This window comes from Solea senegalensis, linkage group LG13, assembly GCF_019176455.1.
Source record: "Solea senegalensis isolate Sse05_10M linkage group LG13, IFAPA_SoseM_1, whole genome shotgun sequence".
Classification (NCBI taxonomy): Eukaryota; Metazoa; Chordata; class Actinopteri; order Pleuronectiformes; family Soleidae; genus Solea; species Solea senegalensis.
In genome coordinates this window covers 12,906,466-12,975,142 of record NC_058033.1, presented here as the reverse complement: position 1 = coordinate 12,975,142, position 68,677 = coordinate 12,906,466, and the positions used below count along the sequence as shown (strand labels likewise).

The window sequence follows — 68,677 nt, the reverse complement described above, 5'->3', positions numbered from 1 at the left end:
GGGGATTTAATTAAATTTGGCACAAGCAGCACACCACATGCACTGAGAGATTAACTGATTAGATTTCAAGTGGTCAAAAGGTTAAGGTCACCGTGACCCAACTAACCAGGAGGTCATGCGCTAATGATGACATTTAACACAAGTTACTGGAGAGATAAAATATGAAGCAATGACATTTTATATTCAAAAAGGTCACGAAAATGAGAACACATTTTGTTTGGCGTCTTTCATGTTCTAGTGCTCCGTGATGAAGAGACACAGCAATCATTGTTTTGGATGAGGAATAATGCAGTTTCTTTGTGCCACGCAATCACTTTTAACATTATGACGACAAGTCAAAGCCAATAAGTTGTCCATTTCTCCTTTAATTGTTGTTTTTGTCTTTCATGCAATTAGAACTGGCTGAGTGTTTATTACCAATTTCATCATTTCAAATTTTGTTGATTGATTCGATTAGATAAAAAAAAAAAGAGTCTGGCTCTTAATGTCAGACAGGCGGTCAGAGCAGACCACAGACTATTTTTCCCCCCATAAACAGACAGAAAGTGCTGCTTTATTAGGTCATGAGTTGCACTTCTAAGACAAAGTGAGGTTTTTGCACGCTGTAGCCCGTCACTGAAGCCGTTAGAACACAGGAAGCTCTGTGACTCATCTCACCTCTGTACGTCTCGGGCTCCACCTCTGAGTCTGCTCTGGCTGAAGGCTTGGCAGACTTTCCCCTCGAGACTGAACTAAAAAGGTTATGATAAAAAATAATAATAATAATAATCCCGTAACATATCCGGTAATAGGGCCATTACACATACATAACATGGCAAACACCCTCTGTATGTGTCTCCCTGGGCTACGAGTCACATTTACCAGGTATGTTAGTCCGACTAAGACTAGCTTGTGTCATGTAAACACGTTGTCCTAGTCTGACTGAAATTGGACTTTTAACATGCATGTAAACACAATTGAGTGCTTTCTGAGTGTCAGTGGTGGAATTTCAGAAGCAGAGAACCATTTTTCTCAGGATGTCTCAACATGTTTGGATAGGTTAGCATCTGGCCTTAGTCAGTGAGGATTTTTTAAACGTTACAGCGTAAATGTACCGTGAGATCTCAGTCACAGATTGGAGGGCTAAGAGGGAGCATCGCCACTCTGCTGTCAATCGTTGAATCCTGGTACTAGGTCAATCAATGGCTCCTCTACCTTCTTTCTCTCTCTCTCTCTTTTCCCAGTGATCGTCTCAGATCAGTGGAGGAGGGAAGAAAATCAATGGAGTAAAGTAATCACTTGGCGGAAGATACAGTGAAGGCCCGAGGCCCACCCAGCTACCTGGGTTCCATTTCACGCATCAGCAGCTGCAACACAAACACACAACACCGGCCTGTACTCCCATCTTAAACAACACGAGCAGCCTGATGCTCTGCACCCCTTGTGACCTATCGCTCCCCAGAGGAAACTCCCAGATTGCACTGCAGCTCACTGCCACTGTCTGCCCAATAGCTGACTATTGATCTGCAGTCCCACACAATCAGGCTCTCTGACAGCACTGTGGCCATACCACATTTCCAAGTCATCTGCAAACGTGCACAGGAAGGATGTCATATTAACACCAGACAGCGTCTGCTCCACAAAGCAATAGCTTCATGTCTACAAAAAGGTGCAGTGCAAACAAATTGAAACAAGGCCTTCACCATCACCACTGTCATGTCGGTGCTGCTGCCAGAAGACAGATACACACATTTCTTCTTCTACAGAAAAAGTATTTTTCCCACCTCTGAGTCATGTGACTGCCATTACCTTTGACCCGCTTCAGAAGAATGAGTGTGTGTGAGTGTGTGTGTGTGTGTGTGTGTGGTGGGTCACAGTAGGTGGCAGGCAGAAGGAGCCATGTGTGGGTATTTGTTTTACAGTTGTAAAATGCTAATGACTGTATAGTTTTAGGGGGTGCTGAAATTACAAAGGACCTAAAGCTACTTATCCTCCCTTCGTTCACGCTGGTCAAAAAAAAAAACAGTTTAATCCTTTTGTCAGAATAGCAACGCATGCATGTTTTTTTATCGGCTTTGGCTCCAATTGACACAATTTCTTCTTCATCTGCTTCATTTTTGGTAGTTACACACATTCAAGTGTCAATGCTAAGACATATTAATCTCCTGCCCCGCCGGCATACCCATTAGCCATGAATCTTTTCAGCAAACGTTACTTTTTACAACTTAGTTGGAACAGTACTCAGTATCTTTTATTACATCTTACCTCGTTTTATTAGCACCTTAAAATTGTTCACTCACCAACGAGGAACCCCAGAAAAATTTGAATATAGTAATGACTGTAGCATTGGGAATGGTGTTTATTAGCTTTTCTAGCAGCTTCACCTGTTTAAAATCCTTGATATACCAGCTCATTTTTGTGTAAAAGTGAGTTTTACTCACTAAAACCTTTTCATTTTAAAACATGAAAGCTCTTCATCTTTATCATTTCTGTTCTCTCTGATTCTTATTACCCGTGCCGTACACATTTAGCTGCACGAAAGTTGCCTGGAAAGACAACAAGGTCAGTGTGGCTTGTAATTCATTATCCATATTGTATTCAACACGGGCAGTCAAGTTTGTTTTCCCTCCAGAAAGAGGGTCATGTGATAAGAGCGCGACAAATCAGCGACAGATACATCGCGACTGATAAGACCCAATCAGAAAGCCAAGGTATCTGCGTCACCATTTCTAAACGAGGTGTGAAGAGGACGGAACTCCTAAAGCCAAGTTTCCTACATAAAATCTTTTATCTCTCCACGGTTCACTTTGTATCAAATTGGGCCATCATTTGTGTCCAAAAACTAAAAACTAGTTATGAAACATTTTGAGTGGTCAAAGGTCAAAGTGATCAGTGACCTTTACACCAGACTCTCATCATTTCAGCCCAAGTTGAACACTAAGAAATACTGATTATACCATTATGGCAAAAGGGTAATATTTATGACATCATTGTGGGATTCCAGATTAAACCACAGCTACATATGCAGTAATATTCTATGTTTGATTTTTTTCTTAGTATCAAGAAACTTCCCAAAAATGAACACACCCAAGAGTGAACAGATAAAACTAGCAAATATGTATCTTATGTTTCTGTGTCAGAACATTGTTTATTTTATAAGATATGAGTCATGCCATTAGCTTGGATATGACTCTACTTTCTTTTATTTTTTACCTTGAACATACAACTATATTCAAATAATAGCAATACTGTAAAACATCAACTGCAAAAGCCAGCTAAACCACAACCCTTGGTCAAAATTCTATACGTTGTATACGACCTCTCATATACCGACAGTTTACTTTCTTCCATTTCAAAAATTACTTTTCACTTTTTTACTGCTCTCTGTTGCCAGTCACTGCGTCATGTGGCGTTTGGTCCGTCCAGCCGACGTGTCATTTTTCTCGAGTGGTCATTTAATCGAAGACAAACTGCCCAATTGTTGACTTACTGACCACGGACAGCTCCGTCCTCTTCGCCTCACGCTAAATGTAAAGCTCGGTCATCCTCCCCTCAATTTGAACCAGGAGTTTGTTTTACTTTGATGCTAGGAAGGCTCCATTAAACCTGACATATATCAAAACAAGACACCATCTGCTGTGGTGTTTTTGTGAGCAGGTCAAACCCCAACCCCCACCCACATCCCAAAACCCCCACTCCACCCCCCCTACCTTCTATGCCTTTGGCACCCAAATGGGAAACTTTCCCGTTTCCATGAAGTGAGTTTTTGAGAATTCACGAGTCTGGAGTGTCTCCGATCACCTCCCCGTGTTCAGAGCAGGTGCATTTTTTATTCTCGGACCACAGAGACGAGGCTAAACATTTTTGCCAAAACATGCTTCAGCCATGACAGGCGGGAGTTTTGAGGGCGGGGTGGCCCCGTGCTGCTGCTGCTGCTGCTGCTGCTGGGACACGATCACTGTCAAGGCCGAGTCCCTGGAACGTTGACAGAGGCGAGATTATGCAGTGGTAAACTTAAGGCTTCTCCTTTAGCTTATAGGCAGAACATGTTCCTGAGTGGCGCAGGGTCACCCTGATCTCCAATGACTCTCCTCCTCCCTTTCCCTCTCCTTGTCTGTATTTTTTTTTTTTTTGTGATGTTATCTTTTCACTCTCCTCCCACTCACTGCTGTTCCCTGAAGCTGTCTCGGGGATGAACGCCTCATTGTTTTTGTCCTTGCACAGCTTTCCAAAAGTGTCTTACTGGATGTGGATGTTGAACGGCTTCACACTCTGCTTGACCTTTTTCGCAGCGTACAGGGGGCAGGGTTGCGTCTAGACCGATTACACTTTCCACGAAATGATGCGTTTTACTTTGAAAAGCATCCAAATTCTAATTTCAGTCACGAAGTTCATCACAATGTCGAGTGTTTGTTCCCGACGCTCTGTTTGCTGTGCATGTTTTGTTCCTTTCCTCGTTGTGAAATGAAGACATAACCACGTTTGTGGGTCTGACAGCTGAACTGAAAAGGTCTGAGTTTGCTTGGAGGAAACATCTCTTCTTCTTTGGCATAATGTGTAATTAATGTGTTTGGCATAATGTGTTTGGCATAACTGTGTAATTATATGGTGCTGTAACATTATGTGAATGTGCTGTAAACAGGTCATACAGACAGGGATGGGTATCTAATTTCACTAATTTTGTGGTATCGACTTACATTTGGGCTGGGTATTGCACTTCACAGTTTCAGTACTCAGATATTTGTGGTGTCGACTGGCTACTGTGTTGTCTTTCAAAATCAAATGTTTCCTAAGGAGGTTAATGTCACATTTACGAGATCCAACAGTGCTCGTGATTGGCCGTCTAAAGGCTGGACGTCGCGACCAGAGACGGAGCTCATTCCCCAAAGGAGAGGAGGAAGACACATGTGTTTGTGAGTGTGTGTCTGTGTGTTTTGAGCAGCTGGAGCTTAAGAGAGGATGTTAAGTGTTCAGAATAAATGTGAATCTGAACACTCCAGAGAGAATTGTGAAATGTGTTTGATTTTACCAAAATGTGACGTAATAAAACTGGTATTTAAAAAAGGTATAATTCAGGATATAGTATTAAGGTCCAAATATCAATATTAATACTGCATCATACTGTAATTACCCGCCCAACAGATCACTGGTCATTTAAGCAGTCGCCTCGCAGTGGTAACATGTTCCAAGAAGCCGTCTGTTGCCACATTTTGAGGTGCCATCCGTCTGTTTACCCAGGTCGTGTCTGTTGTTTATTTTCAATTTCGATCATGCACGGTGTGCCGGGTTTCACACAGACCAAGCGCACCTTCAGATGTCGCTTCTCTACAGGGGGCTGAGTGATCGAGGAGGAGACGCAGTGCCTCCTCTTGAGGACTCTAAAATTGATGTGCCCTTTTGGCTCTAGTGAGGGTGACCTTAAAAAATCAGAAACACTGAGCGAGAAGGCACAGCCACTATCTCGCCGCTGATCAATCCCAATCTTCCACTCAGCCCTCGTCCATTCCATACTCCAGAGCAAGTCAAATGCCAAGTGCTCCAGTGTGCTTAAATGTCTGTTATGTGCGGGTAGTTTTAGAGAATGCCACACAGGCGTGAAGTCAGGTAGTGCACGCGCTTGCTGAATATTGAGTGGCTGTCTCACATCTACATTATGTCAGATAGTGAGACAATCCTGATGGAAAGGGAAAGCTATTAGAGAGGATCTATGAAGTGGCATATGGTCCCAGAATTCAAATGTGACGGGCCCTCACTGCGAATGACAGGCTAGCAGCATCCTTCCTTCTTTAAGTCTTAAAATAGCATCAGGCAGTGTTTACACCGGCTCAGTTGTCATGTTGGATCATATGTTGCACTTTACTATAGATACATGTGCGCTCATGTGTCTGAAACAAAATAACATGACTTACATGCATCAGGGTTCCAGCTAGCGAATGCTAGCGTATGTTAGCGTATCGGTTATCCTTTATTTACTTGTGTAATAATGCCAGATCAAATGTGAAAAACGTTGTTTTGGGACAGAATGGGGTTGGCCAAAATATAATGGCGCGTGCGGGCCGGAAAATCTAGCAGAGCTAGCGGAGCGAAGGCGCACGGGCGTCAATCACTGCATAGCAACTGCCAAGCCCATGGAAACCATCCCCAGCAGCGCCGTGCTTTCCATTAGATTCCAAGAACTAATCATGACGTTAACCATATTTGGGAGGCCGGGCCGCTTGCTGAAGTTCCACTTTCAAAACTCGTTGGCAACTGGAAAATTAGGCTGAGAATGATGTTGTGTGTTGGATTAGGCTTTAGAAATGTTGTGCAAAATCATTTACCAAAACCTAACATACTTTCCGGGAAAAAGTCAAATTGGCTGGTGTCTAGCCTCTCTGGCCTTAAAAGCAATAGCTCATAGTCTGTGTCAAGGAGAGTGGAAGACACTGATAGAGAGTCAAGCCTGCCCTGTCCCCACTGGCAGTTGCCATCAGCAGCCAAGGTCATAAAGATATGATGGACCGAGTCTCTGGTCGAGAGAGTGAACAGTCATAACACAAAGGCCTGTCAGCTCCGGGATACACTGTCTTCCCTTGGGAAAGTATTGCATGAATTTGACAATGCGACTCAGGTAAACATGATTTAATGTTCTGGGATTGAACAGATTCCTCACACACATATATATGGATGGATGCTTTGGTCTCGTAACGAATATCCCTGTGTGGACATGGTGGTGAGTTGAGAATAAGTTTTTATGAGTTTAGTTTCACTCCGCAAGCCGCATGACCTTCAGAATCATAAAGTATTACCTGCTCATTTCTATTCTCCTCCACCCGGCTTCAATAAATTCTTCTGCTTAAGACATCTGGGTCTCATGAAGCTTCACCCATCACTTCTTAACCAGCTTGCGAGATTTTCATCACACTGACATGGCAACTGACTTTGTGAATGAGAAATTTTGGGAGGAAAAAAAAAATCCATTCTAATCCAAACTAAAAGATGCAATCAAACCCATTCAAGGTACATGCCCTAGAATAATGAATGCACTTTGGCTGGCTTTGAATTTAGTTATTTGATAATTACTGTTGTCCCCAGAGATTTCTCATTAGGGGGTTGACCTTGGCGAAGGTGCACACACCATTCACATCTCAACTAAAGGCTGGAATACGCTTACACAAAAGCACATGCAGGGACACTCTGAACGCATTGTCCCACCGAGAGTCAACTGGAGCGGAAAAGGCAGTGGAAGTTCAGGAAGCGTGGATAAAAAAAAAAAACGGAATGTGATGAAGTGCTGCAAGGGCAAGACGTTTTCAATGAGCATGCATGCACTCCCTCGCCTTCCTGCACCCACACACCAGGATTTCAAATGGCAGGACACACACATATATATATTTATATATATATATATATATATATATATATATATATATATATATATATATATATATATATACACGCTGCCTATAGACTATTACCTCAACCTGCCTCTCCACCTCCCCCTGACCCCGTCATCCTGTCCTCCCCCCTCCAACTCATTATTCCCTCACCACCTATCTGCCGCCGCTCTCCAGCCCTCCACCTGTTCTCTCCCCTCATCTCATTCTTGGCCGCTCCCCGCAGGTCGGCTCTCTTGTTGATGTCAAGGTAGGCAGCGTGGTGAGTAATTCTCCCAGTGATACCGGGGCTGCTGACCTTTCGTTGCACCTTAAAAGGAAAGAGGGATTTTTCTCCGTCCTCACCGGTGTCACTCCTCATCGGCTGTGACGGCTCTCGGTGCATTCTGGGGCTTCAACCTGGCCCTGGACGGAGAGGGGAGGGGGGTTGCTGTCACGGCGCTGAGTGTCAGGTCTGACCCCCAGGTGGCCTACAGGCTGACAGCAGACAGACCTGCTATTTGTTGCCTGAAACACCTCTGAGGAAGATGTCAGGCAGCATCACAGCAGCACATCAACGGTCCCCGAGGCTTCTCGATGCACTCGGCCTTCACTTTTATCTAGTTTACCACTATCAAACACTACACAAGTGACAAACATTGCATTCTTACAGTTGCCGCCATAGCCTCACCCAGCATGTGACCGGCACAGTCGTCGCCCTCGAGATGACGACAGTTTGAAACGGTGAACTCATCACCCACACCTCTTTTACCGTGAAGTCATATAATCCCGTGTTTCATCCGCGCACGCCTGACAATCATTGTTCAATTTCAGCGCCGGGGTGGATTTCCTGGATTCTGAGAGGGGTTTGCTATGAGAGAACGTTGTTTGATTTCCTCCACTGCCAGGAGCACAAACCGCTTTAAAAAAACACACACACACACACACACACAAAGCCAACAATCGGGTTTGATATCGCACTATCACATGGAATGACGAGAAGAGATGAGAAAACCCGGAGTTGAAACGAGCAGCTCCTGCAGTGGTACAGTTCACGCAGGGGTTAGGAGAGCTGAGAGAGTGTGAGGCATAAGAATAATAATAACATTAATAATAATAATAAAAAAGAAGTACATTTTAACCTGAGATTCTGTCCTCATGTTCCTTTTTTTCCACAAAACCTCTTTTCTGCGGCTTTTATTAATTCACACTGAGCTAGAAAGGTAAGTGCTCACCAGAAAGCAGGAATAATTCTGCTTTACTTAAAAAAAAAAACAAAAAACACAAGGTGACGATGCCACCTCGCTGCACGATCATAGAGGCAGCACTAATGCTATCGGCTTAACACACTTCAATGCACACGCAGGGGTCGGAATTTCAAAATGAGAAGTGGAATCACACCGGCTGTATAACAAGCCACAGTTCTCCTGACACATTTTTCTTTCTTTTTTCCCGAGGTGGGCACTGGTTATTGTGCAGGAGCCAGCACAGTTGTGGCGTGGACACACAGTGACAAACTCTTAGTCAGTGACGAGGGCTTTGCATATATTTATATGCCCGGGGAAGAGAATGTCTTTAATTATTATTATTATTATTATTGTTGTTGTTCAGTCCGACAGAGCTCGCACTGGGACAGAAATGGGTCACAAATGGATTGTCTATTTTGTATTTGTGTGTTGTTTTTTTTTGACATTACTTTTTATTACATTCTATATTTAAATACCGCGAGGAGCCGCTTTCATTATTGTTTCTTTGATAAAGTGGTGGGTGAGTTGTGTAGCAGCCGTCATGTAGGGCCGCTTTTAAGTTATAAAAAGGAGAAACACACACACACACACACACCTCTGACAGAAGAAAGCAGAACTTAATGATAATAAGAAGCACACTGACTGTAGCCCGCTATTCTGAGCATGATGGCTGATGCACCCTCGGGACATTCATCACACTTGCGAGTCACAATGAGGAAAAAGAGTTTCCCCAGAGTAAATCTCGTATTCAGAGATTTCACATGGTGCCTCGTTGCAAGATTTGAATCATAGTGGTGTTTGCATGTTGTGTATGATGTGTCCCCACAGATTGTGGTTAGGCTCATTGGAGACTCAAATTGACCGCAAGTGTGAATGGTTGCTTGGCCCAATTCCAATGTCCCTCTTAAACCCTTAAGCCATGGCCCCCCTCACTGATTTTGATGATCTGCTAATTGACTGAATGTAAGATGCAGCAAGTTCTTGAAATTATATGAAAAATGAATCAATGCTCTGATGATGTAAATGTTTTTTTTAGCTTAATTTGGTGAGTTTGGGACATTTTATATTCAATTTCTGGGCTTCTTTAAAGGTAGGGTTGGTAGATCCTGGAAAAACCTGGTACATTTTGAATTCAAAAGTCCAAGCCCCTTTCTTCATACTATTTTTGGTGACGCGTCCAAATGACAACGTGAGGATGAAAAACAACAACAAGTACAACAACCACCATGGCATCACTTTGCAGCTCTTTCTGGGCTTTCAGTCGTCGCCAAACATTCAAACGCAGCAATGGTGTTCACTCTGGTCTTGGACCGCTCTGCATCAGCCTCTTTCTTGGCAGTATCTTTCCCAAAAAAAACGTGTTTCATTTGCGACCGACACCTGTTATTGGCGCCTTTTCTGCCATAACGTTGCTGCAGCTGTTTTGTTGGATTTAGCAGAGGTACGCGCAATGATGCATCGCGATCCAATTCCATTTATTCCATTCAATATGATTGGATAGTGTTTTTACAGGCCTGTCCACTCCACTGCTGACTGACGTTTTTCATTTTTGTGACAGTGCATTAATTAATTGGTTACAATCAGGTTAAAAAAAATAAATGCTCCAGAAATGGATCTCCCCCACCCCGCCTTTAATTATTATTCAAAAATATACAGTAAACAAATAGTTGAGTGATCAACTTGATGGCATGTACGTTCTTCTTATTAGATGAAAATCTTTTGTTAACCACACCGTCGTACCAACTGCGGGTAATTCCCTCAGGCAAGGTCTGCAAAAACGCCGACTCATGGAAAGTGGTCATAAAGTGCTCAATATGGCTGTAAGAGCGCGCCCTCGCATACTTGATGATTTCAGAGGGACAGAGCTAAACCCTCACTAGCTTTACTTTCATGAACACAAGTCATTGGAATAAATGACACACCAAGGCAGCCTGGTATGGTGCATTCAGAAGGAAATTTCATTCAGATTAAAGCGATTTATACCGATTGTTATTCCGATCAGTGTTCATGTAAACAGGTGTTCCGATCATGACTTCCTGGTTTTGGGTTATCACACGTCTGCCCTCTGTAAATGTCATGTATTTCTGCTTCTGGAGATGTTGCTCGAAAAACGGATGGAAACCCAGTGGCGGAGAAATAGAGACGAATGTCACAGATATGAGAGGTCAGGGAAACAAAAATCAATGGCACACATCGAGGGAACGAGCAGAGGAGAAATATCCGAGGACGAGCAGCGACAGCGCGGGTGCAAGTGAAGCTTCGTCTGTTATACACAGAAAACTGGACAACGCTGCGTGAGGTAAAACGCTTTATAATGCATGCATACACACACACGTCTTAACTGGATTACTTACTAAACAGGGATGTTGTCATTTCTGTTCAGGGTGAAGCCAGGCTCCGGCTCCTCCCACAAACTTAAAATAAGTGGATGGATGGATAGATGGAGGTGCATAATGGAAGTTAAAACACTTAAATATCATATTCTGACATGATGAAGCTTTGTTTACCAACTAGTATTTTGACAGCTGGAAGGCAGTAGTATGGAAAAGGTTGAGAGCCACATTTTAACAATTTATAAAAAAAAAGTCTACATTTGGCCCTAATCCTCTTCTGTACAGTAGAAATAAGGTGAGCGCTCGCATCATTTAATGTTGCCTGCACTCATTTCAAACTGTAGGTTTGTTTTGATGGAAAATTAGAGTGTTTTCAAGTAACATCAGTTGACACATAAACCCGTTTGCTAGTTAGGCCCCACCCGTGGATACACCTGCGCCCTTGTTTTGTTCACTGTCTCAGCTAAAGCATGGAATCAGGACTTTGAATAAGACGCATACACAAAACAAATAGCAGTCAAAACGCCTGAAATCTATAGTAGTACCCGAAACCTGTTTTCTCTTGAATGCCTGTCCGGTGAGTGACTCCACTTGCTTTAAAAGTGTTGAACAGGTTTTAAACGGGTTTTTTGACCAGTGGGAATGTGAATGTGAATGTGATTTCAGCTGATTTCTGCTTTGAAAAAAAACAACACTTCAAACTGCAACACTCGAGGTCTCACAAGAGAACTTAACAAACCAAAAGTGTGACGTCACGGTGTCGCTGTCAATCATTTAAATACTATATCCTGAAGCCTCATCACGAGAGGAGCATGAGAGCAGAGTTGCGAGCACATTTTCATTATCAGCCCTGAGCTTTGACCTTTGACCTCTTCTGACTGGTCAGAACGGACTGACCTGCACAGAAAACCCTCGATGGGAAGATCTACTTTTGACAAATACTGCACATTTTAGGGTGTGTTTCAACCAAATAGTGACTGCATGTACATACTGATTTAAGAAGATGCAAAAAAAACTGCAAAAGGACAAAGGCTGAGTGAGATATCAGGTCATTATCCACTCATAGTGACCCAAAGCACTGGTTGAAGACTAAAATAATCAGGGTTTGGTTTAATAAAAGTGTAGTTACATGAGAAACTAAATGTTACAGTCAAGCAAATTCACAATATGCCACTTTACTGTGTTGTTTATATATATTTTTTTATAGTTTTTAAAGTTAAACGTCTTTCATTATATGTTGCTAAACTCACATGGCTTTGCCGTATGATGAGTGTTGTTGTTAATTGTCACACGGCACTTTGTCATCCCACAGCTACACAACTCCTTTTATGGCTCTCACAGACAGTCAGTGTGAGTAATTAGCCCGACTGTCACCACAGCAGTGGGAATGAATGATCCTCCCATGACCACGGGGTCACTATAGAGGTCACTTCAGGGCCAGCGGTGAGCCATGGTGAACATGCATCCAGTGTGCACATATGCTCACATAATGCAGGTCCTTTGAGCCTCAGTGTACTTTTTTTGTGTGTGTGTGTGTGTGTGTGTGTGTATCTTTGAATTTAACGACCTGCAGTGACACAATAGTTTATGTAAAAAAAAATAAATAAAAGGTATAAACAGCAGTCGCAGACAGCTGCCCTCTCCTCCTGTGCTGGATTAGTGTGAGGTTGAAGGGTGAACGTGGCCACGGGGATGCCAGCCAGGAGACGGTGGTGGTGATGGGCTTACTGAGAGTGACATTTAAGATAGAAATGACATCAAGTGTGGCACCACTGTGCCCTGTGGCAAGCCACCACATGGAGGCAATGTCAGCGTGATCTGACTTCACCCTAAAACGCTGTAGATCCCTGACCCCTTGTGACACGGCACGCACTTGCACGCGCACTTACAACGCAAATACACACACGGATCTCTTACACGTGTCAGCTGCGTCTTGTGTCAAATGACAGCTAACATGAGCTGCCACCTTCCAGATGTGAATATGCTGATCTCACCTTGGGGCAGATTTGAGATTTTCTTTTATTAAATACACAATAAATGTTCCTCCATTTTTGTGCTTTTCTATTGGGAAATTGTGGTTTTTTTTTCTTTCTTTGGGATCATAAAAGCTAAATCCTCACATTTGAGCTATTCAGTTCTGCCTAAGCTACTTGTGCTCAGGATGAGCAGAGGTGTAGTGCAGTACCAGCAGCGTTCAAGATTTCATATCATATGAGCGCTAAACACAGCGAGAAAAAGAATTACAGTTGTTGGGGCGAATAGCTGTAAGCGCTTTCTATCAGCAAACCACAAAATCCAATTATCTTATTCATACATGGCACAATGACCTTTGACTTAACATTCAAATGGTCAATTTCAGCAGAACCCGCCGAGCCACGGGAGGCAGGAGAAATTGTTTTCCTTCCCTTTTGCGGAAAGCTTATCTTGAACTGTAGCTATATTTTAGAAGGGATTCTGTTTTGTGTCCTACATAAGTCATGAAAACTACAACTCCCAAGGAGAATGGAGATCAGATAGGACGGTCTGGCTTCAAGGACAGGGAAACCATTTAAAGGTGACATTTCAGTCAACGCAGCAGGTGCTGCCAATCTGTCTTTCCCCCTGCTCTATCTCTGGCCCTCGCTTTGCATGCCTATCTTTCTCTCCGCCTCTCTATCTTGCTTTCTCTTTCAGGTTTCTTTTGCTCCTCTCTCTCTCTCTCTCTCTCTCTCTCGTTGCACCCCCCACCACCACCACACACACTCACTTCTCCCTCCCTCCACCATCCCCCGCACTGTGACGTGCTGACGAGGCAGCAAGGAGGAAGCGGTGTAATAAAAGGAAGCGCTAATGAAAGGTTGAGCGGGGTCAACATACTCGCATACCTTTGCCAGACAAGGGTATGAGAGGTCATTTATTCCAAGGGGACAAACTGTTTCACTTTTTGACTGGGGGGTGTCAAAAGTTCAAAAGGTCGCAATAAAGGGCGCGGGGTCGTGGCCTTTCGGGCTGAGATTCTATGCATCCTGCTGTCAGAGGTCAGCTCAGGAATGCTGGGTAGAGGGGAGGATGGGAGGAAGGGTCAGAAAGGTCGTCTCCATCCCCCGTTTGGATGAACACATCTGAGTGATTGAGAATTGTACTTTCCCCGAGACTGGAGGTGAAATTTTACCTGAGGTGGCGGCGGCAGCAGCAGCATAAGCAGCAGAAGCAGAAGCTTTGGGCTGAAGTTGTCATGTGATTTGAGGTTATAATTGCACACAGTGGAAGAAGGTACAGGACTTAATGAATAACATTATATTCAGGAGTGTCACGAGAAGAATTACAGCGGTTAATTAAAACTTTTTCGCCACAAAGAACTGTTGCCGTGCCGCAATTTGCAATTTATGCGAGTAATATAAGATCCCATGACAACCATTGTTCTCAGACAGTAAACTTAGCTTAGCCTCTGAACTTAAACCTCCGCACGCAAGACTGAGGGACATTCACTTATTTATAATAAACACATGTTTTCTGTCACAGCCTTGCACATTAAGTGCAGGGACTGGATCTGTCACGAGCTCAGAGCCACGCTGGAATCTGTAGGTGTGACACTGCCATCTACAGGCGCAATGTCAAAACAGTTACGTCAGCCCTGCTAAACCAACTGTGAAGGCACTACTGTACCTATGGCAACAGATTGTTCCGTAAAGCATACGGTTTGATGCTGAAGCTGATGGAGAGGCTGTACGGGCATGTTTGAGACAAATATAAATTGTGATGGTTTACTTAGTCTTACACATTCATTCATTACAATTACATTTCTCTTACAGAATGTTGCCTACAGTGAAGACAACAGAGAAGAACCTTTAAAGCAAGGCCTGTGGGGAGTGGGGACGCATCATCTTGTATTTCTGACAGGTCCCAGTAGAGGGCAGCCCAGCAACACTCAATACCAACAGTGGCTGAAAGGGACATTTTGATGAGTGTTTGTGTTTTGTCGAGTTGTGGCGTTTCTTTTTTTTTTTGTGAAGGGGGAGTGTGGGCATTACGGATGTTCATGATGGTCCCACCCAAAGGCATTTGTTTAGCCTATGGGCAGTGTGTGCAGTAGAAAAAATTATTTACAACAAACAAGATAGATTTGCCTCAATTTATGTTATTTTATCATTAAAAAACAAAGCAGTGGCAGGTAGCTACACTGGACTTAACTGGGTGATATATAACATATGTTGAGTCCTTTTTATACTGTAAATATCAAGCCCATACTGTATATATTCCAGTAACTGTCAATAATGTACATTCTATTTTATTTTCAGAGTGTGGAGATATACATGTTTATTATTTTTTACCTCCATCTCTTTATAGTTTTTCTGTTAAGTACTAGTTCTGTTTGCTTCAGTCCGTTTTTTCTGGGCTTTTTTTACTAAAATCATGATTACCTTCTTATAGTTTATGGACCAAGAAATACATTATTAGCCATATTAGTATATTGTTTAAATCATTTTGTACTGACACAGTGATGTAGATCTTCATTTTGAGTGTATTCCAACATGACTGTGCCCCAGTGCACAAAGCAAGGACTATAAAGACATGGTTTGACGACTTTGACGAGTGGAAGAACTTGAGCGACCTGACCTCAACCTCCATCAAGCACCTTTGGGATGAACTGGAACAGAAATCGCGAGCCAGCTCCGCTCGTCCAACATCAGCGCCTGACCTCATAAATGCTCTACAAAAGTGTTCTGACACTGTGGAAACCTGAGCAGTTTCCAGTTTAACCAGTGTTGTCAATGGTTTGAACTTATAATTGTCACACAGGAGACTGAAGACTCACGTGCCAAATTATAGGGATCTTCAAGCTCAGAAAAAAAAGAGGCCTTGATGCCAGGATCCATCCCACAAAGGAAAAGGTAACAACAGGATGAAAGCATGACGGAATGGACCATAATGTAACTAAAACTAAAAGATAAGTCTGTGAAAAAATGGCACAAAATGGATCGGAATGACAAACATAGTCAGCATTAATGAGCATCTCAAGCAAAAAGAAAAAATAATCACACCGTTTTTGTGCTTCCTACTGATCAGTCAACCTTCTAAACGTGATAACCTTTGCAATCTCCACAAGCAACTCAGTGCAAACCAAGAGTGCATGCTGCCAACCACAGTGGCCACAGTGCACCCTGGGGGATATTCTGGGGCTTGACATACTTCAGCTTCAGTAGTAGAGGAGGTAAGTGAGGAAGAGTAGTATAGTTGAATTGCAGCCACTGATCCAACAGAATATGACAATTCAAAAATATATGCCTCGAGAGTCTCAAAGGCATGAAACCAGATGAGGTTTTTGTTTTTTTTCTATCCGCTCTGTTGTACATGTGGCACCTCTGACCGAAGCAGATGTCATGTGGCAGGGGTCAGACTCGAAGCGAATGGCAGCCATAACATAATAAATATGCAGCCATAACGTTTTAATATTCTGCAGCAGTGATAGGTACTTAAAAGATTATGAAGCCAGATGAGCTACAACGAGTCTGGTTAGAGGAACAGCCGTCATCGCTGCAAAAGAGCACGGAACTTGATCCCCCACCTGCTCGGCCGCCAAAGAGCTCACAGTGTGGTTGAACTGGGCATCGCGACAAAGAACTTTTAATGCCGAGTGAAACCAGGCCTCGATAGATACAGGAGATAAAAAAACACATTAAAATCTGAGGAGGTGGCTGATGGATGCCCCAATAGTTGCTCTGCTTTGGAACCAGTATCCATAGCCGGTCTTTGTACTGATCTTTTTCAGGCTCCGTCGCAGGGGCCACACAGAGATAAGCAACCATTCACTCTCACACTCACACCTATGGTCAGTTTAAAGTGTCTAATTTACCTAATCCCCATATTACAATGTTTTTGGGAATGTAGGAGGAAGCCAGAGAACCCGGAGAAACCCCACATCTTTTTCTGGGTTTTCCTGGTGTCCATGCAGGCAATGCACGGGTTAATCTGCCTGGTCTTACAGTAAGTCTGTAGTAACTGCCCTATTGACCAGTATCGCTGATGCTCAGCTTCCTCAGTTTTCTCATCTTAGCCACAAAGATTACTGACAGGAGCGTCCATATTGTGCAGAGGCAGGATAATGGCTGGTAGACGATGGAATCGCTCTCCCTTCTGAGGATCCCTCATGATCCGGGCCTGTCTGTATTTTTGGTAAACTACTCTGGATGGTTCCCATCCGTCAGCAGTTGGTTCATTTGTGTCATCACTTCAGCCAGTGTAATGTGGCTGTTGCTGTCACTTTTTCCCCTTCTCATTATATGGCCCCAGTTCCTCGGACACCTGATGCAGACCTTGTTAGACTGAGCGATGGTGAGGCCAGATAGACGACTGCTATGCTTGAGTGAATATACAGCGAGAGACACTCAAACAGTCTTTAATAGAGAAAAAAGCACAAGCATATTTGATTCTTATTACCAAAGAAATATTGTCCTCGTTCTCTGACCTAATTCTGCCATGAAGCCCCAATCACAACAAGATGAAAGCACTTCTTTATCTCTCATCTCGGGATGGGAAACAAAAAGACAGTAGGGCTGTAGACAAATACACCAAAGAGGAAAAGGAGGGTGGGGAGGGGCTGGAAGGCTTTCAAGAGGAGATTAACATTGAGCTTGACATCAGTAATAATTGTAATAATGTTATTTTCAGAAGCCTCTTCACTGGAACCACTGCCTGGAAGGAAAACGAGCTGGGACCGGAGGATTTAAACTGATCCTCAGATGAAAAGAAATGACTGTAATAAGAGGTGTGTGTCTTCGAGATTTATGGGATTTGTCGGAGTGAAAACACTGATATTCTCTCAAGTATCTCCACGGCGAGAGCAGGTGAACATTTGCAGCTGCCCCCGGGGGAACGCGCGCTGTCTGAAATGGGATTGATCGCCGCAATAGTGCGGGATAAAAGCGCCGCAATCAAGCGTTTGTCTTCACCTGTTCATTTTTCACCGTAGAAGATAATGCAATTTACGTTTTAGAACTGTCAAACTCATTCATTTGTGAAAAATGATGAGGCATACTCCTGGACTGACTACAAACTGTAGGCTATACCTATGTGTATTCTGCAAGATAACAATAAAATAAGTTGGGTTTCTATTTAAATAGTGTCTGTTCGAGCTTTTAATTCACTTACTGAACTCTTGAAATGTCTAACAAAGCCAACCTGGGTGGTGCATTGTCTTGTTTTTACCTCTTCCTGAGGCTACTATTGGACACTGATGGCTCACTGCATCTATTGGATTATGTCAGGGATTTGAAAGTAGGATTAGTCCACTGGGCTGTGGGGGGTGCACAAGTCTTGTGTCAGGATGCATGTGTGTTTGTAGTGTTTGGGTGGGATATTGTAAGAGAGTGATTGTGAATCCCAGAGGCTTGTCTGTATGCTGGACTCTGTTGTCGTGGCCCGGGACCTTTAAACATGAACCTGTTCTGCTTCACGCTGGTAAGAAACTCCTTATTGTGAACTTGAACGTGAATGTGAGGTTTGTCTGCGAGGAGCCCTTGTTTAGTTTAGTCCGTGCAGCCTCACAAGCTGATGTTATTGTTGGTGACAATGACCTGAAATGGGTCTTTCTCTGGAGAGCGAGGTGCCGCTGTAAACAGCTTTCCCTCTTTCTAAGATTCATGAAGTTCCTGAGATGGAGTTTCTTTTGTTGTGATTTTGTTTGGGACAGTGGTTGTATACATAATATAAAAGCGTTATTTTTGTTATGGTATACTTTATCCTCTTAATATGACAACTACAGTACTAAGCACTATGCACCACCAGCTTTGTGGTTTTTATATCTGTCAAATATACAGATATAAATCAGTTTAACTAATATGGCAGGTCTTGAATACACCTGGTGTAATAAACATTTTTCGGGACAAATAGTGGGACAAACACAGGTTTTTACCAATAACATTAATTAGGTTGGGCTATTGTTCCAGTGTAACGGTGTCACAATTATAACTAGTAACCATTATTTGGATGATCTGTAACAATCTATAGTGAATTTATTGACTTTACAGACTTACATTTAGCTTTGTATTACTAGAATAGGGGTAGTATTCCCGAAGAATTGTGCTTCCGAACCTCCGTTTCCCCTGAGTTGAGAAATATCTTCATTCTTTTCGTTGTTATGTGTCCAACAGTGACACTTGGACCTGTTAGCGTAACTGTTAGCAAAGATGGGGGACACTGTTTACATTCTGGGAAGGAGGTCCCGCCCCCCTTCGAGTGGCTCTAAAAAGTGTGGAATTAGTGCTGCAGTTTCAAGCCAAGGCTCGGACCAAGTGTCACTGGTGGGCACGTAAGAAAATAAAAGAATATAAGATTAGATATTTCTCGACTCAGGGAAAACTGAGGTTAGGAAATACAATTTTTCAAAAATACTACTCCTATTCTAATAATACAAAGCTAAATGCAAATTGGTGAAGTATTCCTTCTGAGTGCAGTCAGCTCAGTTTGGGGGGTTTTACACATAGGTCAAAACCCTTATTTAGTAGCAACACAATGGACTGGACTAGAATAGAATAGAATTATACAAGAGAATACAACAAAATTAGTCTCATATTTGAGTAGCGCAAAAACTGAATGTAAAACCAACATGAAAATGGCAATATTGTAGAGCTGCAACTGTCGATTATTAATCGTTTGGTCCATAAAATATCAGAAAACCTTAAAAAATGTTGATCGGTATTCATCAAACCTGGAAATGACGATGTTCTCAAATGTCTTGTTTTAGCCACAAACCAAAATGATTGACTTTTAATGATTTCTTTGTTATCTAGAGCAAAGAAATTAAAAAAATATTCACGTTGGAAAATCTTATTTTAATCATGAAAAAGTCTTCAAACCGATGAATACCCCGTGTGTGTGTGTGGTTTTCTCCGTGTACTTTGCTTTCCAGAACCAAACAGAGGTTAATAAACACTCGAAATTGCCTGTAGGTGTGGGAGTGAATAGTTGTGTGTTGGTCCTAAGATGGACTGGCGACCTGTCCAGTGTGTACCCTGACTTTTGCCCAGTGTGCGCTGTGACCCGTGACCCTCATGTGGAGGAGACACTGGATGGATGGATGTTGCTAAACAAAGCAGATTCATGTCAGTGCTTACACAAGTGACGCAGACTGAAAAACTGCGAATGAAAGTTATAAAAAAATAATGAGGAGCTGAGAGGAGTAAAGTAAAGTCTTTCTGGGAGACCACGCTGGAATAAAGATGAAAGAACGCCACGTTTGTAAATGATGTTGCCAAGCAGCAGCGAGTAAACCATAAGGATAGAGCTGGATTAAGGTGAAGCTCCAGAGCAGTGAGATGAAACTAAACAGAAGATCTGTATCATGATTCATGAATAAGGCTGTGATATATAAAGCTGTCTATACTTGTTTATTTTTTTTACACGGTTAGTTTCCACAGATCATTGTTCTTTTTTATTTTTTTTTACATACAGACTAAATCAGACGGCTGAGCTGCCCTATTCAGGGGCTGAAAAAGAAATGAAGTACAATAAAGTACAGCAACGAGTGATGGATATTGATTATGCATGTTTGAGTGACACGCTGTACATGCAGAGTAATTACACTGTGGGCAGATGCCAAACTCTTTGATTAGAAGTCATGTTCTACTGCCCCCCGATGCAAGGCCTCTTATTGATTTTCTACTGTGTAGTCGGAACGATGATTGATTACCGACTAGTCCTCCTTGATGAACCTCAATAATAAGATGTATTTAATGTAAAAGTTTGTATGACAGCGGCGCATTGGCTGCCGTCATGCAAACTGGCGACTTGTGTTGTGTTTCCCAGGCGGGCTCCACAGAAAGCTTATATGAAGCGGCCTACAGCCAAACACTCAAGGACGTCCTGCCCAAGTACCAGTGCAGCCCGTCGTCTCTTCTGAGGTGTGAGCCTCAGCGGGGAGGCTCCGAACCATCTATCACCTCTGTACGTTTACCGTCACCTCACACACACACACACACACACACACACACACACACACACCACACACATTGCTGTTTGGTATAGCGGTCTCTTCACAACTAAGGGTGAAGGAGAACAAAAAAAAAGTGGTGTATGATTTGGTTGCCATGTAGGAAAGCAGAAAAACATCCTGTATGCCAAAAAGGCAATCAGTCTGTTTTAGCACTAGAATTTCAGAATAAAAGCACAACATGGAATGTATGTTTTTATATCCTAATGGTAGTTTTAGTTGAATAAAATTAAAAGTAATTCAAGGGCACATAAAGAGGTTATTTGAACTAAATCCTAAAGTAAACAAACATCCCTGAAATCACACTTCTAATAACTAAGAGTATGAATGATGATGGCTAATATGTGTAATTCCTTTGCTTTTGTTTTTCACTCTTTCAATAACTGTGCTGAAATCATGGTCTTTGTTATGTCTATCCCAGAATGCACAGAAATCAAAAAGGAGCAGTAGAAGGTATTTCTTGGCTCATGCTGTTCAATAATATACGTTCTTATAAGAGAGCACTCAATGATATTTAATATTTTTCCTTTTATGGTTTAGAATGAACTTAGGTCCCATTAGGGGATTAAAGTATTTATCATCTTGTCTTTTTAAGGTCATGTTTACCGACGTCACCCATGGACCACGAAATCTCAGGTTGGTACAAAGTTATCACAGCGACTTCACAGTATTTCAGATCACATTTTCCTTACAGATGCTTGGGACTTCATTCATAATTGATATTGATATGAATGAATATTGCATGTTAAGTATTTCTGCATGATACTGCAACGTATCTTGTCTGCCTTGTAGAAAAACACAGTAATCCTATCTGCTGGATGTCCTCTGGTGACCAGGAGAACACATCTCATCAAAACAACAAAGGCAAAGAACACATTTTAACTAAAGGATTTCACTCACAATAGCTTTAACAAAGGGGTATTCTCATTATTACAGTCAGCCCACATCCAATTAAGCAATATTTTCCACTATAAAAGGCAATATTTTCTATGATTATAATAAGTACTATGTTCCGTATGCTTGTACTGATGCTGCAGAGACGTGTGAAGCTCCCCGTCAGGTCAGCAGACTGACCAGAGATGACTGCGACAAGACACACGCACATCAAGCAGCTCAGGTAACGCAACCTTATACTGTGTCTCTTTACAGCTGCTGCCTTATGAAGAGCCTCATTATAATACTGTCAAGTGTTGTAAATAAACATCGCTCCCGTTCTCTAAAAGTAACTGACATCTCGTGAATGTGGTTCACACACGTGGACGCGATCAGGCTAATTCTAAGCATTTGTGAAGCAGGTGTCAGAGTTTTGTCTCTTGTAATCCCGCACCCACATGTGACTGACGTGTGTATGTGAGGGAAGGACTGAGGTTGCCGATCTTTGCTTACAGTCTCCTTATATAACATCAGTGAATAGATTATATCATAGAAATTTAGAGAAGAGAGTGCACATTACAGAGGTTAAAGGTCAGATGTTGATGTGAAATGTGACCCATGTGAAGCCCGTGTATTTACGTGGTTTCATAAGGAGGTTGCAGGAGGTAAAACAGAGGAGGTGTGGAGGAGACATGAGCGAGGGCAGTTGTATGTCAGCCAAAATCAGATCCACCATTTACTTTAATCTCCTTTATAATCTTTAATCTCCTTTATAAGGCCCTTTTATATCTGCCTTTTGTTCTCGAGGCCTTTTGTTGCATTTCATGCCAACAGCTAATATCTGAGATGGGAGCTGGACAGCAAGGACACAAGGGGAACAAGTGATTATGCTGCACAGAGGGTTATAGAGGGTCACTGTTTTGCAAAGGTATACACTGTAAATATCATCAGGTTACAGAGTATCTAAAGACACATACTAATATTATATATAGTATTGTCATTATTAGATATTAGATTAGATGACAATCCCAACCTAATAAACGCGTTATGTACTTTCGTTCATGTACGTTAAACCCAACACCAGATGACCTAATAGAAGTTTTTTGCGTATGTTTTTAGCCCCTCCCACTTCCAATCTTCCACACTTTTTCACCGAAACGACTTTCACACGTGAATTAAACAGTACAACTAACTAGTAGCAGATATATTGACTATTAAAGGAGACATGTAAGATCATGTAAACACTGTCATAGAAAGATGTATAGAAATAAATAAAATATAACATGGAGTGGCTCAGTGGTTAAGACCGGTACCCTGTGTGCGAAAGACATCATAGTCGCAATGGTCGCAAGTTCGATTCCACCCCTGGCTGATTGTACTCAATTCAATTGTAAGTCGCTTTGGATAAAAGCGTCTGCTAAATGACATGTAATGTAATGTAATAACATCTATAACAACAACAACATGTTGCTTACACATTGTTAAACGTAATGAAGCCATTTATAATACTTCAGTCACAGGAGACATTACACTGCAGCACAAGTACTTTCACTTTTAATCATTCAAATTATAGTTTAAAATAAGCCTAGGCAATACTAACGATAAAAGGTTAGGTTTAGTTGCATTCAGTACAGATATAGTGATATATAGCGACACTTCTGACATTAGGTGGTGTCTGTCCACAGATCAAGGTGGGACACACATTTTCCATCCAGCCACGTGGAATAGTTTGCAAAGGGAAATTTAATGAGACTACTTAGTGTCCCAGACTGAATTCAATGCCATTGTAAACAACTTTCTTTATAGTGACAGTTGTTTTCTTTCTTTCTTCTTTTATTTCCTTTGTTCCAGTGCTTGAAGCCACTTCTTAATTTCACTGGCAGTTTTATTTGTGTAACAGCGCTTCTCTGTTTAGGTTATCTGTCCAATTCGTTATTGCGGTCATTTCTCAGGGTGCACTAGTGTGTGTGGTGTTGCATCTGTTCTCGGGAGAGTCTAGTGTTTGTTTTCTAGTGTCTAGATTTTTTTTATTTTTTACTGTTAAACAAGAACAGTATCTATCAGTAGCGACCGCTAAAGGGAGAAGCCAAAAGAAGAACAACGTCTATTAGGTGTTCACTAATGTTTAGTTATATTCACTGACCTGTGTCCCGGAGGACAGCATAATAATGGACTCTGTGCAAGTTTAAATAATTGTAAATCAATCTAAATACAAGTAGGAATTCAGTTATTTTAATATAGACTTCATATTTAAATAAACTGATGTTGTGGACATCAGTAACATCGTTTGGTATCTTTTATTTAAAGATAAATTATTTTGTGTTTAGCGCAGACATGCATGCCTCATATGGATAAGCATGCATAAAACTGGTTGTTGACCAGTACAAATGTTTTTTCTCATTTTCCACCTATACAAATAAAGTAAATGAAATAAAGTAAAATAAACACGTCCATACTTTACACAGAATGGCGAATTATAAGAAACTTCTATGTGGAATATGAGCTTTTTGCAGCAACACACACTATAAGTAGTGTGCGATGGAAGCAAAAGTCACCACACAGAGCTGTGTGTGTGTGTGTGTGTGTAAAGTGCTTTGTATGCACATACTGTTTTTTCATTACAGGACAGTGAAACTACTGACACAGCAGGATCCACACACACCAAGAGACGGCTGAAGAAGTCACAGAGTCTGGTGAAAGTGAACAAAGGGAAGAGCATGGCTGACAATAACGGTGAGTTACTGTAAGAGTGATATGTTCTTCCACCTGTCAGACAAGCTGCACTTCTGCATGATCATCCAAAAAAGTATAATTACCGCCCATGTGCAGACCGTTTGACAGATGTGCTGAGCAACAACAATCCAGTGTTAACCTGCATCGGCCTGGGGAAGAGATCAGAGAAGTCCTCTGTTCCACCAGCAGCACCACAGCAGCAGCAACAGACGAAACACCATGAACATTCAGAGGAGGACGACATGTGGAGTCCAAAAGTTGGAAATTACACGTGGAGCCCCTTTGAGTGTTCACAGCCCTGGTCTCCGTTCTACACCGACTGCCACCAACCTCAGCACGAGCTACACGTCTGCGGCGCCACCTTGCCGCCGCCTCGGACCACAGACTGGAATCGTTTCGAGAGTCTGATGCAGGAACTGGACGTCAAACAGCTCGACCCGCCTCCACCGCAGATCATCCACTCCATCACTGATCCGCACCTGTCACAAAACACAGTAAGATTTGTTACTGTACATGATTAACAGCAGTAAACAGGACTGGATTGAGACGTAGACAGTGCAAGATTTTCCACTAAAACAATTTTTTACCATCTTTTGGTTGAATTTGTTTGCTTGAGAAATTCTCGTCCCGTCTTCTGTAGATATAGGGTTTTTCACTAGAACTAGAATTCTGCATCTCAAGGTTCCTTTTGCTTATAAAGGCAGAAACTGACCAATTAAAAGGGATGTGCAGATAAGGCTGTTCTCATAAGCTGCTGTGCATACAGGCCAACATAGGTGGAAATGTTGCAATTTCAGCATCAACAGTGACTGCCTACGCTGCAATGTGAGACAAAAACACAATATGATCCGTTATACAGCATATGATATGTTTCAGAGCATGTTTTTATTTGTCCGTCTGTGCTCAGCAAGTGGAACAGTCCGGTACATATTTTTTTGCGTATCCATTAGGAATAGGAACAAAATAACTGGCCCTAACTGTTCCATTCTTTGGTACCCTTTTTTGGGGGGTGCCAGAATAAAATGGTACGGTACGGTCAGGGTGGCTCCACCCACAGCGGAAGTGTACAGAAAAATGGAACAATTGGGACCGTTATAAGGGTACTATTTCAAATGGAAACCCAAAAAATATGAACCGCACCGTACCACGCCAAACCAGAAACAAACCATTGTGTTGTTGACTGTTTGCTGGTGTTCGCCACATGGCCCACACCCCCTCTACCAGAAACCCAAGCCTGATCCAGGGCTTTACCGTACCATGACGGAAACACAGCAAAAGAGCTGAGATCTCAAACAGTAGTAAGTGTTATTGTGATCTTGCCTACTACAGCTTTAAGTGGCCTTTAAGGCTCACTGAGTAGGACGGACATGGTGGAGGTCACCGCACCTCCAGCCAATCATTACTTCAACAGCTGAGGAGTGCAGTGTCCACATCTTGGTGATGCTGAATGTGACACATGTGATGATGATAGTTTTGATTTTTTGATTAAGGCCACCGTCGCTCATGTGTAACCTTTCTGTTGATGCAGTTTGTGATGAAGCCAGTGTCATTAGCTTGTGTCCCACAGGGCCTGACCTCTTAATGACCCCTCAAAGCTCTTCACGGAACATTTAAAACTGAACCAGAGCTTAATTTTAACTAAAGTCATTATCGTGTCAAAGCAAAAACAAATGTGACGGCTAATGTTAGACAGTGTAGAACATCCTGCTAAAAGTGGCTGATGCAGAATGTAGTACCACTAAATAATAGACCTTAAAGCATATATTATGACTTATTAATACATTTTGAATTATGTTTATACATTATACATACAGTAAGTAAACAAGAGGCAAGCAGCAGCAGGTTTAGAGTTAAATGTCAGACAGCTGCTCACAAATAACTAACTCAATAATTCAGTTAAAGTAAAATGTTTCAGAGACAAATTACAGTCAGTGGAGAAAAAAAGATGAGGTGGTATTTGTACAGCATCACATTTTGGGCCTGGGAGTACCAGAATTATGAGTTAGTCTAAGGACAACAATTAGGACATCTTAGACTTTGCTTTGCTTTGATTGATTGTGATTAATATTATATGATATTGTTTATATCATCTTATCAAACATAATAGAAACACAATTATTTGAAATGTAAAAGATTTGAAATTAAGATCTACATCATGTACATCAATGGAAATAAGTAGTTTCTATTACAAAATGATTAGAGTTATTAATAGTTGATTAGTCACAAATGACAGTTGAGGCCTCAGCTGAGTAAAGAACAAAGTTAAATGTTAAAATAATAATGATAATGATAATAATAATAATAATAATAATGATAACAATGATGATGATCCAAGGGTCAGTGTAACAGATGTGCACAGTGTCAGAGTGCAGCACCGAATGACTGTTAAACTGAACCTAATGACCAACTGTCTCTATATTGACTCCACTGTAAGATGGTGCAGTTTGAAAACAATATGTGTAAGATAACAACACAACAATAAACAGTACAAGATCAGTGCAACATTATCATCAAAATCACTATATTTTAACCCAATTCCAGACTACACATGATAAACAGGGATAACACTTTTACCCATAATACATTATATACTTTTGAATACTGTGTTTTGGTTGTGTTCCAATGAAACGTGGAAAAAATATGGGCCAGAAATTCATTCATTTGTTTCTTCAGTGGCACTGTTGCTGGGGTAGGGTTAACCTAATTTCAGACTACAAATGATAAACAGGGATAAACACAAACTGCTCGTGGTGTGGGGTCGCGGGGGGGGAACCCACCGACACACAGAGACAGATAATATGCCCATCTGTCACTTAAAAACACTCACATTTTAATCTCTTTTTCACCCAGATGACCAGATTTGGGAGATTTGACGCCTTCACGCAGCACTCGCCTTTAATGAAGGCACAGGATGACGGAAGCTGTCTGGTAAAAACCCGGCCTCCTTTTCTCTAACAGTCTGTCATAGAATTCAGTTCGACGTCTCACCGCCTCATTTAAATTGTGTTTGTTCAGCAGTTGTGGACGAAGCCAGATGTTTAATGCATGTTTTCTTTTCAAAAAGAAAAAAACGGAGCAGAATGATCATCTAACCAATTCAAGGCTGCAGGAAAAGCAAACAGAGGCTTCATCACAGAGAGACAGGACGCACACCGTGTCCCCGGCAGAGAGAGCTGTGACAGCCATCGCCGTATGTCAGGCAACTTACAAAGCTCATGTTAATACAAGCGGTTTGAAGTTTGTGAAGTCCCTCACCTGCACTCATGCTTCACTCACACACACACACACACAATGAAAGAACATCTGTTTGGCAAACAGACACAGCTGTCAGGAGCACGCTGCACCTGCTCCACTCTGCAAACAATCAATCAAACTTACGATCACTTAGTACGAACACACACACAAACAGCTTTGCATGAAGCGAGCGTTCAAATTAGTGTTGCAGCGACTGACAGGCCCAACCACATACTGCATGAAAGAGGTGTCAAACTGGTGGTCCATGGGCCAAATACGGCCCCACAATCAATTACAGGTTTTGTTATAATGAAAAAATTATAGGGCCATTAATGAAAAAATGGCCCACGACATCCTCTTCTTTTAAAACACAGCTCGTGAGGCTGAGGTGATGGAATATAGACTGGATATAATACTATATTATATATTGCTGCTGGCAATATTTTTACAATAGTAATAATAAGACATTTGGTTGTGATTATTAAATCTTTATCTTTATATTACATTCAACATTAAATTACATATGTTTGTTTGGAGAACATCATTATTTACGATTTATTTCTATGTTTTTGATATGACTAGATTTATTTTGCGTCATAAAAGCCCTTTTACTTTGAAATTCGGTGAAATATCATTATGAATACCTTATTATTGTGATATCATGATGGAATATTCTGTTCATTTGAGTTTGACACCCCCTGTTAAGTGGTTAAACTAATTTGAAATCACTTTGGCTCCAAGACGTACAGTGCATAAACAAAGGTTTATCACCATTCAACATTATTTCTAATAATACTGATAATAATAAAAAAAAGAATATTTACTGAATGAAAATGTGACATAACACGACACCTATTGGATGTCCTTTGAGTATCACTTAGCCGTCATTATGTGGTCAGTATAAACACAGATTAATTAATTGCATTTTATATAATAATGACTCATGAACATAATGCTAAAGCAGGGCTCTCAAACTCAAATGACCTAGGGGCCACTGGGTTTGGTCGGTAGGGGGTTTGTCATGTGAAAAAAAAAAGTCCCAACATATCAAAAATAATAATATTTATGATGATATATCACATAATTTCAAAATAAAAGTGCTTGTTTTGACGTAGAATGATATATATAATGCATAATATAATCATATTTATGATGTCAAAATCTATCTATTGACTTGCTAAAAAAACAGACTAAAACGGGACATCTGGTTAAATGGTGCATCCCAGATGCAGGACCATTGTTTCATGTCGTACCCGTTTCTCTGTGACCTACTTTTCTCTCTCCGTGTGTCACTCTCCCTCTCCGTCTCTCTGAAATGTTGGCAACTGTTTTATAATCTCGTCGGCAATGGGATTTATTACCGGAAATTACGATAACACGCAGTAAGAACGTTATCACACACAGAGTTAACAAATACATAACTGATAATGATGACATTATGATTGCATGATGCAATAACTGTTGTTATGACATGTGTTAAATTATATGACAGCTTATTTGCTTGCAACACCTATCAGCCTCAATGAAAGTGAAACAGGATATTTGGTGAGGAAATCTGGCAGTTACAGGCACCCACAGAAAATAAAAAATAATAATTATTAAGGTACATAAATACAAATATAAAGCCAAACAATATTGTTTGGCTTTATTATCTACAAGAATCTGGGGATGACAGTGTAAGTTTTGGTTGTTGTAACAACTTTTTGTAACACCATTATCGTCAAACATTACAGTACAGAGGTGTAAAAAGGTCGAGAAAAGTCAGCTACAGGCTTTTCACAGGAGGCAGATTTATTCCCAATCCGCTTCCTCACTTAGTATACTTCAAACACTGGTATAGTGAAATTAGATTATGATGGAGCAAGACATGAGGTGACTCTAATCATTATTATTTCATATTTCATGACGTTATTTGTGCCATTTTCTACGCACTCCTCAGCTCCACTCCGATACCCTGGTAAATACAGTGGAACAGTATTTCTGATTTTCCTTCAAGTACCACCAGATGAAGCTGGTGTACCACCGGTGGTGCACATACCACAGTTTGAGAACCATGGCATTAGATAAATCACTTGTTAATCCTGTCATATATGACATCTTCTGGGACTAATAATACACAGTGTGTAAAGGATTAGTGTGTACTTATGACTTTACGAAAAAAACATTTCAGAGTAACAGAGAAACACATTTAGATTTTTTTCTATTTGCAGATCCTATATTAAAAAAAAGAAACTTAATAAATGGCAGGCCTCAATTCCTTTAAAAAAAGACAGCCTATATGAGCTGTAACTTCAGAAGCATGCACTGTTATGGTGTGTGCCAGCAGTCCATACTGTGAAAGTCCCTGCAGTTAAGAACACAGGTAGCTGGTGATTATGTGCTGAGCACACACCTCCTATAGATGTCAGCTATAAAAAGCAAGGTAACTCTTGCAGGATTAAGTGTTTTGCTTGCCAAGAGGAGCTGCGTGTGTCCCAGTGTGAACTGGAACCCTGAGCTCTTCTGTCACATGAGCAATCAAATGCAGCAGCTTGCTATAGGGCTTTCACTCCTTTGATTTGCCTGTAGTTGGAATGCAAATGTGTGTGTGCGGTGTGTGGTCTGTGCAGAACGGCAGCACGCAGATACATGGAACATGTAAACGCGAGGCTCCCGGTGGGCGAACGTTGACTCGAGGACACAGGAAGTCCTCACTGGAGAGCCTCTACAGCCTCAAGAGTGGACAAAGCTCCTCAAGTAAGCACAATCATGCACTGCATGCGATGAATTATGCAGGCCAGGTTTGTTCACTCCTCCTCTGCTCCTTTTACACTGCTTTAAATGCACTAATGAAGAGCCATCCTCACCTTAGGCAACCCAAATCCTCCACGCAGACCTCTCCTGTTACCGCGAATGATCAGAGAGCGGTGGAATTCACCACAGTAATGAGCTAACCCCTGACTGAACCCTTTTGTTTTAATATGCTGGTCTCCAGGTGGAGTCACCAGCGGGTCAGACTGGTCCAGTAACAGGGGCAGTCTAAGGCTGGAGGAGGATCTGTTCTGTGCCAGACAGTTCTGTGGCCGGGCCAGAGTCCATACGGAACACACGCCAAGTCCATATGACACAGAATCTCTCAAACTCAAGGTAAATGGGGCCTGGAAAAGGAAATGGAAACTCAGCTAATTATGTAATATCATATATTATTTAACATTTAAAATGAAAGTCTTTGCCAAGGAGGGTTTTGTTTTCGTCCCAGTATTTGTCTGTGAGCAGAATAACTCAAAAAAGAACAGATATTGATGAACTTTTCGAGGGATGTAGGTTATAGCCCAAAGGAAGAAAGTATTATATTTTATGTGGGAATCTGGACATGGAAATTAAGAGGCCTTAGCTTTCTCTGTTTCTTAAGTTGTGGTGTTGCTGTTAAGATAGTTAGCCATGAACATTTTTACTCCCAGACACTGAATCCTTCTGACTCAAGAAACCACCAACATTTGTGTTATCGCTTCTGACAGACTCAGCAGCAAACTGCAGATTTTCCTAATCCCCTGACCTTTTATCCCAGTGATTTCCTGAGCTTTAGTTTTTCAGTGTAACACAACAAACAGAGCAGGTGTTGAAATATGAAATATTTGTACTCACAGTCCCAAAAGTTCACATCTTCACTGAGTCAGGAAGAGGGCATGCTTACATCCATGCTAGTTCAGTTATCTCTGTGAGGGGTCTACCAGTGACAAACACAGGGGCAGGAAACCAACAGGTAAGAGAAGGTAAACCAGGAAGTGCAGCAACAGGAAATGTTGCCATGTCAAAATAAAACAGGAAATGGTAAGAGACATGAAGTGTAGTAGGGTGTTAACAGAAACACACGCATACAACTTTAATCAACAGTGGGTAATGGGTAACATTAACATGTTATAGCAATGTGTAATAGAATGTGCTGCAGATATTAATACTGGCATCAGGAGGAATTATAACTTTGTAGCATCATCATCAACCAAAAAAATTAAATGTAGTTCAATCAGAACATTTATATTATGATGCATTTATATTTTGCAAATATATATTCTATATTTCTTTTTATGTGTTATAAAGCTGAATATACAGTGAAAGTGACAAGATCATTATAATTCAGGGGCCACATACAGAGCAATTTGAGCTCAAGTAAATTTAATGAAGTATTTTTATTTATTTTTTTACAAACCATATTATGAACAACCTGAAATTTCTTGAAATAAATAAGTACAATGTCAGCAATATTATGCTTTTTTAAGTTTACCATTTAAACATGTGCATTACAACAAAACATTCAGTCACAGGTATCTGGAACTGAAAAATATAGTATTTCACATTATTAATTAAAATTTTCACAAATTCATCCTGCGGGCCGGATTGGACCCCCCGGTGAGCCGGTTCTGGCCCACAGACCATATGTTTTACACCCCTGGTTTACACTTTACAACTAAACAAAGCTATTTCCAGTACAAACTATCTTTGCGTTATGTTTTGTACATTTGTTTAGGTGGGAGACGTGATTGACATCATCGCTAAGCCCCCCATGGGAATATGGACAGGGATGCTGAATGACAAGATTGGAAATTTCAAGTTCATTTATGTGGACTTGCTGAAAGAGGAGAATCCTGAGAGACAGAAGGAGACACAGATCCACAGAGTGAGACACGGGTCAACTGTCCAGGAAGCGTTAAAGCTCCTCAATTTAGAGGTATTTGAAAATAAAATCCTCATCCATACAAGAGGGTTGTTTCTTCAGCTTGTGATTGACGTTTTTCTCGCTTCCTTCATCAGGAGTTTTCCTCGTCTCTGCAGCGGAACGGTTACCAAACAGTAGAGGACTTGATGAGGCTGAGGGAACATCACCTGATGGAGCTGAATGTGACTGATCCAGGGCAAAGGCATCGCCTGCTCGCTGCTGTCGACTCCTTGCAACGGCTGCGCTGTGAGTAGTGCGGGAACGCTGGAAAATGTCATCCAGGGACAGTGTATCACACATATTTTGTGACTCAGTAAAACTGGGAACAATACTCAAGAGACGTTTGGACTGAAAACGAAATAAAAAGGCACAAGTGACATGACACCATAAGCAGATAAGACTGGGAGAGCATCCAGGCCACTTAAGAGGCGAGCTAAAGAGGTTAAGATTAACAGGATAACTCCAAAAGAATGTTTCTGAGAATAGAGCAGGACACACGAGGACAAAAACAGCCGCAGAAACAATAGGATTATTTGCTGCTCTGTGACAGAATATCCCAACAGTCCTTCTTCTTCCTCTTCTCTGATTCACAGCTGAGTGTCAGTTGGAGAACGAGGCCAACGAGGAGGCCCAAACCCACGCTGAGAACACGAAGGCAGACACCGGCAAGTGCTCGAGAGACTCGGGCTGTCCCGACTACACCAGAGAGGACGCAGACGTACACGTTCCCTCTCAACAGCCTCAGACGACAGCTTCGTGAGGGAGAAATATCCACTCTTTATATGCCCGTTTCATCCCTCCATTATGCTGTCAAGCTGACTTTTATTTATAAAAATGTCTGCACAGTATAAATGTCCAGCCGCTGCATTTAACACATGGTAAAGTGCTTCTGTCTGGGAAATGTAAAATAAATTTTATTAATAAAACAATGTTTTTTTCCTGAAATCAAATACTCTATGGGTCTGTTTTATTACACTTTCAACGTGGCACATAGAGGAATCATTCCAAGAAATGTATACATTTATGAATTTGTTTTGGTTTATTTAACCAGATTGAGATCTGGTTAAATAAAGATAGATCTCTTTTTCAAGGGTAATATTAGAGATTTATTTTGACAAAAACCATAATGTTAACAGTGAGTATGAAGTTTGCTTGACATTTAAAGTGCAGGCGTTGAAGTCACAGTGATAAATTAAAAGTGGAGGCACTGTTTACTGCTGGTTCCTCGTTGTCTTTCTAATAAGAACGAACGAGTGAAATCAGTTCAGACATTTTCAGTTTAGTCTGGAGAGTGTTCCACGCACAGCGGCTTTTAGTTCTTTGAAGAAGAGTGTGCAGATGTGGAGGCTAAGCTAAGCTAAGATCAGCTAAGTCTGTGTACACTCAGAGACAGACGTTCAGATTCAATATAAAGTTCACAGTGATGAGTGAGTCGACCGCAACCAGTGACAAATCTCAGGACACAAAGATAAATAGTGTTCAAAGACTGGAAAAGTCGTCTAGTAAAGAGAGAGAAGGAGAGATTACAGCTTCAATAAGAAAACCCGAGTACTCAATTTTATTTTTTTCACGACAAGACCGCACACGACCTGACTAATCGAGGCCGAGCAGCAATAAATAATGATACCGTCTGCATGAAAATGCATAAAAGTTCACCATCTGCACAAAAATAATCCAAAGAAGAAAGAAAACCTTCATAATTCTCGAGTTTTATTGAACATTTTGACACATCGTCTAGTAGTCTGAATTATTCAACTTCAAAATGCAAAATATAATAATAATAATAATAATAATCTACAATATTCTACCAATCACTCCATTAAACAAAAAGGCAGCCGTGTGAAACATGTCACTAATAGGACTATGCAGTAGTTGAGCCATGGCAGACAGAACATCGTTTGTACTTTGATGACCCCTTCTGAAAATACCCCTAATGCCCAAATCGCCCTTAAAATAGGACATCAGTGATATATATATATATATATTTATGTATATATATAATAATACTAATAATTAGAAATGCAAATTGGTCCAAACCATTGGAAATCCTCTCAGAGGGGAAAAAGAAAAACATGAGAATGAGTCGTATTTACATCGGTGTACGTTACAGACTCGACACAGCTCGTTACATCTGTTATAAAACAACAGCAAAGTCACTGACGTGGAAGAAAACGTGACGGTGAAGCTTTAATCAATCGACAGAACCTTTGAGAAGGTCGGTTAAGCAAATGGACTGAACACAAGTTCTTCTTCATGGACCCAATCATTACACACATCAGTGGAACCAATGATGAACATTCATAAATAAGGAGTTCTCTTAGGATGGGCGGGAGGAAACCGGAGCACCTGCAGAGAACTTGTGGGAAGAACATGCTGGGATCCAAACCAGTGACCTTCTAACTGTGAGGCAACAATGCTAACCACTGCTCTACCATGTACCCATTCAATTCAGTGTATAACAAGAAGGTGTTAGATTGTACTAATAAAAAAGCTGAAATACTCTTGTACAAGTGGAATTGAAATACTGACCAGTCCATGTAAAATGATTTGTTATGTTGTCTCCACTTCCAGGAAAAAGTTGCCTGGATGTGTCTTGTTATTATTTTTCCTCATTTTACGTCAGCGACCGAGGCCTCCGTGAGAGTATCTCGCGTAGCCATTTTCCGGATATAGAGAAAGTTCCTCTGTGCTGCTGAGCCCGTTGTCAAGTTCTGAAATAAATGGACATTTGCAGCTGTTAGAACACGCGACAAAAGACATGAGTCCTGATGTGTCTGAAGACAACAGAGAAGTTAAACAACACAGATTAAAGCTTGGATGGCTCTGAACTATTGAGATTTTAATGAAAGATAGATTTTTTTTCTTAGTAAACAACACACCAAGACACCAAACCAATACATAAACATAAGTTTGTGGGCCACAAATGAAAGTTTTAATTGCAAATAGCCCAGTATTTAAATGTATACCATTTCCTTAATCTCTGATATCATATCATGGTCATTTTACGATTTAATGTAATACATTTCTTACGTATGGCCCCCGTTAGAAGCGTAAATTGTCAATTTGATATTATTACATGTATAAATTGCTGCTGTATAGAGAGAGTGAATACCACAATATTTATACTCCAGCAAAAGGAGCTGCACATTCAAACAGGAGGCCAGTGCAGAAGAGTAACGTGTAAAATACTACAGGGTGACGCATTGTTGGCCATTTGTCGTCTGCTGTGGAGCTGAGTGAGGAGCTACAGCAAAAATAAAGCTTTATGGCGCATCGATAAATTCTCTGCAAAGTGTTCCACCTTTTATTGCCGCACCTTTGTGCCTTGACTTCTTCCTCTTGCAAATTTAATTAACACCTCCAAGCACATAATTTATGACATGATGAGTTCATTTCTATCTGAGATGAACTGTGTGATGGTCCCATTGATGGAAAGGTCACTATTCTATTCCTTGGTGAAAAATGATAGAGAAAACAATCTAAACATGTCAATATCGATGTAGTGAGTCATCTGTCGGTGATGTTTGGTGCGGGCAGCTCAGGACAGAGAGCTGAAAACTCAAAATGTGTGCTGTAAAGGTTTGTGTGCTCATCACATAAAGCTACATTTTTAACCTTACAACTAAATATAAAGATTATTTGACAGTAGTGTTTCTGGTATGAATGTAGTCAAAGCTCCACCTGAGAATATGAGCTTCTCCTTCATGATGTTGACGTCCCTACTGGACCGCGGCACCACAGCGCTCAGCATGATATGTTCTGGGTTGTAGTTCTGCATCCCGCTCATTCTCCACCTAGTACAGCAAACCATTCCAAGCACAGGGTTCCACATGAGGCAATGACTCAGTAGAGATATAATATAGGGAGGTGATGAAAGTCCAATAAATGGGAACATCAGCAACATCACTATTTCAGTGCGGTTATGATTACACCTGCACAACCTGCTACAAAAAAAAAGCTTGGGTCATTCTGAACCTCAGTCCAAGAACTTACTGTATATCAGTTCAAACCATTTTTAAAGAATTAGAGTGACTGAATCCATCAGTGAAAACTCATCATAGTCGACAAGGTCTATTTTCAAATGACTGCACTGGCTACTTTTAATAATGAATGAGAGGACTAGAGTTTTTCATTTAAAACAACTCACTGTGAAATCTTTGACGGAGAATGAGGGCCAAACTGAACAGGAAACTTCAGTTTATTATTTAGTTTATTCTCATAATATCACAACTTTATTCTCGATAGGGTTACGACTTTATTCTAAAAAGATTACGACTTTATTCTCATAATATTACAACTTTATTCTCATAATATTAGAACTTTATTCTGGAAGGATTACGTCTTTATTCTTGAAAGATCATGACTTTATTCTAAAAAGATTACGACTTTATTCTCCAAAGATTACGACTTTATTCTCATAATATTACAACTTTATTCTCATAATATTACAACTTTATTCTCAAAAGATTACGACTTTATTATCATAATATTCCAACTTTATAATCAAAAGATTATGACTTTATTCCCATAAACTGTTCTTCCATGATTTATAATACAGCAATCGATCAGTAAACATGACATGGCGACACACTGATGGACAAGAGGTAAACAGGCGCAGTGAATGAGTTCAACGTTAAAAACACAGGTAGGAAACAGAGACAGAGACCAGTGCACAGTGGCAGCAGTTACCTGATCATATGAAGGCTGACAGATGCCAGGGGGCAGCGGAGGAAGGTTGCATGCAGAGCAGGCACAGAGCACGACAGAGGAGAAGTGAGAGGTTAGAGCACAGAGGAGTAACACAGCAACATTCACAAGACAAAAAAGAGACAAAAATAGAAAGAAAGACAGGAAGAGCAGAATGAACAGTCAGTGTAGAAGCAGAAGACAAGTCAAGACAAAGCACAGCCCAGGTTCACTCACACTTAAAGCTTTATTTGTGTACATGTACAAGAGAAAATATGCTATTGTATACGCATGCTATTGTTTTTAAATGCCGTAAGCACCACAGAGGAAACTGGTTTCATCTCCACATCTATCCCTTTATGGATCGATGCTTTTTGAAGCAGATAAATCGTTTCCTATTCTTGTCAATTTGTCACGTCTTGTCATGACAGTTCTCCTGGAAACCACCAAACTAAATGATGCCATACATCACAAAACATGTACCTGCCTCAAACCAAACACAGTCCTGCTCATTTTAATAGATACACAGTATTTACACCACCCAATGTAAGGTTTATGCCACAGCTGCCAGTAACAGAACAAAGAGTAAAGCACATTATAATTTCTTGATTAACATGTCATCATTATAGTTATTTACTTGCATTCCTGAACAAAAACATTAGTTTTAGTGGTTGAATGTTAATGCTCGATTCATTTCTGACTTCTACCCAATGAGCCGGTACAAATCTGGTTATTTGCCAAATAAATAACATTTTTAGTTGTAAACAAGTTTTTGAAAGATTTCTAAAGTATTTATGTTTTATCATTTTTGACAGGTGGTCATTAAGCACTGTATATAGACTAAATATCAGAGGTGGAAAGCAATTACATTTACCCGTGTTACTTTAATTGAGTAGGTCTGTACTTACTTCTGGAAACTGAAAATCCCGATGACTATGGCGAGAGAGACCAGATCTGAAGAGATCCAGATGAAGTTGTAAGCGTTCTGGCTCTGCAGGTCGAGGAAGAAATAAAAGAAATGACATGTAGTTTCCCGTTAGCGCCACTGGAGGTCGCCCTCAACACACAAGACTATTCAACGGACGACAAGTTACACACTTGTTTATCTTCAAAATCATGCATGCGCACACCTCCTCCACTATATATATGAATTTTTCGGATTTATTTTTCTAATATTATTGTTATTTATGTGTGCTATATAAATATGTATGGAAAAAAAAACACATCTTTGCAAGCATAACTTAAAAACACCAACACACACACACACACACACACAGCTAACAAAACAGAAATGTTGTTAAAGCAGAAGACAGCTGCTGCTGAGTTCAGGTCTTTGTCCTTGTCTTTTTTCAGAGGTCCTGTTGTTGTCTAACACCACACTGAGCTTCCCTCATATTCATCTCTGTCCTTCCCCTTCGCGTCTAGCTGGGCCCTTGTCAGTCTCTGTCCTCTCTCCTGCTGTCCTCTTGTCTTTCTGTGTGACCTTGTCTGCACAGTATGTTTGTGTGTGTGTGTGTGTGCAGGTATTACATGGCGGGAACTTGTCTTCCTTCAAAAGCAAGCTCCTGTAACATCATTTATTACATTTTAAGGTGAGGACATGTCGTATGGTTAGGTTATGGTACCAGTTAGTCTCCAGGGAATGAATGTAAGTCAATGTAATGTCCTCTGAAGTCCTGGAAAACCAGACTGTGTGTGTGTGTGTGTGTGTGTGTGTGTGTGTGTGTGTGTATGTGTGTGTGTTTGAGAGAGAAAGAGAGGAGGGTTGTTGTTTACCATGAGCCAGATGGGATAAGGCACCTTTCGGAGGACTTGAGGGGCATCGGAGGACACAGAAGGCACCCCACTGCACCACAGGAGGGAGTAGAGCCAGGGCTCATTCACCGGGTAGACGCTCACACTCACATTATTGGCCAGATATTCTCTGAGGGGAGGAAAATACAATTTCTTCTTCGCTCATTTTTATACTCTCTTTCACAAAACGTATCATACTCATTTTAAGACAAATATTAATGTATGTACGAGAGATTTGTTTGATGAATTAATCAAATTAATTTTGTGTTATTGAAATGTTTTATAAATGACACCAAATCAATGTGTCTAGTAACTTGAGTTAAAAGAATATTAAGAGTTTATTTTTACTTACACGTTGCTAATGTTATCTGGGCGTGTGAGTTTAATTAACAAAGCAAGGAAATACCATTGTATGTTATTTGAAATTAAAGTAATTGCTTGCTTGTAATGCTCTCACAAAACAAAACAAAAAAAATTAACAAAGCAAGGACGGATCAGAACAATTTCCCCCTTCTTGAGTGTTGCCCTTGTTGCCGTGCCGTCGACTCTTGCTCTTACTGTATGTCTTTGTGGCTGGCCTTGCTATAGTGGAGGGTCAGGCTCGTAATTCCTCTCTGCCTCATCTCCGCCAGCGACAGCTTCTCAGTCGCGGCCTGTTGAAGCCCTCGTACTCGCCCCCTGTCGGAGTCGGGGGTCCACGTCACCTGGCAGAGACACAAACAAAAAGGACAGGAAGAGACCCTGATCAGACACAGCGTGTGTACATCATAATGGGAAATTATGACAATTTTACAACACAAAAGGTGATGTTTGTAGGACCAAGGTGGATTTCCCATAATCCATCTCTCTCTTGTGTTCTAGGTCCTGGTTTCTGTTGGACTTTCAGTCCTTTTCAGTAGAAAGTTGTGAGCAAATAAGCAATTTTCATCCGTGTTCAATGTAAATTACAGTAAGCTGTTAATCGGCTCAGTAAACATTGTTTATGTACATACGTGACAACTAGGAAGGAAGTTCTACAAGCAGCACCTTTAAACGTGATCAAAGGAATACTTAATGAAAGCCTTACAGTCCTCACCCGCTTCTGGGAAATGCCTGCCTTCTGCACAGCCCACAGCGTGTCCATGAACCAGCTGCGGGAGCGCGGGTGCTCCGGCGGCGGCTTGTGGATGTTGAGCAGTGCCGAGCTGTTAGCTCTCGCCGCCAGACGCAGCATCTCCACCAGGGTGCAAACTGTCTGGTTGCCTATTCTGCTGCGGTCCCTCGCTGACAGGGCTCCTACTGTCCAGTAGGGGTCACTCTGGGAACAGAGGACAACGAGTTTTGACTTACTTTACATACTTCTTTTCCAGCTTCTTCAGGCTAAAGTGTCACGTATTTAAAGTGACCTCCCCTTACACTTACACATAGCCGCTTGGCTCTTAAAGGTAAGGTAGAGTGGAATCATTGGTAACACCTGTGTCTGTCCACCTGTTTCTTATTGAAAATGGCTACTGTGAATAAGATCCACAACACCAGGTTTATTCAGAAACATGCTTGAAAACAAAAAGCCAAAACTAAATAAAAACTTAAACTAATGAAACATCCCAAACTATTATAACCTTGGTCAGGTTTCCCTGAGGACCAGGATTGGGAAACACTGATCTAACCCATTCAAAATGCCAAAGATCAGATTTGTGAGAGTACTTAATAAAACTTCAAGAATGTATTAAATGCCAAAAGAGGTCTCACTAAACACAGACGTTTGCCTGCAGAAGCCATACAACTGCATTCATACCTCCAAAAACCACTGGCCTGCATTTAGAGACCGAATATCTGTCCAGTTGAAGAATGAAGCATCATAAAACTGTCTGGCTGGAAAGACCTTCCTGACGTCTGTGGTCCTCCTCAGTGTGCGGTCTCGCATGAGGAATGGAACCCCGTCCACACTGACAAAAGAGACAAAGAGGGTCACATCTTTTGTCTCATTAAACTTAATTATTCCACCAAAAATACTACATTTCAGCTGCAGAATTCATTAAATATGAATAGGTCAGGAATTAAATGTGTGATTAATAACCTGATGGTGACGTCAGCCTCCAGGGAGCTGGCTCCATGCTGCAGGGCTCTGTTGAAGGACACCAAGGTGTTTTCTGGAGCCAGCTGGAGCAGAGAACACAGACAGACAGACAGACAGACAGACAGACAGACAGACAGACAGAGGGGACACGTGTCAGTCACTGTGTGCAGACGACACATATCCAAAGAATTATGAAACAACATGTAAAGTAAAGAGGAAAAACATGATTTATAGAAAACACTGTGTTAAATGATTAAAAGTGAAAGCAAGAGTAGTAAACAGAAGCTAATCCGATCATACACATGATCACCTGTACTGTACATGAGCAACCATAGATATTAAATGTAATATTTCAATTTAACAGAAAGACCATTATTACAGGTGTGCTAAAAATACAGACAAACTTCAGGAAGGTTATGCAGTGTTTGGTCCAATGTGAAGAAATTAAATTTGCTCTTATTTATTTGAAAGTAAGACAACAAAAATGTCATAATATCATATCATAGTTTATCATAGTTACAACTTGATATTTAAAACAGTCAAATAAATAAATAAATGAATGTCAGTTTAAATGTAAATACCTACAGTGACCAGAAAAGTTTGAGGTTTTGGTTGTTCTATATTTGACGATACGTGCTATAAATGTTAGAAACAACTTCTTTAAGTTTTTCATCCTTATGTTGAGGTGTATTAGTAAATATTTTGTTTTGTGAGCTAATGAAAATAATAGTTATTGTTTTCAATACAGCAGTATGATAGTTCAGTCCAATACTTATAATTATACTACTAATACTAATACTAACAATAATAATAAAAATAAAAATAATACATTTTATTTGTTGGTGCTTTTCTGACAATCAAGGTCACCTTACATACAAATGCAAACATAAAAAATAGAAGTATGATATTCTGAACGGGTGAGTTTTTATTGGATGAATTCATTTCTACTTTTGAATTAATGCAAGGTCACATTGTTCCTTTAGTTTTGTCGATGGGTGCGTGTGTGTGTGTCTGTGTGTGCACACTGTACATGTGCTCATAGCTAGTGATCTGGAATATTCGCGCTCACAGAGGCTGACACAGAACAGCACATTCATGTGGCAAACACTGTGCAGATAAGAGCCAGATACAATGTTATCAATAAAGTCTCCGGCTGCTACTGGACCAGGATGGACAGGAAATGAAAACCTGAGAGTTTGGAGCAGTGTCCTGCTCTGTCACCACCTTCCATTTGACCAGTTAAGTGGATCGCACAGTGAAGTCTGGCAAGGCACCAACTCACCACAGGAGCTCCCCGTCGACCAATGACGTCTGGTCGAGGTCTGAGGCCGTGGCGGTCCATGATGCAGGGGCAGGTTAATGTGAGCGGCGCTAAATAGACCGCCAGGAGGATGAGGACGTAGATCAGCAGCACCATCACCTGGAAATCTAAGAGTCATTGAGACAAGTTAGTTCTAAGTTAGGTGGTGTCATTGTAGTCTCCTGTGCAAAGCTCAACTGTTTTGCAGGTTCTTAAAAAATGTCATGTGTATTACAGTAAATGTGTATTACAGTTAAGTGATTAGCTGTTCTTGAGGGGCCACCCTCTCAGCTCCGGCTTCTAGTTAATTGTCTGCCCCTGCTTGGAAGAAAATGACCTGCAGCCATCATCATCAGCCCTTATTTCTAACTATAAACAGAGATGAAAAGCAACTATTTTGTCGGAAGAACTTTACTTGAAACAGAACAATCAGCACTTACTGGATCTCTCTCTGCGGACCACATATCCAGCCACCAACCAGCTGATAGCTGTGACTGTTACCAAGGCACCAATGTGCAGGAATGGTGCTGTGGACTGGAAACAACAAAACACAAAAAAGGTGGTTAATTCATGCTTATTTATTACAGAGAGGAACAGAGTGTGAAGACAATAATTAGGTCACAAATACATGTCTATTTGGGGAGCACAGAATTCAAATTGTATTGCCTTTAATGAACTTTAAAAAACTCAAACTGGAATGAACTTTAAATATTCACATACCTTCTATTAATAACATGTTTCATCTGTAACATCACACAAATTCACTATAGCGAGAGAGCATGGACTTCTCGCTGCAAATACACTGTCATAAAGTTTCAACAACTATATTGGTCCACGACAGGCAACTTAAGGTACATATAGCAGTTGTACACATGTTTGTGTGTGCGAAGATTAGAGATGCTGAAGAACGGGCTCGTCCGGGATTTGAACCCGGGACCTCTCGCACCCGAAGCGAGAATCATACCCCTAGACCAACGAGCCACATGTTAAGAGCTCAACTACCAAGGATTTCATTCAATATCATTGAAGTAGCACTCTGAAATTGTGGTAAATTGACTTAGAAACGAACTGGAGTGAGTGAGATGATTGACTTACTCTCACAGCTGTCTGTACAAGCTGTGCTTAGCTCAGCACAAAGTCTGAGACCATTCATCAGCGAGAAGCAGTGACGATGCTGAGGTAAGCTGATTTACAAGCGACTGAAGTAATAGACACGAAAGGGTTTATAACCTTTTTTAAGAGGGTAAAAATAAATACATTTAATATTATTGATGAGATGATTCTTGTAAAGCCCCTGTTGGTAATATCCAACTTGTAGAGTAGTGCTCCTCTCTTTCACCGTACCCATTATAAACTTTATTTACGTCATTTTAGTAAACCCATGGAAACATGCTACACCAACCTGCAGTGACACAAGCAGGATGTCCCACTCATCTCCCCATATGTCATCAACAGAGACCACACCAGAGATAGTGGTGAGCAGTGTACCCAACACTCCAATCTGTGGGAGTGAAAGGACAATTATGACATTTCAAAAAGTGTGTGTGGAGCTAATTCATGTCAGCAGTGTATGATGTCAATCAAAAATACCTTGTGAACCCAGTAGAGGTTCAACTGCTGGCCTAAGGAAATGTGGAAAAGAGCTAAAATCTACAAAGAAAAACAACCAGGATTAATTGATTGTAGATTAAATAATCAATAATTAATGTCTGCAGTTATAAAAAGACTGTTACCAGTAAAAATGTGATGTAGCTGAATCCCACTGTGGTGGATGCGAGGATGGGGATGGTCTCATCCCTCCACTCTCCTGAGCGGTTGTATACTGACCTACAGAGGGAACAGGTTCACGGTACAAGTGTAACTGTTCTCCAGGTTCAACTGGGACTCTTATGAAACATGTAGGTCATTAACAGCATCTCACACATCACATCACACCCCACTCACCAGTTGAACTCGTTGAAGTCATTCTGAGCCACCAACCAGAAGTACGCCCAGAAGAGAAGCAGAAGGAAAGACGTGCACAAGATGGTGAACCATGCACACTCCCACTGTCAAGGAAAACACAAAAAAAACACTTTTTAACTCTGTTTGAATGGAGGTCTATGGAAACATATGAGCACGCTCCCCACTTATGACATCAATAAAAAGTGTATGGTTAATAGTTTCAGGTCTTACTCAATCGAATGTGACATCAAATTGTGTCAATTATGTTCCACCCTAGAGGGCAATAGACGACAAGATAGGGCAGATAGGAGTGGACACCAGGGTGATTGACAGCTGGTATCATCCTGCCTACTGCAGCTTTAATTCCAGCAGGGAATCTTGTTCTAAAATGTTTTAGTATTGCATCGTTTGTGTCTGCTGCCACCATGAGGCCAGGAAAATGAATTATTCATTCATTCATTCATTCATTGTCTACCACTTCATCCTCCACATGAAGGTTGCATGGCCACTGGAGCTAATCCTAGCTGACAAAGGGGCGAAAAGCTACTGTACACCCTGACCCTGGAAACAAGAGACAAACAACACTTCACTACAATACACTCACACCTGCTTTCAATTTTAGAGTGTCCAATTAACCTCTGCATCGTTTTGGACAACAACAACTGGAGAAATTGTTTGTGCGATACAGTGTTATTTTAAGCGAGGCTAACAACACTGCAAGATTCTATTAATTCCATTTTAAGTTATAAACCTGTTTTCTTATTTTCTCACGATGTTAACGCGCAGTTTTCAAACTTGAAATGTGGGACAAAGGTATAATAGAGAGCATGTGCACCTCTCAAGGACTCATCCCTTCAGCAGTTAACAGGATTAGCGGCTAGCAGCACGGGAGGGGAGGTGTGGAGTGTGTGATAGGCCCGGTTGACACATCCTGCTGAGCACTGATCAGCTTTGCGACACACTGTGCCTGAACTCATCGTTTCACCGGCTTATATAAGAGGCGGGGAGATAATTAGGTGTGTGTTTGTTTGTGTGTGGTACAGGTAAAGAGCAAATGGCCTCACTGATGAATGCATGTACAAATGCATCATGGGACGTCACTCATATGTAAATGAATGAGAGAGCCATAACACACACGACAGCGGTGATATGAGTAAATGTGGTCGGGAATGAATAGTATCGGGGGGCTTTTTTTAATTGGTTTAGCAGCTACCTGAAGGTCAAGTGACCGGGTGCATATCTGTAAGACACTGAGCCAGAGTCACGTTGACACTCGCACGCACGCTACCAAAGACCGGTGAGGATACTGACCTCAAAGGTCAGCTTCATAGAGCTTGTTGTTTTCAGGCCGGTGATGCTTGAATTTGGAGAATACATCTATGTGATGCAGCAAATTTCTGAAAATGGCATCTGTTTATTCATTTTCTTTCACCCCAGTGTTTCCAGTATGTTGTTTGGTAGATTAGAGTAGGTAGATGCAAGCAGGGGGGTCAACTAGCAGGGTCAGAGGAGGTCTTTGACTCTTACAGGTGAAGTAATCCCCAGCGGCTGAGAAAATCTCCTTGGAGGAGAATATGGTGACCAAGAGAAGCTTGTTGACAGTAAGAAAGAACACTGTTCCTCTGCTTTGTGAGTGTCTATTTGGTTAGGGACAGACAGGATTTATCAACCATAAGCATGCGACTCTCACTGTGTGGTGCACTTCATTTGCAGGATCAGCTGCGTGATTCCTGACATTTCTCCCGAGAGCTGCAAGCTTCCCTCTATTTCTCCCATTAGAAGGCCCGGTGCAGTGCCTAACTCCTGACAGCGCTCATAAATCCCGATCTATGTGCCGACTTCACGACATGATGAAACTCTCCCTCCTGCTTTCCTTCTGCACACAACGGCCTGTGTCAGACAAGGTCAGTGTCACACTGGTGGAGCAAACGCATTAAAACAGGGAAAGAAATAGAGAATAAAGTCGGAATTATTACTCAAGCAAAATCTCAGACGATCAGCTGCAAACCTGTGTCGGAATGAGGAACGCGAAGCATTTTGTGAAGTTCCATTTTGATTTGGGCTTCACAAACAAAGGAAATAATTAGTATTTGTCACATTAGCACCACATTATCTTTAGCATCAGGACTTTGAAAAGATTGTGCAAGAGACTGAGTTTGTTTGGAAGAAAGAATCACACACATTTGGAGGAAATCATCTTTCGTGGCTGCTAGTGGTCGACTGCAAGGTTAACGCTGATTACGTCTGTGTGCTGCTGCTACTTAATAACTATACATTAGATAATGATAAAAAAATAACTTATATCCTCATAAAATTACAACTTTATTCTTGTAATATGACTTTTTTAATATTACGACTTTATTCTCATAATATTACGACTTTATTCATGAAAGATTCTTTTCAGTTTGGGCCTAATACTCATAGGACATTGTTCATATTACATCACATTTGTTCTTCACAGAAATGGAAGTTTGAAATGGTCAAACAAAGTAGAACTGAATGTTACCATGATCAGTAAAACTTAAGGTAACACTTTATTTTAAGGAACACATATTTACCATTAACTAGGTGCTTACTAACATGCATATAAGTAGCATACTAGCACTTTATTAGTAATTATTAAGCACATATTAACACCTTATTTAGGAAAAATCTTAATTCATGTCATAATAGAGGTAGAATAAGGTTATGTAGAATGACAATATGTGCTTAATAATGACTAATAAAGGGCTAGTATGCGACACTTAATATAAAGTGTTACAAAACTTAAGTTCAGTTGTTCAAAAGCATGATTACAAACAGTGGATTACATGTTTCCACATGTAGCGGACATGAAGCAACATTAACAAATGGTGCCTGGTCACTTGGTTAGGGGTTAATATTAAATCCTTTTGCTCACCACCTCTACAGAAAACTCTTACTAAACTACTGTATGATCCATTCAGCAGAATGTGTGCGTGCAAACTCCCTGGGAAACTCTCGGCAAGCTCAGGTGAAAACGTAGCAAGAGAGAACTCTGGATAAGCGAGTACTGGACCAGTGAACGCTGAATCAGTCAGGTGATACCTGAGATTCTCCCGCTGTGGACACATCATCTCACAACTCTATGAAAGTCCTCTCCTGCATCCGTGATGCAGCAACGTCTGGACAGTGTCCAGAGCCAATTCTAAAGACATTACCCAGGTCTGGTAATGGCTTTTGTCTGCTTATACGGTATTGAACAGACATCAGAGCCACAATAAAACAGGTATGCAACCATAATAGTACACTGAAGGACAAACTAAAGTGTCTTTCTCAATAAAACAGGATTATTTTAAAACATGAACCCATTAAATAAAAGCCATTAATCCCACAACCAGTAGTTGTTCTGCCCTGGGTTTATTTTTTCTCCTGTGTTTTATTTATTGTTTTCATTTTAAGGTACTCCTTAAAGGAACTAAGTCTAACACAAAGCTACTGAGGTATTTGACGCACCTCGCTTCATTAGTTACTGCCGTACATTACCGTTTGTGTTCAGTGAAAGTCCAGACGCCGTTATGCACCTGAGCCCATAGGTGGCAGCACAGCAGATTTACACTTTAAATCACACGCTGGACAGATCGCCAGTCCATGGTTTCTGAATTTTCGAGACATGGCAAACGGTCTAGGAGTTACGGTAATGAGAAGGACGCATTAAAAAATGTTGATCGGTGTTTCGTCAAACCTGGAAATGATGATGTTCTCAAATGTCTTGTTTTGTCCACAAACCAAAATGATTGACTTTTAATGATTTCTTTGTTATCAAGAGCAAAGAAATGAAGAAAATATTCACATTTAAGAAGCTTAAACAATCAGAAATCTTGTGTTAATCATGTCATTAATCATGTGATTAATCAAATTAATCATTTGATTAATCATAATCAAATTCAGCGATTAATCATTGCAGCTCTACTGTAGACTATGAGATGGAATGTACTAAACAAACCACACAATTGAACACTGACTGTCTGTAAACGTCTCACATCACTGTGCAGCAGTGTAAACGGACAGCATTTGGGTGCGCGATGAGCAGCCTCTCGCCTCGTCTCTCGCCTCGTCTCTCGCCTCGTCTCTCGCCTCGTCTCTCTCCTCGTCTCTCTCCTCGTCTCTCTCCTCGTCTCTCTTGTGTGGCAGCTGTGTGCCTGATTCACACATTTTGTCAATGGAATCGTTTATGTCCGAGCCACTGGCTCTTTGTGATAAGACCTCCCGCCGCAGTAAATGTGTCTGCCCAACACAGCTGGTCATCTGGATGTGATTTACACATTCAAACACTGAGCTGTTGCTGTTTGCTGTGTATCAGAGGGAAGTTTTTTTGCCTAGTTAGCAGAAGACGTGAGTCAGGATTGTATGAGATGAAAATCAAATACAGTAGTGTTCTTTTGAAATGGAATTAAGATTCATAAGGGTATTTCTAAAGTAAGAGGACCACGTCTTTATGCGGTTCTTAGTGTAATGTATCATCGTGGCATGGTTCGGTTTGGAACAGTACGCTTCAACATGGGGTTTAGCGTCTTGCTCAAGGACACAAAATGACGAGCAGAGCCAGGAATTGAACCCACAACCTTCTACCACTGAGTCACCATGGCTCAATCCTTACCCCTCATGTATTTTTTAATACATTTACTTCCAAAACTTAAGTACATTTGATATCAGAAAATGACTTTTGATATTTAAGTACAGTAAATATCATATAACTTAAGAGCTTTACTTCTACCCTTTTTAGGTACTTTATACAAGACTGTGTAAATGTAAATGCAATGCTGACGTTTTTTGTTGCCTTTCACAGAGACCTTGTTCTTGGCCTTCAGAACCACAACAAATCATTTAATCTCGGAGATTACGTCAGGTTTCAGTGCAGCGCAGCAGAACTGTGCACACTCATCATCAGCCTCTCATTTATCCACATGTTCACTATTTACAGTGAACAACCCACTGTGTCTACTTTCTTCACTAAAGGATCTCTGTATTTGATGCCTCTGGAGTCTTTTGTTTGATCATTTTCATCAAAAAAAATAGATCTGTACGTGTCATCTTCATATGAACAATTACAGTTCCGTAACACAGAACATTTGTGACACTAATCATACAATAAAGCAAAGATTTGATTGGTAAACCTGAAAGATCTGATTGCTATGACGATCTCCGTCATCAGAGATCACAAACGCTTCTTACCTTGGAGCTGTCGTCTTGGGAACGCTGGTAGCGTTTCCAGCGGCAACCATAGATCCCGGTGACAAAGGAGACAAAGACCTGCTTCTCGTAGACCTGTAAGGGTTGGTGCTTCACCATGCTCCTTCAGCCTCAATGCACCACCAGTCCGTTAACATCCCACACAGGACTGGGGAACCTGTGCACAGGAACAGGGACAGAGTGTTACTAAGCAGGACAAATTAGCCCCATCTCGGCACATGCAATTACACTTTTCATCAACACGCCGAGTCACGTCACGCCGCTGAGGTGTATTTTTACAAAACACAGTGAACGTGTCGTAAGCCCTGGGGCCTTGTTTAGAGTAACAACACCCATGAAAGGAAGTCAACACGCAATTCAATCGTGAGTCATGTCTCAGACATTGACATAATAACATGTTTGACAGTCAGCCCTTAGCTATCTGGGGATTTATGACGGCGGGATGCTGGTAAATAGGCATTTGTGTCTATAGGTGTAAGTTCATTCTGGAACAAAAAGAACTCTGGTTTAAAACAAAAAGTCACTCCTGTCACGGAGAGAAGTGTTTTGTCTTTGTAGCAGGTAAAAATGTCTTGGCACAGGATGGCGTTGTTTATCATAAATACGGTGGGTAGGTTTTTTTCACGTTGCATTTTCAGACTGCATGTTTTTGAGTTCACGTAACCTGCAATAATGTATGGGATTCATGTCGAAAGATACTCCAAGGTATGCATTTCATTTTTTGGCTGTAAAATGACGGCTTTTGTGAGGGATGAATCACTCATTCTTCTTTTCCATATGCTAAACTACACATAATGACTTGCTATGTTGTCCAAATGTGTGATAGCATTTGTCCCATTATTCGACTACTCGATTATTAATTATTTTTGATAAGTCATAGGTCATTGTTTGTTTGTTTTTTTATTTTTTTAAATCATTAAATCAATTAAATCATGATTGTTTAGCTTCTTAAATGTGAAAATCTTCTGGTTTCATTGCTCCAAATTCTTGGTTTGTGGACAAAACAGGACAGCATCATTTCAATTTCCAGGTTTAGTAAACACCGATCAACATTTGTCAACGTTTTCTGACATTGTATGGACCAAACAAATACTCCATTAGTCAAGGAAATAATCCACAGATTGATGAATGATGAAAATAATCGTTAGTTGCAGCTCGAATTCACACATTCAAACCTGACACCACCAGTAGATGGCAACAATGAGATTTCTGGTCATTTTATGCACAAATTCTATAATTTATGCGGCAATTAAGAAAATATACAGTTGATTAAAATGCGGTACGTAGATTTCTTTGTTGATTTTAGGACAGCAAAATATAGCATGGTCAATATGAGCATGCTGATGATACATTCAGTTATTCATTTATTTATACATCAGGTCACCAGGTTCTCACAGGACAATCATACACAATCAATTTCCCACGTGCAGTAAATCTCCAGTGAACCTAACCAGGATCTACATTGGACACAAAGAGAACAGTTAAACATGGGATTCGAACTGTGAACATTCTTGCCGCGGAGCAAACAGAGATGAAACATTTTTGTTTTTCTATTACGAGAAAGAATTGTTTCAATCTAGTAATCACACGGCAAATACACTCCGATATTCAAACTCTGAAACAATGATATTGGAGGTCTCTTTGGTGTAAAGTTTCATGAAAAGAGATGATGGAGGAAGAACACACCTCTGATGCTGCACTCTCACGCCACACTAACCCTGGACCAGTCCATGACCAGTCCATGACCATGAAGCTCGCCAGAGAGACACATACTCACACTTCCTACTTAGGCAACAATGTCGGTTGCAGTGACACGCTGAGCTTTTCTTATTCGTTATCTTTATGTGATAGCAGGAGACAATGAAAGTCAGATGAAGGAGGAGAAGCGCGTGTTTCCTAGTCAACGGGTTCCCAAACAAAAACAGACTGCTCCTTTGTCCTTTACTTCTGAGCAGAGAAATGACAACATGAAAGTAGGAGCAGGCTTAATCTGTCTGTCTGTCTGTCTGTGGCCTGTGCACGGGCTTACACTGTCAATACTTTCTGAAACACAAAGGTTAATGGGCACGGACATTTTTAAGACCAAAAGAATGACAAAAAATATACCACTGAATGTATCCCTTTTTTAATGAGAAGAAAACGTGGTAATCTTGTTTACTTGTCTCTGAAATAAAAATAAAAATTACTATTTTAATCTATTTCTATTTTATATCTAATTTAGTTTGTATAACATCAATAAAATGTCATTACTCATATTTTTTTTTCTACCTTATCTAAGCTGCTTCTGCAATAAGTGTTCGGATTGTTCAGCTTCTTAAATGTGAATATCGTCTGGCTTCTGTGCTTCCATAGATCACTAAATCATTTTTGGTTTGTGGACCAAACAAGACATTTGAGATCATCATAATTTCCGGGTTTGGTAAACACCGACCGACATTTTCTGACATTTTACGGACCAAACAACTGGGGTTAGGTTTGGGCAAAGTGTGGCTAGGATTCCGCACAAAGGGACAAAGGGAACCTGAGCAGAGCTAGAAAAAGATCTTTTTTGTGTCCTCATATCATCACAACATCATTTCCATCAAAAACACACTGGAATGTCCTGAGAACATTGCAAAAAAGGTTTAGACTATACAACTTTCAGATGTCACGTGTTCCAGTAACTGTATCCCACACTGTACGTTCACTCCAGGGTTTATTTTTCTCAGGGGATAAGCAGGAGTGTCTATGTTTATGAATCATTGCTAACCTTAATCTCTACAACAGTCTTTAAAACAGTATATCCAGCACCCTTTAACAGTTGACGAGTGAATACGTGGGAACTCCCCGGCCTCAGGAAACCCTCTCCTGAATTCCCAGGCGTTGGCAGACGTCCAGCTTTCACATCCTGACCCTGTCCTCAAACGAGGGGCCAACGAGAGTTGAAATCACTGCTGGTGCTTTAATTCAGCCATGACGGTTCATTAACTCTGTGTCTTTCTACCCAAGGTGCTTATATTATATTACAGAGCTAAGGGCATCCGAATGAGGAGTTATGGACATGAATATGAGCTGGAGAATAACTCTCTTTTACTCATGTAACATAAATATGGAAAACATGCTTCCCATATTTTGCTTTTTTGTTCAGTAAATAAAACTTAGAGTGCAGGAAAGAGCTGAGACCATCACCTTTATGAAGCATTTGAGCTCAGAGATATGGGTTTTTAGAACATTTTAAATATATATTTTTTTATTTCTTTTGTATCTGGAGCAATATGCTAACTTTTTTCATAGAATTCTGTTTTGTTTACACAATGTGGCCCTAATCCTCTTCTGTATAATCTTCATGAACAATGTCACATTATTTGTATGCAGCAGTTCCTTCACATGAATACAGGCTGTGACAAGCAAGACTATCAGACCTGACTGAGGGAGCGTTTGTGCGTAATTGAGCAGCAGCACAGCGGTGGGTGGAGACAAGAACAATTTATCCCATCGAACTGCTGAAGTTACTGCATTTTTTTTAAGGAGCAGAATAACGAAATGTTGCTGTTGCAACATCTTTTTTTGACGTAAATCAAATCACTTCCAAATCACTGCTTTCGCACTACAATCCATCCTGTCTAATAAAGGTTTTAAATAAAAACAACATCCCCTTAGAACAATGACAGCATGAAATGGAGAGAACCAAACCTGTGCCACTGCGTGTGATCAGAGGAACAAAGGCAAGGATTTCTGCTTGAAACGACTCTATCATTACAGAGATCTAAGTAAACATGGAACTGTTACCGGAAAGTGAAAGGCAGAGTTTTCCTGGATTTTGGATAAGGGTCAACCCTTGTCATTATAAAGTAAATAAACAATCCTTTAAAAGGAATATCTTGTTTGTGTTTGTGTATTTAAGACATCTTATCACCTGCCCTTTTGGTTGAAGAATGATGTGTTTTTGTATTGAATTGAACACGTTATATTTACAGTGTAACCACAGTGAACATGCATAAACACAGTTGAGACATGACTGTGCATAAAAGCTGTTCACATGGGTGAATGTAAATTCTGAGGAACCTGCATTTACCTGATGTTTTGTACACTGTTCCACGACACATCCTTGGTTTATTTTGCTGCAGTAACTGGGCTGTGATGAGTCAGCAGTGTTGGCCATAGCAAGAACTTTATTGCTGACAATTTTTATTTTATGGAAATTCTATTGTATCTTTTAGTTTTATCCTGTTACAGGCCGAGTAAAGTCACTTTGCTCATGTGGAGGATAAAGTGGTAGAATATGAGTGCGTGAACATAAAGTTCTTTAATATCAGTACAATGTTTAATATGAACAAAGGTATGTGGCCACACCTGTACTGAATTCAGGTGTTTCAATCAGGGCCCTTATCTCTAATGAAGGACAATGTTAATGCTTCAGCATACCAAGACATTTTGTGCAGCCAGTTAGTGGAAGGTGATGAAAAATCCAAAACCAGCACAAATGGATGTAAGGCACAGTGAAAAGTCCAGAAAAAAACAGAATCTGAGGTACTAGCAATAACCTTTTCCACTTTGAAAAACAGCCCCAAAGAGCATAAAACAAAAAAAATTAATGTACAGTACTAGCTGTAACTATTGTTTCTCTTTAAAAATGTATGACGATATAAAAAAAAAAAAGAGATAAATATTTGTCACATAATGATCCTTGAACTTCTCAAAGTGCATTTCACAGAATGGGAAATAAATAGCAATGCCATCAAAGCTATCAGGCTACACAGAGCGCTGCATCCACTGCCAGTTCTACTGTGGGAATTCATGTCAGAATCTTTGAGGGTGTGTGTGTTTTTGGTCAAATTATTCAAACGTACTTTCAGTGTTCAGCCTGCATGTTTGACAGAACTCTCCCTCGCTCTCTCTCTGTTGTGGACTTTCCATTGGCCTTTCATTCTGCTGGCTTCATGCCAGTTTCCTCTCATGAACCTGACATTTACCTAAGAAGGCTTTACTACTCTCCTCGCTTCCTTGCCAGCTTCCAGAGGAGTAAGCTAGTTAAACTGTCATCGAACCAATGAGGCAGCAGGCACCTCGCTGTGCCAAAGTTCCCTGCGTTAAAACCATGTGCTCATTGAATTATAATACAATAAGCCACTAAATCACAGTCGACTGACCAACTGCCACGTCGTATCTTGTGTCTATTATTAGCTTCACACCTCGGTCACTGTCACCTCCTTCCGCGCTTCCATCGTTATAGAATTTCATATTTGCATGCATTAATAATATCCTTCATCATTTAGTTGATTTAGCCAAAAATAGAGTTTCCACTAGTGTCATGTGCTCATTATCCACGTGGAGGGAGGAGGTATGAGGAGGACTGCAAACAAAGCTGCGGGGAAAGCTTATCCTGAGCTTGTGTGTCCATCAGGTGCCCCGAAGACCCGGTTCCGCTTATGAGACCTGCTCTCTGTGCCCTGCACACCATCAGCCGAGCAGCGCCGCTCTCTGTTTCATTAAAGATGATTTACCGCCGAGTCTGACAGATAACTGCAGGAAGGCCCCGTGTACAGATAGAGATGAAAGAAAACTGCTACGGTCACATGCTGTGCGTCTTCTACTAATCAGATCGGGGAGGACAAAAAAGGACAGAGCAATGTAATTACAGCTAGATCCGTTTGCCGAGTAAAAATGATGACGATGATGATGATGTCACCATTTAGATGCCAAAAATGTTTGTATACAGAACGCCAGCTGTTAGATAATCACACCACACACCATGAAAAAGTGCATACAAGGATAATGCCACATTATAATAATTAGAATTAAATCAACTAATACACTTCTGTCCACCTCCTCCACTCAGTTTACCATTTCACACAAAATGGTCTCTGTCATCTGAGGGTTAAATGCATGATGGGAGATGGAGTCAGATTGAAATAACTCCGTCATTTTAATGACTGATTCATTTGGCAGTTATTTTGTCCATGAATCTATTAACCCTTAGAACATGGAGAATTCAGGGTGCTTTTTCCCCCCATTACTTTGTTAAAACGTACATACAGAGGCTATACGAACGTGCAACATAGAGCGTCTTATATCCTTTTTTCCAGCAAAAAGTACTCACATTTTTTAAAATCTGATTGAATTTGTGAATTTTGGAAATACGGCACCATCTCAATGTTCGCTTGGCTCGTTTTTCACAAACAAAAATAGAAGAAAAATAGTCTATTTTGTGACTTCTGCACAATTATCACTACTCCCACTTCATTAATGAAATATGCGATATAAAATGAATCACAATTTTGACTCAACAACAACTCAACGAAAATATAGACAAGATCGATAAACACACACCCCTAGTATGTCCATATAAGGAGTGTATTATTCCCACCACAATTTACCAAGGGTGCAGCTGTGGCACAGATCCATGCTATGTCAGCACGAAGGGTTCAGTACTTGGTCCAAAATGGTGGGGAAAGACAATATTTACCTTTAAAGGTATTGTGTGAGAATTAGCGACATCTACTGGTGAGACGGGAGATTGTAACAAATGAAAAACTCCTCTTGCCCCTCCCAAGCACACCAGGGAGCAACGGTGGCCTTTGCATACGAGAAAGGAAGGAGTTATGACTCTTTTTCACTTAATTATCTGTTATCTGCCACACTGTTGCTGTAGAAACATGGTGACACAAGCCTTTGCCTATGGTTCCTATAAATACATTCTAAAGCTACAAAAACCAAGCGATATTTATTTTTGAAAGCAGTGATATACTTATATGAACATATTCATGGGTTGTATTTTCAATTTCAATAAAACCTCCTAAAAGTTGCACACTGTACCTCTAAATCTGAAATCACAAAATGTTTGTTGTTTTTTTAAAAGAATTAAGAAGAAGGCAGTAATGCAATATTACGGATGTCAACTGTTGTTGACCTACAACACCAACCTAGCAACAATTTAATAGATTAATTGTTGCAGCCCAAAGGATCAGACCAGCCTTTGTCATCTTTATGTCCTTCCACACATTGACATTGCTGCCTGTGTAATCTGTAACAAAGTAAAAACGAAGAATATTCAGTTCAGTGAAGAAGCTCGGGAAACATCTTTCTACCACGCGGAGGATCAGGAAATCGCAAACTATGGAGTTTGTTTGATGGAGAAATATGACGAATGTACACCCACATCCTCTCTATCCACCTGACTCTTCCCTCATGTGCTCTACATCATTGGTTCTCAAACGTTTTAATACCAAGTACCACCTGAGAAAATACTGAGCTCTTGCAGTAACACCAAGGTTAAAATACAGTAATATAAATTAGAGGTGGGTCAAAATATCAATTTGGTGATATATCGTTGTCTTTCCTCATGCGATATGATAATCCATACCAAATATTGTTATTTTAATGAACAAATGAAGGCCCTCCGCTGGTTTCACTCGCTACTTCATGTCTCCTCAAGGTGGCGCTGTTCAAATGAACGAGGGAAACTAGGGCAGGAAGTTACACGGCCAAGAAAAGGTAGTTTACCTTAAGAGATGCTCCATCCACATTCAATACATAGACTTTATGCACTTTGTTCTCCATGTTATGTGAATAAATAGAAAAGTCAACAAAACGTTAACACGACAAGTTAAAAGTGCGGACTTTTATCTTGTTGTGTTAAGGTTTTGTTTTCTTCAGTCAGACAGATATCGCGATGTATCACTATGTGATTGTCTTGCAATACGTATCGTGATATTATTGGTATCGTGGACCATGTGTCACTCCACACTGTGATTCCCACCCTTACTGTAAACAGGTCGAGCAAAGTCAGCGACGGACCTTTCACAGGACCCTGGTATATACACAGTAGAACAGTATTTTCTCCAGTATCACCAGAAGAAGCTCACGTACCACTGGCGGGACACGCACCACAGTTTGAGAACCATAAGCCCATGCATAAATAAACACATCAGACAACAGAGTGGTAAATGTTCACACTTTATGAAAAGTCAACAAAAGTGATGGCAAAACAAAGCCCAGTGCCAGGTGACAGTTACATGGATTAGGTTTGATGACGCTAATCCGATAAAGTGCGCACAAACTCACCTCCACTGATCCACTGAAGACTGTTTTGATCCCACGCCGCGGAAAACGTCACCAGCGTCCCGTTACCGTGTTGACATAACTGTCTGTTGTTGTTGTTGTTTTTTTTCCTTTTGCCGCTGAACTTTATGGCTTTATTGTAACAAGTGCGTGTAAAGTTTCCCGCAGAGAAAACACGATCGGCCCAAGATGTCCGTGGAGCAGCAGCAGCAGCAGCACGCACGCACGCACGCACCCCCCTTTTTACGCAGCGCGTTCAAATGAAAACAGTGACTGTTATGATCAATGAGAGGATCATCTCTGAGTGAGGAGAAGCCACACGGACCGTCAGTGCTGCTGGAGCACAGTTTAGAAGACTCTAATCCGTCCGACACCGTGTGGGCGGAGCTGTGCAGCACACTGTAAAAAGGTGGCCAGTTTTTCAACACAACACACTCGCACCAGTGTTTCAGTGACCGGTGTTTCCTTTAGTGTGCACACGGAGACTTTGTCTCAGGTAAATGGACCTGCACCACTGCTCACTGTGGTGATTCTGAAATGCTCCCAACAGTGTGTTTTTCCCCCCCCCAGGGGCGTTTCAAGGAACTTTAAGGGCCACCTAAATTAGTATTGTTATTTTAAATGCACAGATTCTTCATTTTACAGACAAGTCAAGTCATTTTTATTTATATGAAGGGCTTTACAGTCTCTCCTGAGACCCTCCATGGTGGCCTGGAAGTGCAAACCATTATTACAAAATGTGAAACTCACAATTCCCGAAACAAATTTCACAGTTGTTGTTCTGCTATGAACAAAACAGATGCAAAATAGTGACCGGTTGACCTGGATGTTTCTTTATACACAGTCACTCAGCCAATCTTATATAGCACCGCTTCCTTTCAACCTGGTCTTTCAAAATAAGAGCCACTGACTTTGTTTTTTTTACTAATATCAAAGTTTTGCCATAGCGTTCACTGTATTAGTTCATTCTATAAGATGAAATAGACATTTATTGTCATTCCACAAGCCTTGTCTTGGCAGTGTGTATGTTAAATAGCTTTGTAAAAAGGTTTGCATGTTTTGTAAATAATGGTTTGCACTTCCAGGCCACTGTAGCCCTCACATCGAAAGAGCATTGTACAAAAAGCATTGTACATGGGGAAAAATAAGAGAAACCACAGAGCACAAATTCAATAGAATTATGAAGATTGCAGAATATTAAAAAATGATATAGTTGATCAAACAAGGGAGGTGATGGAGGAGTCTGAGACTGCATGGTCTCCTTCCTGCCTGATGACCCGAGAGAGAGAGATAAGACCTAATATACAGCTTGGAAACAGCAGGGGTCAGAGGAAAGCACCAGATAAATTCACAGACAGGATAACCTAGACTACTACAGTAGTTGCAGTGATTGAAAATGTCATTAAGACTGAGACCAGCTCCCGTATTGGTCAGATACGTAATCCTGAAAATGAAAAACCCTGAAAACACAACTGACTTTGTTCTCGTAGAAACTGAGAAACTGTGATAAACAATGATGTTGTCGCTACCTTTGTTTGCTTCCTTTATCCATTATCAGCTGTGAATGAAAAGCTCCAAGAATGTTTACTTTCAGTTTCACCCTGTTATTGGCCTCATAAAAGGAAAAGCTTATTCCATTTGACCATTATACAAACAGTCGGGTGTTTCACATGTAAATATGTCCGTATGGATGCAGATAACTTCTGATATGAAGCTGAAATGCTTGTCATTTTGTCAAATGAAAATTTTGTAATATGAATCCAACTTTTCCAACTTTTTGAACTATGGTTGCTACTTTGAAAATAAAGAAGTAGTAAATTATAGTGGCATGAGGCCTTTGTGGGGGTTTGCAACCATGGTGTTTACTGCAGTCTCCTGTACATATAGCAAATAACAGAATCCAGAGTCCTCACAAAACTGTCTTTGCTGTGGAAGTGAGGAAAATGATCCCTCTCAGTGGGCTTTATTTACTGTAGCTTGTTGCAACACCCTTTCACGAAACAGTGTGGTGTAATGTTTCGCGCCAGTGCGTTATGAAATCCATGGTTGACCAATTCCCTCGTTATTGTATCTAGATAGTATTATTTTATGTTGTTATGAACACTATACCTGCATTTTCAGTGAGTTTCCAACAACAGTATCTACAGCAGTTGGAGACTCTTCTTTTAAAAGGTTGACCTGTGAGGTTTGTGTAAATTATTAATAATTATTATGTTATTAAAGGGCAACAACCTTGCTAAATATTTTAAATGTGCAAATCATAACCAGACTGCTCTTGCATACAGGATTAATTCAAATATTTTACAGCAGGGTGGAAATAGACAGTCTCAGAATAAAAGGCTGAAATTTAATCTGACATAATAAATCTGTTTCAAGCTGTCAGATGTTTGTTTTGAGAACTTTCTTGACACATTAACTACCAGAACAGACTTTTTTTTACTTGTAATGAAGACGTGAAATTCTCCAACATAAAGCTTCTGTCATACATTTGGCAGCATGGACATTACGTTATATGGACTCAACAGAGAGTCGTAGCGCTTCCTGTCCACCGTCTCCAGCCTTGTTTAAAAGATCTTACACATCTTAGTAATGTCACTTGTGACCAGGATGTTTTGAGTGGGTTAACTCAAGCATGGCGCAGGTTTCGGAGTGTGGGTGGGGATGGCAGGGAGGACAGATCAAAGAGGGGGTGCAAGAAAAATACAGTCATTTAATTAAAGCTCTCAGCAGGACACGGGGGGCCCAAAGTTACCGTGGAGGCCGGGTTAGTGTTGGCCTCTTCTCCAGGGAATGCTGATGTTTCCTGGAATTTACCAAGCAGCAGGTGCACAGAGGCGAAGGAGGGTGAGCACATTTGGACAGGACTGGTGCAGTTTCACGCCGTGAAGGAGAGTTTCCACTGCTCAAAAAGTGCTGATGTAAGAGCAGGGAGAGATTAAAGCTCCAGTGTGTAAAATCTTCCACCATGATGCTGTGATGTGAAATGCATCAGCCCTGTGTGAAAACAAAACACTGCATTGTGTGAACTCATTTAATGGACATTTGTTTATGTTCAAAGGTTACACACTACACGACAACTTGAACAAAAATACCAATGAGTTCAAGGAATATTGCTCTCCAAACACCTGGCAAACAGGCAAGAGCAGAGGAGTAGCTTTTGTAAGAGATCTATTCCAGGCCCAGCAGTCAGAGATTAACCCTTGGCCTGGGGTAATTACGTCAGATCCCTTTAATCCTTAACAATTTAGCCATGGCAGTGACGGCGCTCCAATGACAAAAGTTCTCTTGCTCTCCTGTGATGTTTCTTTGATGAACAGCCAGGATGTGTACATGTCAGTGGAGTGTGGATACTATTGCAAAATATGTACTGAGGAGAAAACCTCATTCTTGACATCTAGAATTAACATCTTGATTTATTAACACAGTAGAGTTTGACTCATAACAGCTTAATTTAAATACATTTAAATTTAAATGTCATTTTAATCCGATTGGTTAATTATGATAGGCATTGAGGCAATAACACTTACTGTAACAGTAGTGAGGGACAATGCCATTTTGTCTCTTTAGAGCCCTCTAGTGGTCATGGGAATAACTTTCAAAAACATTAATACAAGTTACTGTTTATTCCATCAGAGGGCGTCTGTGCACACTGCTCATCAGTGACTGCAAACACATGTTCTTTATGAGACAATACTGTATATGAATTGAGTTTGTAACTGTGACATTTTATGTGACATTACAATACAAACTTAAGTGTCCAGGTGGACTGGCCAAATATGATCAAGTGAAATGGCAATCCATGACTTTAAATGAAGAAAATTATTATTTTTTTAATTCTTCCAGTGACAAAAAAAGCCAAGTTTTCAATGTTATTTTTTTATTTATCTATAGCCTCTTGAGTGACACAAATTTTTCATCGCCAACATTTGTATTTACCTGGTTTAACATCAAATTCATCCACAAAAATGCTTCCTGAAGTGTGGTTTGCTGGTAAATGGTGGGCCTTGGAGTTATTGCAGATGGGTATTAACTTTAAAAAAAAAAAAAAAAGTCTTCTCTTTTACTAAAATAGTTAAAACGAATATTCTTAGTATTGTACAGAAACATCTGAACATTTGTTTTATTCATATTTTATGACATATGCAAACATGTAACATAATATAAGGCTTCTCAATTATGCTCCAACATGGTCATTTTTATCATGATTCATTCATTAGTTATCCACAGCTTTATCCTCCACATGAGGGTCATGGGGATGCTGGTGCTAATCTCAGCAGACATACAGTGAATTGAGGCCATTCTATGGGCGACAGGCCAACATCTGCATGTCTTTTGGACTGGGAGGAAACCATGGAAGCTCTTTAGAATATTTTAGGATGTTCAGACTTTGATCTGAAAGAGAGAGAAACATTTATTGCATGTTTAATTGCCTACAGTGACATACAATACTCATAAAATGCCCCCCCTGTCAGGCTCTAAGTGCATCTCAATAGCTGCACAGAAGTTCTGGAGAACAGGAGCAGTGTAAAAAGACCGGACATACATCCGCTCACCCTGTAACTTCCTTCTGTCTGAGCCACGTGTAAACACAAGGCGTCTGCAGGAGCAGCAGCAGGAGGAGGAGGAGGAGGATACACACGCAACACCAGGAAGAAGAAAAGGAAGCATTCATGGGAAAAATTAAACCAGAGCATGCAGTTCCCACACACTCTCCATCCATATCATTTTCATACATAAGAGAACTGAACTGTTAAAGCTGAATTGTTGTCACCATATTCATGTAAGTGGCTACTTTATTCTTAATGAGGTTCGGATGAATAAAGTTACTACTATTATAAAGAGCCAGAGACATCACATGATCATGGAACAGGTTACAAGACACAACATCGTAGTATGCCAATCTCGTCAAACCACATCTCTGAGACGGTGCAGCTCCTGTTAGTTATGCAACTCTCAGCTATGAGATATGTAGCCAGAGGTTATGTCTAGGTCATTCTGCTGTCTGGTGACTTTCAAGAAACATTTCATTTTACGGTCAGTTCTATAGAGATCAGGCTCTGGCACATACCATGCACCACCTAAGCTGGGCTCAGCCTGTAATTATAGGATGACAATAAAGTAGGAGTAAATAAGACTCTACTTATTAGCCCTGACAGTTATCTCGTGCCCAAATACAAAATAAAATCACGACTGTATGACAAAAAGTTAAAGTAAATGATCTTTCACTTTACTTTACAAATGCAACTTTCATCACAATAGATGAGAAAAGAGTGCTTCAGTACAAACTTCATTAGTACATAATATGGGTCACTGGGTTGTTTAGTGTCAGTGCTCCAGCTGAGCTTCAGTCTCAGGATTTAGGACCCGGAGGGGGAGGATTCTTTTCCCTCTGTGTCCCTGGATACTATGGGGGTGGGATCAGGCTTGGAAACAAGATTCCAGGGCAGTGATTTTCATGCTCTGAAAACCAGGACTGACACATCTTGCAACTGTGTGTGTGTGGGTGTAAAGTTCTGTTGTCAGCCATCACACACATAAACTTCTTACAGACGAGATCAGAGTTGCAGCTGAAGGACGGCAAGCTGAATTTTACTGGAGGAACCTAATAAGGTAAGGAAAAGTTGTGGGAGTTGGGGGCAGGGAGAGTATCCTGAGCACTGGTGGGAAATGCCCAGGCATGTGAAAAGAGGCCACAAAGTCAGATCTGTGATATGCAGTTAAAAATCCTTCGTGGTTTGAAGGCAGTGAGGTGTTTGGTAGGTTTTAAAATAAAGAAACACACCAGATTACAAACACTTTTTTAATTCATTTTCATTCAAAAAACAAATTAAAAACTGTGGCAACAACTTTTGACCTGATTCCATGTGTGATCATGCAGTTTACTTAAGCGCCAGTTACTGATGATTTCCACATTAAAGTAAAATATTTCCTAACTTCCTGTGTTATAGACTTAACATGTGAGTGATCTCAATTCAACAAAACTGCACCATGAAAGTTCCTGGAGAATATGAATGAAAAATGTATCATTTAAGGCCATTTGAAATAGTCACATGACATTTTTAATAGTTGCTACCAAAAACACATCACTAAAAACATCAAGGTAAGAATACTTCAGATAATGAGGTCAGTTATCATCACTGCATCTCTCTCTGTTTTGGCTTTGAGACTTGGTGAGCCTGCACAAACATGTCCGGAATGACTGAAACGCTCCTCCAGCCAGGCACGTTATCACTAGCCTAACCTTTTTAAAAGTCCAAAATCCTGATCTTCTCATCTCGTAGCACAGTTTTGCCTCTACACACATGTGCTGTTGTGTGTCCATGTCTGCATGCGGTTATTTCTACCATACCAGGAATCAGTATTCACCACAATTATACCCACAAAGAGACACTTTCTGAAATCTTAAATCTTTTGGGTTAGCAGACTGTGACATCACTCAGCTCTGACTGACTATTGTGGCTGCACCAATAGCTGTCTACGTGGCTGTTATGTGTTGCTCACAGGCTTTTTAGGAGAACTCTTAACGGCATGGTTAAATCTGCTCTGCTTGCTGTTATTTTAAAAAAAAACAGAGAAATTAGTTACTTTAGCACAAATTGGGCTTGTTTTAGGTTTTAATATCAAGAAAAGATCACCCATCTTCTTGGATCAGATATAACATAGCATCGGATTGTCACTTAATGGCCTTTCATGTGTTTCCCCCAATTAGCGTTACAACATGTGGGCGACAGACATTGTCCTCCTGGTCGTCCTGGTCTCCTCAGCCTCAGCTGCCACCTCTGCATCAAAAGACAAGGTCCTCAGTAACCATGCTAACATCCTGGCTAACAATAGTGCAACCCTGGCTTTCAGCCTGTACCAAAAAATGGCAAAGGACAAAAACACTGAGAACATCCTCATATCCCCTGTAGTGGTGGCCTCCTCTCTGGGTTTGGTGGCGCTCGGTGGAAAAGCCTCCACTGCCTCTCAGGTGAAAACCATTCTGAACGCAGCCAAAGTTAAAGATGAGCAGCTGCACTCCGGCCTGGCGGAACTTCTCAGTGAGGTGAGCGACCCCAAGGCGCGAAATGTCACGTGGAAGATCAGCAACCGCCTGTACGGTCCCAGCTCTGTCAAGTTTGTGGACGAGTTTGTCAAGAACAGCAAAAAACACTACAACTGCGACAACTCCAAGATCAACTTCAAAGACAAGAAGGGAGCCGTGAACGCCATCAACGAGTGGGCCGCCAACTGTACAGACGGCAAACTGCCCGAGGTCACCAAGGACGTAGAGAAGACCGACGGGGCAATGATCGTCAACGCGATGTTTTTCAAACGTGAGTCATTCAAATCTGTATTGACTACATCCACATTATGATTCATTTAAATCATTTAAAGTTGTGTGTTTTTTTTTCTTTTGTTCCTCACAGCTCACTGGAACGAGCAGTTCCATCATAAGATGGTGGACAAGCGTGGATTCATGGTGTCCCACGGCTACACAGTCTCAATAGAGATGATGCATCGTACAGGTGGGTTAGATGAGGAGATTACTACCTCGCTTACGTAAGATTATGACCATCAACTGGTTCAACACCTTGATTGGAATCAGGTGTAAACAATTACTGACTCTTTTCACCATCCAGCTTCTTTATTAAAATGCCATATCTTGATTGTTTAATCGTTACTCGGGCCAAAGTGTAAAAACAACAGTTCATTGTTTTGTTTGACGGTGGTTCGTGCCAAGCTATTTTTGGCGCCGAGCAATACTGTCCTGGCATGTGTCCAAAATCACTCCCTGTTCCTTGCATGGAGAACTATATCATTTATTTATCTGATGCTTTTCTTTTGAATGTCCACATTTATTTATAAAGCACATTTTAAAAAACAAACAAACAACCGAGGTAACCAAAGTAATGTACAATGGGAGTCCAGCTCAACCTGTGTTAAACACCATGGAGTAATACAGCGGTAGGTTTTCTTTACGTCTGGGCGCATCTAATGTGCCAGGTCAGGGCATTCCAGACGCAAGCAGCCACCTCTGTCTTAATTATTCGGAGTTTACCAGTCAAACTAGAACATCAGGTTTGTAAAAAAAACTCATTCTAATTCACTGTCATTGCAAAACTGAAATTTCTAATATTGTTGTTTGCTCCATATCCTGGTAAAGGGTTGCTGAATAGAACATAGTCCCCCTTTACCCGAGCGACCAATGAAAATATCCTCAATTATTCCAACAGAGGGAACATCCGTGGCCCTCATTTACACGGCTTCCTGGTATACTTATACGTATAAGGATGTACATACGCACTGATTCGCCACAATGATCAACAAAGAAATGTTAGATATGTGTTTGATGTGACATTTTTATGAGACTGAATCCACAGCTCTGACACACAATAGCCCGTAATGGGTGTCATGCAGAGTTTATGGACAACGACAATTTGCCTAATCTCCAAATGTGCATGTCATTGGACTGTGGGAGGAAACCAGAGAACCCGGAGACTGGGTCGCAAACCCAGGTCTTCTTGCGGCAAAGGCAAGAGTGCTAAGACCATACTCCATATGCTAAGCTTAAATCTGGGGTCACACTACACAACGTTCACAGCGATTACCGATTTTGAAAAGACTTGGAGTACACACTAACCGACTGGTTTCAGCAGATTTGAAAAATTGGGGCAAAAAATCTTGCATTACATGAAGATTCCTAATAGATTCCATGTGTTTCCCAATAGGCATCTATGGTTTCCTTGAAGATAAGACCAATAAGCTGTCCATCCTGAGCATGCCTCTGGCTCACAAGAAGTCCACCATGGTGTTCATCATGTCCAACTACGTGGAGTCTCTGGAGAGAGTGGAGAAGCTGCTGACTAAGAAGCAGCTGAATACGTGGATGGGCAAAGTGCAGCAGATAGCAGTCGCTGTATCTCTGCCCAAAGTCAGCATGGAAGTCAGTCACAACCTGCAGGTAAATAATGCGAGAAACCAAGTGGATTATAATGACCAGATCATACTTCAAGCTTAAATGAATGTATGTTTCTCTGCCTGTCTTTAGAAACACCTCATGGAGCTGGGCCTGACAGAGGCTGTGAACAAATCCAAAGCGGACTTCTCTAAAATTTCTGGGAAAAAGGATCTCTATCTGTCCAGCGTGTTCCATGCCTCTGCCCTGGAATGGGACACTGATGGGAATGAAATGGACCTCAGTGTCTTTGGCACAGACAAGCTGAAAAACCCGAAACTGTTCTACGCTGACCATCCCTTCATCTTCCTGGTGAAGGACCAGAAGACAAACTCCATCCTGTTTATTGGCAGGATGGTCAGGCCAAAGGGTGAAAAGATGAGAGATGAATTGTGACCACGTGTTACGCCTTAGTGACATCTGAGTGTGTGTGTTTGTGTAGATGTTCTACTGCACTACGCTGAGAGAAACAGGAAATTAAATACAGTAGGTGCATTCCCTTTGATCCACGTCAACAACATTCCTCCAAACAGGAAGTGCACACTCATTTTTGTTTTTTTTGGCTGAATATTTCTTACTATGATGTTGTTATGTATTGGCACATAATGTTATGGATTGAAGACTTACATTAAGTATGATTAATGCCAAAAACAAATGCTGTCTGTGCCAGATTAAGAGTCTAACGTAAACAATAGTCTTACATTTGAAGAGATTTCATGTTGCTTCCTGTTCAGTAAGTATATTTACTGGTGTAAATGTTAAAGTTGATTGGTCTCTAAAACCGCATTGCCCCACAAACCTTTTTAAGTCTTTTATTATTATTATTTAAACTCAGAAGCTATAGAGTGCAGTATTTCTTGGTACTCATCTCGGCTGAATGCACTGATCTCCACTGGCAAACATTTCACATGAAGGCAGATTGGGAAAAATATGTGTCTTCCCGGGAGCATGTGCACACATGAATTTTGACGAATACAAATTGTGTGTGAAGGTTCTCAGTCATCCCTAACCCTAACCCTCATAGTCATATTCTGTGGTTGGCTGTGAGGCGACTGGACTTTGCTTAAGTTGAAGATGTTTCACATTCAGGGAAGACAGATGGTTTGCAAGAGGAGAGAAGGAAACAAGGAAACCAAGACTTTTGGATGAATACAAATTGTGTTTCTCAATAAAATGTGGAAAAAAGGTGTCATCTTAATTCTGGTTATCTTGTTGCTGGGATTTCTCTTTGCTGATGCCGACTTATTCAACTGGTTTGTTGTATTCAATATGATGAATGTTTGAATGTTTTGTAACTTTGCCCTTGGCAACTTGGCAGGCCACTTGTGATCCGACCTCCAGTGGGATTTTCCAGCTAAATAACATGAGATAATACCAAAAGGGGGGGGGCTGTGGGAACAGCTGGCCAGACCTACTTCCTTCAGCATGAAGTTTGAATGACATTACACTTGCATGGCAAACATCGTCTCTCAATATATGCTCTAATTATTTAAACTGCAATGTTTTAATAATTCACAATGCTACTACAAAAATATTATATTAAATATGAGATTTGGGGAGACGATCAGTTAGCATGCAAGGATGTTGATTCTGAGTGTATCGCCCCATCTAGTGGACATTTGCACTTATGGAAGAAATAAATGCATGCACTTGGAATTACAGCATTAAATTTCAAGGATGTTGTAGCTTGTGTATGTGTCATGAAAGTCTTTATGTGTCATCATTTAGAATGAGTGACTTTAATCAATCATGACCATTTGTTCAATTGTAGAGTGGGAAGTGATCATTAAATGATTAAATATTTGTATGGCTGAACTTAATGGTCTCGGTATGTAGCGCAGTATGTGGTTGTCTGATAATACGTGAGCAAATGTGTCATGAGGCGATCGCCTCAGAGACAACACATTTAGATCATATCTCCTGCTCTTTCTTTTTTTTTGTTTTTTTTTGTGACGGTTGTTTTATCATCAGTGTGCATCTCGTTCTGTTTATGTTAGTCATGTTTCCTGGACTGTGGTGTGGTATCATAGGGTTGCTGTGCTGCATTCCTCATCTGTCATCGCTGCATTACACATATTCGTCAAATTATTGCTGGTGTACTTTATTTCCTTTGTAGAGGGGAGGAAAAAACATTTTTATCATATTAAAGAAATTTAGATACCTTTAGACATCTTTAGATATCTACATTTGTTTTTTGGATCATCATTAAAGTGGTTTATTGTTTGATTCAAGTTCAGTATAACCACACTTCACTTAATACTAGGTGAGTTTTATTTAAATTATTATTATTTTAT

The 68,677-nt window shown here is 40.8% G+C and overlaps 3 protein-coding genes and 1 non-coding gene across 7 annotated transcripts; 2 read left to right on the top strand and 2 right to left on the bottom strand.

Moving 5' to 3' along the window:
* The first annotated feature begins 18,223 nt into the window (after positions 1-18,223).
* samsn1b (SAM domain, SH3 domain and nuclear localisation signals 1b) lies at positions 18,224-33,364 on the top strand. Of its 2 annotated transcripts, none has more exons than XM_044042034.1 (15): positions 18,224-18,351; positions 20,698-20,835; positions 21,303-21,334; positions 21,477-21,517; positions 21,674-21,745; positions 21,919-21,998; positions 24,379-24,487; positions 24,584-24,981; positions 27,338-27,415; positions 27,552-27,677; positions 30,331-30,457; positions 30,696-30,847; positions 32,226-32,426; positions 32,510-32,660; positions 33,008-33,364. In XM_044042034.1, exons 1-15 carry the CDS (start codon positions 18,328-18,330, stop codon positions 33,172-33,174), a joined length of 1,896 nt encoding a protein of 631 aa, XP_043897969.1. In that variant the 5' UTR covers positions 18,224-18,327; the 3' UTR covers positions 33,175-33,364. The 2 variants fall into 2 exon arrangements, with proteins under 2 accessions (XP_043897969.1, XP_043897968.1); XM_044042033.1 differs by having other exon boundaries at positions 18,226-18,351; positions 20,646-20,835.
* Positions 33,365-34,107: 743 nt separating this feature from the next.
* Positions 34,108-57,809, bottom strand: gdpd5a (glycerophosphodiester phosphodiesterase domain containing 5a). 3 transcript variants are annotated; one of them, XM_044042035.1, is made up of 17 exons: positions 57,449-57,809; positions 49,388-49,562; positions 44,195-44,298; positions 43,984-44,077; positions 43,841-43,900; positions 43,653-43,751; positions 42,691-42,784; positions 42,233-42,378; positions 40,951-41,033; positions 40,669-40,819; positions 39,961-40,191; positions 39,453-39,598; positions 38,877-39,024; positions 38,009-38,091; positions 37,104-37,118; positions 36,096-36,208; positions 34,108-35,125 (listed from the first exon to the last, which is right to left on the bottom strand). In XM_044042035.1, exons 2-17 carry the CDS (start codon positions 49,502-49,504, stop codon positions 35,034-35,036), a joined length of 1,776 nt encoding a protein of 591 aa, XP_043897970.1. In that variant the 5' UTR covers positions 49,505-49,562; positions 57,449-57,809; the 3' UTR covers positions 34,108-35,033. The 3 variants fall into 3 exon arrangements, with proteins under 3 accessions (XP_043897970.1, XP_043897971.1, XP_043897972.1); XM_044042036.1 differs by having other exon boundaries at positions 39,970-40,191; XM_044042037.1 differs by lacking the exon at positions 37,104-37,118.
* trnap-cgg lies at positions 43,160-43,231 on the bottom strand. The gene has a single exon. It is a non-coding gene; the product is annotated as a tRNA-Pro (tRNA).
* Positions 57,810-62,880: 5,071 nt separating the features above from the next.
* On the top strand, positions 62,881-67,581 carry serpinh1a (serpin peptidase inhibitor, clade H (heat shock protein 47), member 1a). The gene is made up of 5 exons (XM_044042356.1): positions 62,881-63,055; positions 64,155-64,761; positions 64,855-64,953; positions 66,157-66,389; positions 66,477-67,581. Exons 2-5 carry the CDS (start codon positions 64,164-64,166, stop codon positions 66,777-66,779), a joined length of 1,233 nt encoding a protein of 410 aa, XP_043898291.1. The 5' UTR covers positions 62,881-63,055; positions 64,155-64,163; the 3' UTR covers positions 66,780-67,581.
* The last annotated feature ends 1,096 nt before the right edge of the window (positions 67,582-68,677 follow it).

Excerpts from the sequence above, each read along its gene's own strand:
- samsn1b (XM_044042033.1), top strand. The coding sequence starts at position 20,665 with ATGCAAACTGGCGACTTGTGTTGTGTTTCCCAGGCGGGCTCCACAGAA. Across the intron at positions 21,999-24,378 it reads ACGCACATCAAGCAGCTCAG|GACAGTGAAACTACTGACAC; the intron begins GTAACGCAACCT and ends TTTTCATTACAG. Across the intron at positions 27,678-30,330 it reads GAGCTGTGACAGCCATCGCC|AACGGCAGCACGCAGATACA; the intron begins GTATGTCAGGCA and ends TGGTCTGTGCAG.
- gdpd5a (XM_044042035.1), bottom strand. The coding sequence starts at position 49,504 with ATGGTGAAGCACCAACCCTTACAGGTCTACGAGAAGCAGGTCTTTGTC. Across the intron at positions 43,901-43,983 it reads GCTACATCACATTTTTACTG|ATTTTAGCTCTTTTCCACAT; the intron begins GTAACAGTCTTT and ends TTTTCTTTGTAG. Across the intron at positions 42,785-43,652 it reads TCCTGCTTGTGTCACTGCAG|TCCACAGCACCATTCCTGCA; the intron begins GTTGGTGTAGCA and ends TGTTGTTTCCAG.
- serpinh1a (XM_044042356.1), top strand. The coding sequence starts at position 64,164 with ATGTGGGCGACAGACATTGTCCTCCTGGTCGTCCTGGTCTCCTCAGCC. Across the intron at positions 64,762-64,854 it reads CAACGCGATGTTTTTCAAAC|CTCACTGGAACGAGCAGTTC; the intron begins GTGAGTCATTCA and ends TGTTCCTCACAG. Across the intron at positions 64,954-66,156 it reads AGAGATGATGCATCGTACAG|GCATCTATGGTTTCCTTGAA; the intron begins GTGGGTTAGATG and ends GTTTCCCAATAG.